The sequence below is a fragment of the Diaphorina citri genome, unplaced genomic scaffold, assembly GCF_000475195.1.
Source record: "Diaphorina citri unplaced genomic scaffold, Diaci psyllid genome assembly version 1.1 scaffold1593, whole genome shotgun sequence".
Taxonomy (NCBI): Eukaryota; Metazoa; Arthropoda; class Insecta; order Hemiptera; family Psyllidae; genus Diaphorina; species Diaphorina citri.
Window position 1 is genome coordinate 6,776 of NW_007379019.1, and position 61,953 is coordinate 68,728.

A 61,953-nucleotide genomic window follows, 5' to 3' on the forward strand; every position below is an offset into this window, starting at 1 on the left:
TTATTTTATTTTTTTTATTATTTCTTTTTTTTTTCGTCTTCTTCAAGATAGGTATTCTATCTTGAAGAAGACGAAGGAGAGGCAGAAGACAAGGAAAAAGAAGAATAAGACGAAGGAGGAGAAGACGAAAAAGAAGGCGGAGGAGGAGAAGAAGAAGAAGAAAAACAAGTGGGTATATTTGTAAGAAGAATGATTATTAGTACAAGTCTGTGTGACTTGAGACTTGAGAACGGAGACAATTTCCTTATAAGTAAACTTGAACGATTTGCTCATTACAGTAATTACCTGCCTACAAGATTGCAGAATCTGTAGGTACATAGTATGTACCTACAAATAAATAATTAGTAGGTAGGTAATCTAGTCTTTAGATAGGTAAAACAAACATCCAAACACTTCATCTAAGAATCCTCTTGTAGCTACAGGGAGGTATTAGATAATGCAAGTAGGTACTTACATGGGTACTTATGTAGGTATTATGTTCTTGTATCTGTGTACATACTTCTTGTATCTGTGTACATAGAAAGAGGAGGAGAACAAGAACGAAGGAGAAATGGAAGAAGAAGGAGGAGAGGGAGAAGGACGAAGAAGGAGAGGAAGAAATATAAGAAGAAGAAGAAGAAGAAAAAGAAAAAGGTAAACATTTCCAGAGAGTGTGGGTGAAATTGGCCTCATGTTCTTGGAACTGAAAGAAGAGAATCATTGGATTATTTTTTATCTTTTCTGTCCTCTGAAATAAATTGCATGTATTGAGTATAGAATTACTAAGAGGTCAACAGAGATTTTATCGTGGGCAGATGATTTGCAGTTCTAGCACTTACAAGTTTTTATTGAAAAAATTAGGGGCAAATTGGTTTCAACTTTTCGCAGAACAAAGTTGAATCATAATTTAATTAGGGAGGAGCGTTGCGCGATTCGCCACCCTCACCTCAGGGATTTAGAAAGGGGAGTAAGGAGAGATATTGATTTTACTCTACAGGGGGGGAAGCACGTGTTTTTCTTTTCAGTACATAAAAGCTGGCGTGGAAACGTAACGTTAGGTCAGGTCGTTGGGATGGACACGGGTCGGTTTGTGTCGGAGGTCGCGAGTTCGAATCGGGGCGGGGTCAAATTTTTTTGCGGAAATGGTAGGTAAGTTTTGTCTTGGCAAAGGTGAGTCCTTCGGACTTCAACATTTATAGGTAGGAAACTAGGAAGTTAAAAATTCTCTGCCATGCATGCATTGTAAAATGTGAATTTTTTCGACACAACTTTTTTTCTCGTTACTTGGCCAGAAAAAAAAAATAATAATAATAAATAATCTTTTTCCCCTCTCTTTTCTCCTTAAAGGGGAAATTTTTTTATTCGTTATTATTATTATTTTCTTTTTTTTTAAACACGAGTGAGGTTATTGTGTGAAATTCTTTCTGAAGTGAATGGTGAATGAATGCTCGCACTACGCAACGCGAGATTTCCAAAAAAAATCAACAATAGATGCACGATAAACGTCAAACGTACGATAATGCCAGGCGCGAAAATCCTTACGCTGAAGGTCTGAAAATTCATACCCGTAGCTCTCTCACATACTGACATACCCCACGTATTCAGTTTCTATGCCGAAGATACTTGTACGGTATCTTGAAGACCCGCTTGTACCGTATTTGGAGTCCCGTACGATAAATCCGTCCCTCGTGGTGGCGGGACGTATTTTTCGGTACGGGCATGTGCTCGGGTAATAACCGGCATAGTTTGCGTCAGCTTTTTGTCCCCCATTACTGTGAAACACGTGGTGAGTAGAGGATACCAACTTTGGTCCGTGCGGAGTGTCTGCGTACGATTTTGTCCGAAATTGGCAATCGGTGTGATTTTATTTATTCTCAGTAATCAGTATCTCAGTTTTTTTCGGGTTGTAATTTTGGAACCGTAAAAATAGTCGTCTTCTGTGGTTTTTACGTACTTTTTTTCGGTGAAAATAAATAATTAGGTATAATAATTTTATCGGAAAAGCTGTCGGGAAATGCGGGATGCGTGTGTGAGGCATGCCAGATTTTTACCTAATTATGTATAATCTATTAATAAATTCTGTCATGATCCAATGTTCCAATATCCGAGGCACATGTGTGTGCAAACTGTGCACACAAATGAGTAATGACGTCACTTCCCTTGTGTAAATAAAGTCGAACAAGGCCAGAAACCATCTGTATATCCCAGTCTACTATCTGTTAGTTTAGGGTTTAGGGCTGACTTTTGGAGTCAGTCAAAAAATGTCTGAAAAAATTTTAGAGGCAAAAAAGATCAAAAAAAAAATATCCCAGCCAGCCTACTAAGCTTGGTTGGTGTTCCCGCCCGGGGGCGGATTTTATCCTGAAGGGGTAAGGTTCGTTCTCGGAACGGCTGGCTTTTCCCCGCCTTCCTTCTCTCTTCGATTCCGGGATGATAAGACCCAAGCAGTTACAGTTTTCCCTCTATCAAAGAAAAATACCGAGGTATTTGGAAAAAAAATTCCCTGTGAACATACCCAATTGAGCTGGTTAAAAGTTCAAGGAAATCCCAAATTCCAAGCATTAGGGCCGAAAAAACTTCAACTCTACCGGGAATGGAACCCGGGATTTCTGGAAAGAATGAAACATTTTTCTTTGTCTCTCTTCCGTTTTACATTTTTACAATGCTAAAAAATGCTTCAAAGGCATAAAAATGCTTGAAAGGTATTTTTGAGACACTTTCTCTTCAAGGCCTTTGTAGTTGAGACAATAGAGTTAACTAGGCGAGGTTAAGGAGCAGTAAGATTATAATGATGATAATGAAGTCTACCTACTATCGCTATTGTTATAAATTATAAAGTTAAAGGGCCTTATTTGAAATTCTTGTTTTTTTTTTTTTCAAGAGTCAAAGAGGGAATTTCAGTGAATTAGTCCTAAACCAAAATGGACGCGGCACACAAGGGATCAAGAAGAGACCGCCTTATCATAATAATAGAGAAACTAAAATGCACTCGGCACACAAGGGATCAAGAAGAGACCGCCTTATCATAATAATAGAGGGAACTGTAACTGCTGAGTTCTTATCAACCCGAAAGCCAAGAAAAAAAGAAAGATAGGTCATAGGAGAAAACCAGGCGTTCATATGTAAAACGAATCTTGTCTGTTTAGGACAGGCATGTCAAACTGGCGGCCCGCGGGCCGCATGCGGCCCGCCTGGTCAAATTGTGCGGCCCGCTGCGAGCCACAAGGGTACAATATTAAATAATAAATTAATAATATTTCACAAGGAGACTTTTTATTATTATTATTATTATTATTTTTTTTTATTACTTTAATCTTTGAAACAAAGTGGCACATAAATTAAATTTACCTTCTTACTTATTTGTTTACGGGCCTTTAGGGAGTTTGAAGTTCACTTACCTACCTACACTCCACAGTAGTGTTTTATTCCCTAAGCTCTATAATTCATGAAGTAGTTCGTCTATGTTTACTCTATTGATGGGATCACTCGGGTGTTTACTGTTATCTCTCCTGATAAGGGAATGTCATTTCATATGAATACTGCATGATATTGCAGATATATGAGAATTCATGTTAATGAGATACTCGTTTGTTTACTTCGCTTGATAATCCCATCATTTTACATTATCATCTCTCAGAGATATTTTTCTACTAATTATTTTTACACCTAGTAGGTATACTTACTCAGATGGTACTTTTAATACCAACTTGAGTTGAGTAGATAATACCCATCATCTTTTAATGAAGTTTTTAATTATTTGCAAAATGTTGGTAAATCTTATCTGATACTCTCATTCTTCTAGTACTTAGTACTTACTCAGATGGTATTCTTCACACTGACTTGAGTAGATAATACCTATCATGTTAAACTAATGATCTGCCTTATAAGCGCTAGGTCGCGTATTCGATTCCCGCCGGGGCGCATTTTATCCTGAACGGATCTGGTTCGTTTTCGGAGCGGCCGGCTTTCTCCTATCCTGCCCTCCTTCGCTTTCAGGACGATAAGATCTTAGCGGCTGTAGCTCCCTCTATCAAACCTCTTTTTTTTAAGTAAAAATCCTAGTTGGAGCTACGCCTCTGATGCTAACATGCAACTCAAATTCCGCGACACGAAATTGTCTTGACTATTACCTACTTACCTATATCTTACACCAAAGATGATGCAATGGAAAAATATGAATTTCAAATGACCTCAATTTTACATGAAATTTTCTAGTCATACCTAGGACGAGCCTAATAGACAATCTAACCATGAACCTGTTAAAGAATAAGCCCAGAGAGAGGGTAAACCTAAGAGACGTAGTTAATATAAGTTAAGTACGTACCTACCTATAACCATATTTGTTGTTCCACCAGATAAACGACTGGAAAATCGTTTTAGGTAGGTATACGTAGTGTAGGTAGGTACTGATTTGACTGAGGGGAAAGAAGAGTAGGTATGTAATGTACCATTTGTACCTCCCTAGATTCATGCATTAAATTTATTGTTTTAATGGATTATTTTCCGACTGAAAATAGCTAGTACCTAGTATACACCTATTTATTGAGTGGAACTAAATTGAAATTCTTGCTGAGGACATGCAATTTTGAGATCTGTAGGTACCTACATAGCTAGGTAGGTAATTATGATTATGAAGTGAATTTGAGCTGAATGTTTCTTGGATCTTTGACTAATTCTGTGCTATTGAGAAATGGTTCAGTAGTAACAGTATCTATGATCTTCATCTTCTTTACTCTCTTTGATATCAATCTACCACTAGAAACTAGAACAACAACAACAACAACAGCAACAACGACAACAACACCACCAAGAACTACATTACCACCACCAACCAAGGCCGTAGCCAGGATTTTGTCGTCAATGCATCGAAGAAGAAAATGCAAACCATCAGTTGTTGCATTCGTGTGCTGTGCAAATACTCGTGGGAGTCGTGGGTATTTCTCACATTTTCTCCCCACATAAAACGCAGAATTTCTAGCATAATTTTCTACACGCTTACAATAGAAAGCGCCAGAAACTCCCATACTAATCTGGACTACAGAATTAATTAATTAATAATGTAAATGTAAATGCAGTTTCTTTGTGTTATTATATCACAACTTTGGTGCTCACTGCAGCATTGTAGGATTTTCCCACAATATAAGTAGATGCTATTTTGACCAATTTTAAAGTAGTTAACTTAAATCCTATCGGAACAGCCTATATTAAGTGCTCGATTCCCACCCGGACCGAATTATATTCTAAACAGGTAAGGTTGGTTCTCAGAACGGCTGCCTTTCATCTATCCTGTCTTCCTTCTTCGATTTTCGAATGATAAGACCTTAGCAGTTACAGCTCCTTCTATCAAACCTCTTCCAAAAAAGATGGATAGCGCCACTCTTTGTGACCAGTTTCGAGGATGGAATAAATCGAACCAAAGAACCAAGTGTTCAAGTGAACAACGAGAGAATGTACTAATAAATTGTAACTGCTGAGGAGGAGCTGAGGTCTTATCGTCCCAAAATCGAGAGGAGAAAGACAGGATAGGAGAAAGCCTTATCCATTCAGGATAATATCCGTCCCGGGCGCGACCTAGCGCTTACAAGGCAGACGCGCCACCCTCCAAACTAACTAGGCTGGCAGGAATATTTGAAACAAATTACTAGGGATGTAAATGAGTTGCAAATATATCGATATATCGGCCCCTCAAATAAATCGATATATATCGGTTTTCGAAATATCGCAACATCCCTACAAATTACTACAGTTTGAATCATTCGTGAGTAACTATTTGGGAAGACCGAATTTGATGATTCAGGCCTAATATTAGGTCGACATTGATTCATAGGACCAAGTGGCGACACTCTTGTGTCCTTCACACTAGGGTGACCTGTGTTATTCACAATTTGACACCTCATTCCTTGAATGTCAGAGGGTATTCCTTGATGATCTAAGAGCCAGGAGCCAGCCCAGTTAGGTTGGAGGGTAGCGCGTCTTCCTGGTAAGCGCTAGGACGTGGATTCGATTCTTGCCCGGGACGGAGTTAATCCCAAACAGACTAGGTTCGTTCTTGGAACGACTGTGGCTTTCTCCTATCCTTTCCGCCTTCACCCTTAAGTTTCGGGACTTTCGTGTCTGCCCTTCGATTTGGGAACGATAAGACCTCAGCAATCACAGTTCCCTCTATCAAACCTCTTGAGAAAAGAAAAAAAAAATATCACAACAATAAAAATAACAATTAATAGGGCGGCCACATCAAAGACAACATTTTGATTGGCTTCTGCTATTTACTTAATTAGACAATATCTCAAAATAATAATAATATCAAATAATGGAAAAGATATATAATGTCAACAACAATAGTTGATAAATCATTTTCTGTTGTCGGCTTCCTAATACAAAGAGTCTCTAATCAGTGCCTACGCAAACAATACTACATATCCCAATGATCACAATGCTAGAAGCAGAACTGGTACTTGCGATTTTGGAAGCAAAGAAAAAGATATTTTTAGTAAAATGGAGAAGAAAAAATTTGTAGGAGAAGGAGAGAAGAAGAATAAAAACAAGATAGAATTAAGAATTAGAAGACGAGCAAGAAGAATTCTAAAGAAATGAATTGAAGAAACGAATTCAATTTTAAATGGACAATCCTATCCAAGACCAAAGCAGAGATATGGTAAGTCACGACCAAAAACCGGTACGGTTCCAGGTAATCTGTCAGTCCTAAAAATACTTAATCTTCTTAAACCACCTGGACACAAAACGGACGTAATCACCGAAATTCGGCACGTGATTAACCCGGCTCCGAAAGAGTTCCGAAGAGAATTAAGCCGGCTTAATGAGGTCCATCAGAAAGTGTATTAAGGAACACTGATGGGTCTTCAATTTTGGAAGACCAAGTTTGGAGATATGTTACATCGTGTCAGTCGGACTTTGGAATGGACTTAAAAATTAAGAAATTGAGTAACAAATGTAACAATATAAGTCTCCGAACTTTATGATCTTAAAGACCTAAACTACGGCCAATGTTATTTCAATTTGTTTGATAGAGAGAACTGTAACCGCTAAGGTCTTATCGTCCCGAAAGCGAAGAAAGTAGGAAGACAGGATAGGAGAAAACCATCAGCTGTTCTGAGAACGAACATTATGCGTTCAGGATAAAATCCGCCCTGGGCGGTAATCGAACCCACGGCCTAGCGCTTACAAGGCAGATGCGCAACCAACCAAGCCAACTAGGCGGGCTAGGCAAATCTTTTGATTTCTCCTTTGACGAAAGTCTATTGCCGGCAAAACGAAGACACTACCCATGACACTCGATACACTACCCATGACACCCGTGAGCGAACGGCCGAAAGACTGGCACAGAATCTTGGCACAAAGGTGCCAAAGAGTAGTCAGGAGTTAACGAGAATATTGGACTTGTGACACCAGAGTAGTTATGAAATAGTTGCAGCATAGGATCATGCATTAATTTGTTCATCACTGGAGGTGATAGCTTAAGGCTGGTACATACGCTAGGAATTGTCTGTTTGTCGTTGGACTTATCTTCCAACTTGGTTCTGAGTTTTTTTTTTTTTACTTCTTTTTTAGTTAAAAAGATATTATAATTACCTACCTGGGTGCCGTTTTGGCATTACTTCAAGGCACATTCTTTTACATCCATGCCTATCCAAGAATGGAAAAGTCTTCTTAGAAAATTTCCGCCCTGACCGCGATTTGAACCCAGCACCTCCGGGTTGAGAGGCAGTGCTCTTGACCACTCAGCCACAGAGGTGGTTCTGAGTGCGCGGCCACATCGACGCGGCGACCATGGACCATGGACCCTCGCCGAGACGATTGACCATCGCAGATAAAATACTCAGCTTGATTTTCTGCGATGCCGCGATTGTTCAAGATGGTTGGTAGTATCGACTTGGTACTATGATCGGAGTTAAGGCTTCGTTGAGGACGCTTCTATTCATTTATTTAAGAAGTTTCCATTTCTTTGTTATTCGATGCAATTCTTTCAATATAAATAAATATTTGTCGGCGTCCGTGTCCTCGACTGTCTCCCTGACTGTAGATCTGATCTCTTCGAAATCTCCTGACTGTAGATCTGATCTCTTCGAAATCTCCAAAGCAAGTCTCCTAGTTAACTCTTCTGGCTAACAATCCCAGGGTGTAGGGTACCACCCTCAATGTATGATACTCGTGTAATCTGAAATAAGCGTAGCCTGTAGCACTACCCTTCGTCAGCAGAAAACCAGAAAGGAGTTTCGAGATGTGGGGGGTGCGCCATGTTCTCAATAGCAGGCTTCAATCTCACACTATCCGATGTATTCAATAAATGGTATACCCAGCCGTTGCTTGTGCCACGGATGGGGAACACCATTAGTATGTTTTATTTCTGGGTTGGTACTAGGCTATGGTCGATGGTCAGTTCTCCGTTGTGGACGCCTTCTGAGAGGTGGAAGATATTAGTCTGCAGAATCGGAGTTGTTGTTGTTGTTGTTGTAGCGGCTTTAACTTTCGCCGAATGGCGATAGCAGAATAAAGAAAAGATGTCTTTTTGTATCTGCTATACACCGGAAATACCAATTGGAGGGAAACAGGCCTCAGTCCTTCAGGCCTGATTATTTATTTACATTGCTACCTCGCTTAGCTACTGCCGTTATTGACTACAACTTTAAGGCAAGTTCAATGTTCAACTTTATCTCTTAATCCTCTCTCTGCTACTATTGCTAGATTGCCACGATCTCACGCCATATGCTCTACATTCAACCAATCCAAGTTCACATAATATGTGAAATACATATGTGAATTCATATATCTTGAACTTTCTTATAGATAGCCATAGTCAAGTACAAATGGAATACATATTTATGTGAATTCATATATATCTTGAACTTTCATGGAGATAGTCAAGTACAAATGGAATAGATATGTGAAATTGTGAATACGTAGGTACTCATATTTCAATTATTTCATTCATAACTGTATACAGTATATCTTAACTCTGACTCATTTGTAGGTAAAATATGAATTTTAAATTCGTTCATTTTCTACAGTTTTTTTTATAATTATGTGAATTTGAGCCTGGTGCTTCTCTGCTTGTATGTATTTCAAAACTACATTTAATGAGTTTTTAGATTGGTCTTTTATTTGTCTGGTGTAAAATTCTAACTTGAAATAGATATGAAATACGCATATGAATTAAATCTGGGATTAAATTTGCAACACATGAATATGCAAATCGAGATGGTGAATAGTACCTACGTGTAAGTCACTTTTTTTATTGGCTCTTGATCACGTTACTTTTTTAAAAAATAGGCCTAAGACTTTAGTTACAGTTCCCCACCATAAGTCTTGGGACCGACGTAAATGGAATTGTAGTCGCGCCATTTGTAGCGCGAAGTCGCGCCATGCTGCCTGAAAATCCAAACCTATGAAAATGATTCAGACCTCTCGCACTCTGAAGCTATGTCCACTGTCCACACATGGTCGACGCCGTCGCTCGACGAGGTGAATCTATGTTGTCGAGGCAGTGTACGGTTTCAGTCGACATCGATCGATGGCGTCGACCATGTGTGGACACAGCTGACGAAGAAAAATGTATGCAATCTGTAAGGATCGAGTTTAGAACTTGGAACCCACATTCTGTCAGAGAGAAAGGACCATAGACCATAGTTGCATTAATGCACATAATTTATTCTGTAGGCTAACACGGATTGCAGCACCTTAGTTGTCATGGTAACGGCATATGTGCGTCTTTCTAACTTACGAGTACATGTTCTTAACATAACGGTCTAGCTTTAGGATTCAGTGGTACCCAAATTTCTTGAGGCCATTGCCCCCGATTTTCATCCGATGTGGACTTTTTCTCTAGAAATTGGTGGTAATATAATATTTGTGTCAAGAATTATATGTCTCACAGAAGTGAAATTCCTGCCCGAAGAAGAAGGAGAAGATGAAGGTGAAAAAAAAAAAAACATTTCCTACAGTAGAGTGGTTAGAAGGTCCTGCCCTTTTAAAGAAAGCGAAGAAAAAGCCATTTAGAATTGACCCTCGCTCGAGGGGAGGAGGGGCCTAATGACCCCCAGCTTAGGAACCGCCAATTTTAGGTACATTCTCCTCTAGTATCTGCTATTCTACTGTATACTAATGAAGGCCAAGTTTGCATTAGGCACATAGGTACTCGTTCATTAATGTTTTATTGCAAAACGTGGCCGAGTGGGTATCACACTAGGCTTGCACTCCGGAGGTCCAGGGTTCGATTCCCAGCGGGGCCGAGGTTTTTTTCGGTTCTGTGATTGGAGTTCGGGGTGCACTCAGCCTCGTGAATACAATCGAGTAGCTACTTTAACCGATTAGCAACCAGTGGCGTCATTACCAGTGTAAAAAGATTAATGATAAGAGTAGATGAGGATGAATAGTAAAAGAGACGCTACCACGCCACCTAGTTGAACTAATTTTAGCATTTTCCTTTAAAAGAGGGGAAATCATCTCAGTTTCCGAAAGGAAAACACATCTAAGGACACCCTGGTCTAGAGTTGACTGGACCACAACTTATGAGACACCTTGTAAGTAGGATTACATTAAAATCTAAAGTCACCCTGCTCTACAGACTCTACAGTTGACTGGACCACAAGTTATTGGACAGCCTGTATTATAAGTGGAACACCTGTTAGCTTGGAGCTAGTATGGCCGAGGTTATAACATAAAACATGTATTATACGGTGTAGCTTTGGGAGTCAGTGGTACCCAAAATCGTTGAGGCCATTGCCCCATCGTAAGTAGGATTACATTAAAATCTAAAGTCACCCTGGTCTACAGACTCTACAGTTGACTGGACCACAAGTTATTGGACACCCTGTCTTCTAAGTGGAACACCTGTTAGCTTGGAGCTAGTATGGCCGAGGTTATAACATAAAACATTTGCAGGTACATGTGTTACAAAACATGTAATAACATATTATTCACTTTGAATAATGAAGATTGAAAGATATTTTATTGACGATTTGACGCGGCGGCATTTGAGAAGCAAGTGAAACGACCTGTTTTGCTATTATTTCAAGAGAAGCTTTAAAAAATAATAGTAATAATAATGATGATGATCAATAAATAATAATGAAAAATCTGGTAAAAATTACTAAGGTCCCAATCCGACTAAAGGACCAAAAAAATATAATCTGGCCCGGAGGTCCATTTTTTCTTATTATTTTTAAGAGTTTTGATTGAGGAAACTATTTCAGCGAAGATCATATCGTCCCGAAATCGAAGAGTGGACAGGATAGGAGAAAGCCAGCCTTTCTGAGAACAAAAACAAACCTTATCTGTGAAGTAAACTAGAGTTCCAACTGGGTAAAGTTTAGTATACTTTTAGTAAATTTATTAAACAGGGCCAGGTTGCTTAGCACGTTAGTAGGGGAGGTTTAGAACACTTTAAGTGTTGGCAAACTCAGCGTTAAACCTCGGACCTCGGATAAAGAAACCAACTTGCCCTAACAAAGATCTTCAAGAGAGCCTTTTTTTTACTCTCTTGAAAGTGCCTCTAACCTCTAAACACTTGTCATCAAGTATCTACCTTTTCGGCGACATTTGGTCTTAATATTTGTATCTATAGCTCTTAAACTTGCACCACTTAAGGTACCGACTTGACTTTTTGGGTCTCTCGAAACTTCCCTCTGGGCCGCTTTGACCCCGGAAAGTCGGCCCTGCTTCCAAACACTTTTTCTCAGAGTGTCTTTTCCGCCACATTTGGTCATAATGTTGGACTCGATCCGACGCGATGTTTGATCCACAATTTGCCCTTGACTCTGAGAGCTAAGGTTAAACGATATGCCCTGAGGGTTTTGTGTCTGTCCAACTTCGTATTATTTCCAACTCTGTCTTATGTTTATCCATATGTATTACTTTGTAGGAACTTTCAAGTTGGCGATAATAATGAAATTATGGAACATGGAAAAAAAATCAAAATTGTTCAATTTGTTGACAAGAATGGTTTTCCTGTTGGAGTAAACGAACTCTTTGGAGTCTTTGGTTCTATTCAAAATATTTTTATGCCAACACTGGGACTTGAACCACCAACCTTTAGACGTGCACCTTACTGACCACTTTTGGTACACCACTGAGGTGTAGTGCCTCTATGCCTTTACCTATGACAATTTGACAATGGCTTAGAGCCAGCCAGGTGATATGTAGGTTGATAATACATATTATGTAAAACCTATTGGGGTTTACTTGTGCCATTTTAAAGTCCACCGTGCTAACCACTACACCACTGAGGTTGGCCTGTCTATGTCTACCCAATAGGTTTTACCTATGCCAGATGACAATGGTTGCCATGCCAGTAGGTACCTCTGGCTTATGGCAGATACCTATGGGTTTCAGTAAGGTAGTTCGTGCTGCTGTATCACAATAATAATCTCTCGATAACTCGAGGACCTCTTCAGCCATTCTGTCCATGGTCAAAGCCTTTCTGGAAATACGTAAATGAATAAATGCAGTGAATTCTAAGGCCAGCTACTCACTATCAGGTATCGTATTCTTCTAACTACAGTAGTTTTAACATCTTGAGATCCTATCTTTATTTTATTTTTACAATAAATGCTTTCCTATTCCAGGCCGTTTACTCCAGGGTGGCCCGGGTGTGCAAGTCGGACAAAGGGGGCCCCCACCACTTTGGGGACCGCTGGACCACATTCCTCAAGTCCCGTCTGAACTGTTCCGTCCCGGGGGACTATCCTTTCTACTTTGATGAAATCCGTAAGTATACTTTTTTTTAAACTAAAATTATTCAGGGCTACCTGAGTGAGTGGCTGGCCACGAAGTTCAGAAAAACCAGTTTTATTTTGTGCCATAAGCCACATTGTATGAATAAAAAAAGGTTGTAAGTTGTAAGGTTCTGATTGGTTGTAAGGCCAGCCACTTACTATCAGGTTGACCTGCCAGGTACACCTGATCAGGTCTACTTGAGGGACTGGCTTTAGGTTTTCGCAACTATTCTGAACCAAATATAGACCTTGTTTAGACTGCAGAAGTAAAGGGACTTTTCAGTCTCATTCTGGGAGGATAAACAAGGTATATTCTATTCTATTCTCTTCTCTTCTATTCGAGGACTGATCAGTCTCTCTATTTGATCACCAGTCCCCCGAGCATGATACTGATCGTGTCATACTCACCGGTAATTGATTTTCCATTACCTCTATCCTATTGTGTTATTTTGTTTCGTTACACACTCCTCTATAGAACAATCTGATCCTAGCCAGACCTCAATAGAACAATTTGATCTCTGGTTTCCAGCAGTCTCTGATGGACTAAAATTATACTTTTTTTTATCCGTGAGTATTGACTTGATGGTACTTGGTCAGAAGTCACGTCAATGTAACATCGCCACAAAAAGGAGCTGTCACAAACGAGCAGTGACCAGTGTTATTATGGGGTTAGGTTGAACACAAAAAGGAGTTTTCACAATTTAAGCAGTGTCCCGGGAGACTATCCTTTCTACTTTGATGAAATCCGTAAGTATACTTTTTTTTAACTAAAATTATCCTTCGTTCAGGACAGCCACACTACTACCACGTCACGTGACGTAACGTAATGGTAGAAGAGGTGTGATAGAGGGAACTGTCACTGCTAAGGTCTTCTCATCCTGACATCGAAGAGAGAAGGAAAACATTGCCTAAACAAAGTACACTGGCCTTGCCAGCGGCCGAAGGCCGCATTTTTGCTGATGTATTACCAAAAGCAGCGCCCGAAGGCCGCAATATATAAATTTATTCTGCACAAGTGTAACGTAGCTAGCTTTGCCAGCGGCCGGAGGCCGCATTTGTTCTGATGAACATATAATCACAAGGTTTATTTATTAAATACATATGAATTTATGGGCATGAGCTATTTTTTTTTTTTTTTTAGCTTTATAAAAAAAGGTTGTAAGTTGTGAAAAAAAATGAACTAAGGATTTTTCTTTTTCTTCTACGACTTGTACATCCCGAGACAAATCGCTTTGAAAAGTTCGGGTAAAATGGAAAATACACACAACGAACACGAAAGTCACATTTTTGATCATTGTTAACATTCAGATATCTTACGTCACAAGTGTCTAGGTTATAGGCAATGGCAGATTTAACAATTTAACTAATTTGAATGTTTGACCTTTTCAGTTAGGAGACTTTCACAGTTTCGAGTTCTGTTCTCGGAATTGAATTTTTTTCAACGTTTTAAAATACCTTGTTTAGACTGCCGGGGTAAAGGGACTTTTCAATCTCATTCTTGTGGTATAAACACGATATATTCTATTCTATTCTACATTTTAAACATTTTTCTCTCTCACACACACACAGGGACTGCGTCAATCTGCAAGACCCGTACTGCGCGTGGGATCTCAAACTGCGCAAGTGCGTCCCGTATCTCAACGCTTTAAATTACCTTGTTTAGACTGCTGGGGTAAAGGGACATTTCAGTCCTATTGCAGCAGGATAAACAAGGTATATTCTATTCTATTCTATTCTTTTCTACTCTATTCTATTCTATTCTATTCTTTTCTACTCTATTCTATTCTTTTCTATTCTATTCTACATTTTAAACTTTTTTTTTCTCTCTCTCACACACAGGGACTGCGTCAATCTGCAAGACCCGTACTGCGCGTGGGATCTCAAACTGCGCAAGTGCGTCCCGTATCAGGAGCGCACCTTAGAACTTTTATTCTGCTTCACACAATGAACTTTACCGTTGTTACCAGACGAATATTTGACCTCTTGTGCTGAAAGAATTAAAGTTTGCATTATACCTATGTGAATTTCTGAAATAAAGACATAATTCTTCTATAGCTTTGAGAGGTTGCATTGTATCAGAAGTGAATAAATGAACAAATCTCCGTTATTCAGTACCTACCTCACAACCTTGCACATTTATCAGACGTTTACCTGCCGGCCATAAATTTCAGTAGGTTACCTACACGAAATGTATAATTATTTCGTACCTGTACCTATTTATTTCAATATTTATTTTATTGTACAAAATTACCCGAGGGTGTTTACAATTTGGCTTGAACTACTACATCTACGTATAAACTACATAGAGGGGGTATACCTCACATTGCAAATATTGCAATACGCAGTACAGACCAAAATACCTATTATTAATTTGCATACCTATCGGGCATATAACTCGGAATAGGTAAAGTAGGTTTGAATTGCAATATTTGTTAAGATCTGAGCATATTCTGAACGTGCTCGAAGACTCCAAGCACTCCCAAACCGTCAAGACACTCGTAATCAGGAGGAAACTGGGTTCAATCCTAGCTATGAAATTTTGTTTTGTCCTCAATTAATTTTTAGAATGAGCAGTATATAAATATAAGCACTATTATTACGAGTATAATAAGTGCCTATCGGTCAGCTCCCATGGCGTAGTGGTCACTGCGCTCGCCTTGCACGCGGGACACCCGGGTTCGATTCCCGGCGGGGTCAAGAAATTTGTATCATGCAAATGATTGATTCCGTGACTGGCTGTTTCGGGGCCCTCGAGGGTCAAGAAATTTGTATCATGCAAATGATTGATACCGTGACTGGCTGTTGCGGGGCCCACTCAGCCTCGTGAGGAAATAGTAGCTATGACATGTAAATGCGCATAGCGACCGGTGCCAGCATGGTAGGTAAACATTGGTTGTTAGGATTATTGAGAATCAAGAAATTTGTATCATGCAAATGATTGATTCCGTGACTGGCTGTTGCGGGGCCCACTCAGCCTCGTGAGGAAAATCCAAGAAATTTGTATCATGCAAATGATTGATTCCGTGACTGGCCGTTACGGGGCCCACTCAGCCTCGTGAGGAAAATGAGTAGCTATGACATATTATGTAAATGCACATAGCGGCCGGTGCCAGCATGGTAGGTAAACATTGCATTTTAGGATTATTGAGATACTAGCTGAATACCGTCGCTTCGCTCCGGAATCCCGCTAGTTCATCCCGAGGCATGGCCAAACTTATAGAACATAATAAAAAATACGGTCGGGCTACGCGCTCCCTATTAACTGCATAGTTATCAAACTAAAAACATTAACGAAACTCAAAATGTTGGTCGAGAGCGGAACATTTCTCTCCCGCAGTCTCTGCACTCTGTGTATTTCTTATGGAAATAAGGCGATCAGGTGATAGAAAATTGTTTGTCCAACGTTGTTGTTGGTGTCGTTGTTGTTGCTGTTTTTGTTGTTGTTTTGTTGCTGGTGTGCTGTTGTTGTTTGTTTTGTTGTTCGTGTTGTTTTTGGAGGAAAATTCGGCGCGGCGATAGAAAGTTAAATTTGACCCTCCTGGGCCCAAAAACCCCTGAGAATACCGGAAATTTTAAATCTCCTAAAAATAGGTTCCCCTTAAAAATGAAGAAATTCGTGTTTTTGCGTTTTTAATAAATCTGATTGACTAGGTTGGAGCATGGATGCTGGGGGGCGTGGCATACGAACAGGTATTGTTCAGAGAGCATCTAGTTTTGGCCTGGTCAGAGGCATACGACCACATCCACCCTATTCACCACGTGGACAAGAGAGGTCAACACACAACTCAACATAGTGGTTGACGGCAAAATCCTGCCCACTGTCAAAGATCACAAAATCTTGGCCTCACGTTCGACCCCATGTTGACTTTCCACCTCCATTCTGAAACCACTGTCAACAAACTAAAAGCAAGGAACAACATGCTAAAGGCTCTAGCAGGAAGCTCCTGGGGCAAGGATAAGGAAACTATGGTCATTGCGTACAAATCCATTTCACGTCCAGTCCTCAATTATGCCGCCCCAAGAGACTGAAATCCTGCCGGGGAGATTTCAGGGGTGGCAACTTTTTAATTAAAAACCCTGTATTATTATTTTTTTTAAATTGTATATAGTGTGTATTAGCAATACAATAAAAATTGAATTGAATTGTTATTATTATTATTTTTTTTACTGAATTTTCGTATGTAATAGTGTGATTAAGATGAACCTTTTTCTCTTGTTTCATAGGTGGTCTCTTACAAACAGCTCAAAGCTACCCCAGTCTAACTACGAATGGTCCTACAGCCACTATCAACACCACAGCTACATCCACGGGAGCTCAGTGCCTCACTATGAGCTTATCTAACTCGAGCGATAGTGAACAAATGTCATTTGAGGTATACAATCATTAAACAACTGTAGAACATTTAGAAAAGTTGCCACTAAGGGGCCCTGTGTGTGTTGAACTTTATCAAAATCTGTCTAGACCCACTTGGTTCATTCCATAATTGAGGGCTTTGATGGAAGGAAAGCGTAAGTCGGAAAACTGTGTTTTGAGAAAAACGGCTTCAAAGTTTTTGACGTTCTTTCCAGGAAAAATGGTTTGGTGAAAGTTATTGAAAGTGACTAAATTTTATTTTTCGAAGGGTTTTGAACCGATTTTGACAAATAAAGTACCTAGAATTATTCCAAGGGAAAGTCGGACTTACGCCCTTTTTCCATCAAAGGATATTTTTCAAACAAAAAGTCAACATAAATTGGTCTATTGAACATTTAAATATGCAAAAGTGATTAAAAAAGAAAGAAACAAATAAAATAAACACTTTAGGCTAACATTATATGGGAATACACTAAAATATCATACCGACCTATCTACTCCTTATCTTCCTCTGATTGTATGATTCAAGTAACCGGCACTGTCCATCCAGTGGTTCAGTATAGGGGAAAAAAGCACATTATTGCATGTTTTTGCTTTCAAAAACTCGTGTAACTTGATGAATAATCGAGATATTGAGAAACGGTTTTTTGCATTGAATAGAGAATAATATGCCGTGTCTAAATCAATCTTTGACGGAAAAAGGGCGTAAGTCGACTTAAGCCCTTTTTCCATCCAACCCCTCAATTTGGTATATGAGGAGAAAAAGGAGCTATATATTGATTGAATATGTTGCAGGGTTTCCTAGAGAGTTGTCGTGCCCCTACTCTCCTAGCAGAACTAGAGGATGATGATGATATTGATGATGAAGATAATGATGACGATGAAAATGAAGACGATGATTATGAAGAGGTACATATTACATAATAATCTATGAACTAAACGATACATTCTAATATCTTGAAGATTAATAAACATTGAAAATTCGTGTTTTCGCTCATTGTGCTAACTTTTGGGGGGACATTTAATGGTGACCTCTGGAATTTATAAGGTGTCCCCTTCAACATCATTTCAAGGTCAACTTTGATCTTTTTTATTTGTGAGGTCAAATGAAATTATATTTGATATTTCAGGTTATGGTGTCACGCAGTTTCCTTTCATTCATGGTGCGTGAAGATGAAACCTATGCTCCTCTTATAGGAGGCCCGGGTGTTAAGAAGAGGTCATGGGATGACGAGTATGTTCTGAAGAGACAGTTCTCTGCTCTCATACCGGCCTTCGATCCGAGACCTGGTCGGACCAATGTTAATCAAACCACAGATGTAGAGGTAATATTGTAAATCCAATCTAAATGTTAATCAAACCACAGATGTAGAGGTAATATTGTAAATCTGTTAATCAAACCACAGATGTAGAGGTAATATTGTAAATCCAATCTAAATGTTAATCAAACCACAGATGTAGAGGTAATATTGTAAATCCAATCTAAATGTTAATCAAACCACAGATGTAGACGTAATATTGTAAATCCAATCTAAATGTTAATCAAACCACAGATGTAGACGTAATATTGTAAATCCAATCTAAATGTTAATCAAACCACAGATGTAGACGTAATATTGTAAATCCAATCTAAATGTTAATCAAACCACAGATGTAGAGGTAATATTGTAAATCCAATCTAAATGTTAATCAAACCACAGATGTAGACGTAATATTGTAAATCCAATCTAAATGTTAATCAAACCACAGATGTAGACGTAATATATATTGTACTCTCATACCGGCCTTTGATCCGAGACCTGGTTGAACCAATGTTGATCAAACCACAGATGTAGAGGTAATATTGTAAATCCAATCTAAATGTTAATCAAACCACAGATGTAGACGTAATATATATTGTACTCTCATACCGGCCTTTGATCCGAGACCTGGTCGAACCAATGTTAATCAAACCACAGATGTAGAAATAACTGTTATACTTCATATGTAGGTATGTTAAGATTTTACTTTATTTTTTCAGACATGTTTCGCTCATGAGGGCATCATCTTTCGTTTCTTTGTGTCAATAATCCGGTTATCATTGATGATGCCCTCACGGGCAAAACATGCCTGAAGAAATAACGTGAAATCTTAACATAATTATCTAGATGTGAAGTGTAACAGCTATTTCCCTCACTTTAATCATCATTCATTTAAGTACCTACAAAATTTATAAGACGACATCCAAATACTTAGGTCATGTCATCCTTTAGGGCAAGGGTGCATTAGATAAACATAAGGCAGACTGGATTGAAAGTGTTAGCCTCTATTCTATAAGGACCCACCGATAGTGCATGCGAATATATCTTTCTAAACGACCAAGTCATTACCATTGTGAATAAGGGAAAGAAGTAGAACATTTTACTCTACTTGCAAATAGACTGAGAAGTCATGATGTATGATTTTGCAGGTAACACCTCCACCTGAGGACCCCCAGCAAGAGATATCAAATACAATAGAAGAAGCAATGATTACACCTGGACATTCTTCACGTCTAGCCCTATCATTGAGAGCTCCCAATATACCTGGGGTAAGTACCACCACTATGAACTAGATAATATTATTTTTGAGTCTGTACCCTCTAAGTAAATGAAACATTGGCTTTTTTTTAACTAGTGACGTTACCCATGAACCCATCCTCTGGAGGCGGGAGGTTACACACACACACACTAAACCCCAAGCCACACAAAATTGATGTTCGGTGGTGCGCCAAAAGAACCTTGAGGTGTCAGGTGGTACGCAGTACTCGAAAGTTTGGGAACCCCTGTCCTAAACTAAATAAATAAATGAAAATATGACCCCAAGTTTGCAAATTTTGATTTTGGAAATACCATCTTGTGCGCTCAAAACTCAGAAATTTTTGTATTTAGGAGAAGATGTTCCATTATTCTAACAGTTTAATAGAGTTCCTCTTTCTGATGTATTATTATTATTTTTTTTTTACTAATAAATAATTAGAGCAATTCGGAAGTTTAAGAAAAAGAAAAACTCTATACTAACAGTTGAGATTGTTACATGATGTGCTCTGTACTATATGCAGGTTCAAGATGTGGAGATTGAGCTATCCAATGCAAACTGGACTATCTTCCACGCTGTACAGGAACTAATACAACGCATAGACTTTGGTGTAGGAACTCGGCAAGAGAAACTCAGGCGCATTTGGGAGCCAACTTATACGTAAGTCACTAGACATCATTTATCCAGTTTCATTACGACATCAGAACATACAAAATTCATAGGTATTGATTCATTATAAGAAAAAGTGTTTATTACACTGTTACGTCAGCTCCCATGGCGTTGTGGTCACTGCACTCGCCTTGCACGCGGCAGACCCGGGTTCGATTCCCGGCGGGGTCAAATTTGTATCATGCAAATGATTGATTCCGTGACTGGCTGTTGCGGGGCCCACTCAGCCTCGTGAGGAAAATGAGTAGCTATGACATATAAATGCGCATAGCGACCGGTGCCAGCATGGTAGGTAAACATTGGATTTTAGGATTATTGAGATATTGGGAAAATCCTACAATGCTGCAGTGAGCACCAAAGTTGTGACATAATAACACAAAGAAACTGCATTTACATTTACACTATTACTAGTAGTTCTGTGAACTGTAGACCTCACTCAGTCTCTTTTGCCCAAGTTGAGATGAAGGTACGAATGAATTCAGGCCAAGTTCCAGCAAAGCACTACTGTGTAATCTTTACAGGAAACATTTCACCCGGTTTTTCACACCTCTGTAATTCTGGTCCAATTCAACTTGAAATCTTGAAAATTTGTAAATTTGTTCTTTTTACATGAATAAAGAAGCTTACGATATTTCATGTTCCTAAGACAAACGGTTTGGCCAGCGGAGGGCTGCAAACTTTACGATTTTGTCCCTGACTGACTCACTCATTCACTGACTGATCATCAAAATTATTAGGCACTTTTAGACAAGCTAGAGAGCTGAAATTTTGCACAAAGGTGTCTTTTTATGCATAAGTAAAGGGAAAAATCCGAAAACCGGGGGGATACAATTAACATCTATTGAAATAGAAGGTATATGTCTTACTTAATAAAAAGGACAAAACACGGGTTTTATTTACAATCACTCGCACTTCGTGCTCGGGAGGGGGGCTTCGCCCCCCTCCACCCCCCGGGGGCTTCGCGTGTTCGCTACGCGGGGTTGCGTATACGGTCGCGCTGCGCGCTCCCGGGGCTTCGCGGGGTGTGCATTGGGGTCGCGCTGCGCGCTCCCGGGGGCTTCGCGGGGTGGGTATGAGGTCGCGCTTCGCGCTCCCTTGGCTTCGCCCCTGAAAACTAATATCGTCCCTGAGTCTTGTCTCGAAGAAATGAAAACTGAAAACTAAAAGCGAGAGCAAAATATTAAACGTAGGAAAAGTTTTGCTGGCCTCAAAGCGTGTTCCCCGTGTATTTCTTATGGGGGGACTAAAAAACGTCAATATCTCGGGAACGGTTTGGAATTTCGGAATTTTCCGATTTATCCCAGTACCTACAAAAAATAAGGAATCCAATGGTGAAAACCCCATATTCCTAGCCCATCTAAAAGTGGGTTAGAATTAGTATGAGTAAGTGAGTCAGTGAGTGAGTGAGTCAGTCAGTCAGTTACACAAGGGGCTGTATATATTTAGGACTAAAAAGAATGTTAAACACGTAACCCGGCGCTTTCAGAAACACAAGACAGTTTCAACCAGGTTATTTATTTTGAAATCCTGTTGCGCAGCATTCATAACAATGCCCCTTACAGGGTGACCTTTTTCAAAAGTTCGATCTTATACAGGGTATAACATCGAAACTTTAACGAGGTAAAAATGTATCTGGTGAAGCAACAAGTTGTGCCAATTATTAGGCCTTATGTAAGTGAGCCTTTGATCAATTGCAGTGTCTACATTCTACAACTTTTAAAAGTTTTTACCCTTTAACTTTTGGCAGTTGGTCACTTTCTCGCGCTTCGCGCTCCCTTGTTTACGGTCGCGCTGCGCGCTCCCGGGGGCTTCGCGGGGTTGTGCACAGGGTCGCGCTTCGCGCTCCCGGGGCTTCGCGGGGTTGTGCATGGGGTCGCGCTTCGCGCTCCCGGGGCTTCGCCCCTGAAACCTTATATCGTCCCTGAGTTTTATCTCGAAGAAATGAAAACTGAAAACTAAAAGCGAGAGAAAATAATAAACGCAGGAAAAGTTTTGCTGGCCTCAAACCGTGTTCCCTGTGTATTTCTTATGGGGAACTAAAAAACGTCAATATCTCGCGAACGGTTTGGAATTTCGGGATTTTCCGATTTTTCCCAGTACCTACAAAAAATAAGGAATCCAATGGTGAAAACTGCATCTTCCTAGCTCATCTAGAAGTGGGTTAGAATTTGTATACGTGAGTCAGTCAGTTACACAAGGGGCTGTATATATTTAGGACTCAAAAGAATGGTTGACCTTTTTTAAAACAATAGATTTACCAAGAATTGAGGTCTCGTGACAAAAATATATATTTTTCTAGAAATAATACGAGGGTTTATGATAGTGAGTCACCTATTGGATTCTGAATTTATCTGAAACGTCCAAACCGAAAATTGGTTTCGTTCAGTGTAGGAACCCCAAGTTTACAGACAAATCTTCATTTTAATTTATATATCTAAAATATTGTATACAGCCCCTTGTATAACTGACTCACTCATACTATCTAATCTAACCCACTTCTAGGCGGGCTTAGGAGATGCGGTTTTCACCATTGGATGGCTTATTTTTCCACATACTGGGAAAAATCGGAAAACCCCGAAATGCCAAACCGTTCTCAAGATATTTTTTAGTTTCCCCATAAGAAATACACAGGGAACACATTTGTAGAGTAGCAAAACTTTTTCTACGTTTAATATTTTGCTCTCGTTTTGATTTTTCATTTCTTCAAACAAGATGCAAAGCCCTGGGAGCGCGCAGCGCGACCGTATACGCATTACGCAAGCAACCCCGCGTAGCGAACATGCGAAACCCGGTGGAGCACGAAGTGCGAGTACTTATTATATTGTAGATTGAAAATGATAATATTGAGATTAAAAATGATGAATACCCTTTACTCGGGTCCCACTGCAATACTCTCATCTCACACATGTAACAACATCGCCACTGCACCACAACCCCTACCTCCCCATACTACGCGAACAACACCTAATGGGTGACAGCGTAACCAACGAGAACATCAAACACAGAGCCAAGAACATTCACATGCCCAACCGTGTTCTCGGTACCAATGTGATCCCGGACATCGACAGTGCTGAGGGGTCGACCCGAGCCACCCTTGCCCAACTCAGATCCGGCTGGTGCAAACTACTGTAGCACTACATGGCCAGAATAAATCCATCTGTGCCTGATCGATGTCCCAAGTGCAGTGGATCACCTGTTCAACTGTCCAAACCTTCCAACCACTCTGGACCAATCCTGCCGAGGTGGCGCAGCTCCTGGGCCTGGAAACGGAGATGTAGTCGGCAAAGTTAACAACAACCATATAAGAATCAATTGTAGCTTTCTCAGTTTATTTTTTTTTTTATTATTATTATTTTTTTTATTATTTTTTTTTTGTACAGTGTGATATACAAGTTTATTTTCTCTGTTGTACAGTGTGATATACAAGTTTATTTTCTCCGTTGTACAGTGTGATATACAATAACTGTACTTCGTTCGGTGCCTCCAGGTAAATTCTCACACATTTATTGGGAACAATCAATATGATTTGAGCGTTGAATACGTCACTACGTTGAATCACCAATCAATATGCATTTCCCGTTTGGTGTTTCCCCTATTGGCGGGAGAACATGAAAATTTTGAAACTCCAGCTGGTTGTCGGATCGAGCTAAAACTTACATCAACAAAGTACTACGTTTTTTAAGACCTTTGATATGATGTATTACAAATGGGGGAGTTTTCATTTAAAGTTTCGAAATTGGCCCCTTGGGGGCCGACCCTGCCTCTGGCCGAAATTTGGGAACTTCTTCAAAAAATGGGATTTCAAAGGATAGAACAAATTTCAGATTCTCATCTAGAGCCGTTAAATATATTGAGGGATTCCAAGACTGTGTATTGTATGTTGTTGGCAGGTCCATCGTGTGGTTACAAACACAACGGGACGTAAGTCTAGAGCGGCAGAGAGTGACTGGAATATCACAACGGAGAGATGATACGCATGAGTTCCGAGTAGGACGATTGAAACATGAACGAGTGAAAGTTCCGCGGGCAGGTGATAAGCTACTAGCCTGGGCCAAACAAGTTATGCTCGTCCATTGCGATCATAAGAGTATTCTAGAGGTATGTAACTCCATCCTGCCATCTCTTAACAAGTATGTAAAGAAATTATTCATTTTATTAACCTTTTTTAATAGAGAGAACTCGTATCAGTGGAGGTTTTATCGTCCCGAGAGCGAAGATAGAAGGAAGACAGGATAGGAGAAAGCCAGCCGGTTCCGAGAACGAACCTTGAAAGTTAAGAACAACTTTTCTTAACTTTTATTTTTAACATATTTAAATTATAATAAACAAAATTATATCAATGGTTGTACAGTGTGATATACAAGTTTATTTTCTCTGTTGTACAGTGTGATATACAAGTTTATTTTCTCTGTTGTACAGTGTGATATACAAGTTTATTTTCTCTGTTGTACAGTGTGATATACAAGTTTATTTTCTCTGTTGTACAGTGTGATATACAAGTTTATTTTCTCTGTTGTACAGTGTGATATACAAGTTTATTTTCTCTGTTGTACAGTGTGATATACAAGTTTATTTTCTCTGTTGTACAGTGTGATATACAAGTTTATTTTCTCTGTTGTACAGTGTGATATACAAGTTTATTTTCTCTGTTGTACAGTGTGATATACAAGTTTATTTTCTCTGTTGTACAGTGTGATATACAAGTTTATTTTCTCTGTTGTACAGTGTGATATACAAGTTTATTTTCTCTGTTGTACAGTGTGATATACAAGTTTATTTTCTCTGTTGTACAGTGTGATATACAAGTTTATTTTCTCTGTTGTACAGTGTGATATACAAGTTTATTTTCTCTGTTGTACAGTGTGATATACAAGTTTATTTTCTCTGTTGTACAGTGTGATATACAAGTTTATTTTCTCTGTTGTACAGTGTGATATACAAGTTTATTTTCTCTGTTGTACAGTGTGATATACAAGTTTATTTTCTCTGTTGTACAGTGTGATATACAAGTTTATTTTCTCTGTTGTACAGTGTGATATACAAGTTTATTTTCTCTGTTGTACAGTGTGATATACAAGTTTATTTTCTCTGTTGTACAGTGTGATATACAAGTTTATTTTCTCTGTTGTACAGTGTGATATACAAGTTTATTTTCTCTGTTGTACAGTGTGATATACAAGTTTATTTTCTCTGTTGTACAGTGTGATATACAAGTTTATTTTCTCTGTTGTACAGTGTGATATACAAGTTTATTTTCTCTGTTGTACAGTGTGATATACAAGTTTATTTTCTCTGTTGTACAGTGTGATATACAAGTTTATTTTCTCTGTTGTACAGTGTGATATACAAGTTTATTTTCTCTGTTGTACAGTGTGATATACAAGTTTATTTTCTCTGTTGTACAGTGTGATATACAAGTTTATTTTCTCTGTTGTACAGTGTGATATACAAGTTTATTTTCTCTGTTGTACAGTGTGATATACAAGTTTATTTTCTCTGTTGTACAGTGTGATATACAAGTTTATTTTCTCTGTTGTACAGTGTGATATACAAGGACGCCTACGGTGGAGAGGAACGCTTAGGTTCTCTGTCTCCCTCTGCACCACCACTTCTCGCTCATCGTGGCTCTGTTGTCTCCCCTCTTACTCCCACATCTAGTACTGCTTGTTCTGTAGAGGATGTTCTGCAACTTCTTAGACACCTGTTTGTTATCAATACTTGCTCTGATGAAACACAAAGTCCTCTCATAGGAGCTCTAGGTGAGTAACTATAGTGGTGTAGAGGATGTTGTGCAACTTGTTAGACACCTGTTTTCTCAGACCTGGATGAGACAGTGCTAGGTACACTATTGTAATGAGTGTCTCTCTTTCTCAGACCTGGATGAGACAGTGCTAGGTACCGAGGAGTTTACATCGAAGAAGATGACCAATAAGTTGGTGCAGCAGATACAAGATCCTCTTGTGTTAGCGTCAGGAGCTTTACCTCCCTGGTGTGAAGAGCTCAACACCTCCTGTCCTTTCCTGTTTCCATTTGAAACGCGTCAGCTCTACTTCAACTGTACTTCGTTCGGTGCCTCCAGGTAAATATTGGGAACAATCAATATGATTTGAGCGTTGAATACGTCACTACGTTGAATCACCAATCAATATGCATTTCCCGTTTGGTGTTTCCCCTATTGGCGGGAGAACATGAAAATTTTGAAACTCCAGCTGGTTGTCGGATCGAGCTAAAACTTACATCAACAAAGTACTACGTTTTTTAAGACCTTTGATATGATGTATTACAAATGGGGGAGTTTTCATTTAAAGTTTCGAAATTGGCCCCTTGGGGGCCGACCCTGCCTCTGGCCGAAATTTGGGAACTTCTTCAAAAAATGGGATTTCAAAGGATAGAACAAATTTCAGATTCTCATCTAGAGCCGTTAAATATATTGAGGGATTCCAAGACTGTGTATTGTATGTTGTTGGCAGGTCCATCGTGTGGTTACAAACACAACGGGACGTAAGTCTAGAGCGGCAGAGAGTGACTGGAATATCACAACGGAGAGATGATACGCATGAGTTCCGAGTAGGACGATTGAAACATGAACGAGTGAAAGTTCCGCGGGCAGGTGATAAGCTACTAGCCTGGGCCAAACAAGTTATGCTCGTCCATTGCGATCATAAGAGTATTCTAGAGGTATGTAACTCCATCCTGCCATCTCTTAACAAGTATGTAAAGAAATTATTCATTTTATTAACCTTTTTTAATAGAGAGAACTCGTATCAGTGGAGGTTTTATCGTCCCGAGAGCGAAGATAGAAGGAAGACAGGATAGGAGAAAGCCAGCCGGTTCCGAGAACGAACCTTGAAAGTTAAGAACAACTTTTCTTAACTTTTATTTTTAACATATTTAAATTATAATAAACAAAATTATATCAATGTATCAATCAACAACAACAAATACCTACAAACCTACATAGTATATAAGTTAAGTATCATTATGAAGACCAATTGTAATTTTGTACTTATTATATTATGTACCTACTTATATTGTATTGTAAACAAAAATTATAGACAATAAAAATAAAGGTTTATCAAAAATTGAAATTGAAATCGAATGAAGAGGTGCTCCATTAAACTGTTGGTATAATGGAACAACTTTTTCTAAGCTGACAGTCTAAATAAAGCACTACTTACACTTATCTGTTTAGGATAAAATTCGCTGCGGGTGGGAATTGAACCCTCAACCTAGCACTTACAAGACAGATTCGCTACCCTTGAAGCCAAATAGGCTGAATTATTATGTACTTGTTAGAGTTATTATATTTAAATATTTCTTTTCTTCACTTTATTTGTACTGATTTAAAAAAAAAAAAAATGCAAATAAGCGAAAAATTACAAATACTCCACAAGAGTACGCTGGATATCCCTATTGAAAAAAAGTAAATACAATTCTAAACATTTGTAAATAAAACGAAGAAACAAAATTAAATGGAAAAATAATTGCGTCGAAAATGAAAATTGTTTTCTTCACTTTATTTACAAAATTTAACCTTGCTGCAAACATTTGACTATGGTACAAAATGTGTACAAGCTAGAAGGAAGTTATACGTTATCCAGATGGATATGGCAGCAAGGAGTCATTACAAAAGTAGGCTACGTTGCCAAACATGTCAAAGGTGCAACGGTAGAAAATCTTTAAAAGAGGAAGGTACATTGCACAGTGCTTCCTCCCACATTGCACAGTGATTCAACCTCTTGTAAAAAAAGGTTACAGATCGAAGCTACCTTTACTTTTTAAAAGAGAGAGTTTATAAAAATAGACCTTTACCTTAATTGCAACAATGCAAGGAATTCTCGCATTCTGATTGGTTCTTTCATTTGGGGTTGATGACTCATTGCTGCCATATCCATCTGGATAACGTATAAATGGATTAATAATTATTTAAAAGGCCTATCTCAAGTGATTATTCATAGCTCTATCAATGATAGACCAACTCAAGACCTCCTCCAGCATGAATGACACAGAGTTGAGGAAAACCATAGACACCGAGTACAAGTTTCTCTCCAATGTGTTTGAGCAGATAAAACAGTTCCGTCAATCTGGTAAGTCAAAGGGCTCTGTCACTTTCTCTAGAAAATAGTACAAGTTTATTTTCTCTGTTGTACAGTGTGATATACAAGTTTATTTTCTCCGTTGTACAGTGTATAGTTAGATGTACACGGGTCGGTTGATGAGCGTGGACTCGGATACTTCTTCTTGGTATGAAGCCCAAATGTAGGTGCCTCTGCAAAGTGTCTTGTGTTAGGAACGTACACCAAGTTTCATTACATCAGTATTATTAGCCTTTGATTCACAGTTATCGATTGATGACGAGTTTGATAGGCTTTTTATAATGGATAATTCCGAGGTGCGGGCAGTGATTATTTTTCTTTTTTTTTTTTTGAGATCGGGAATCAAAATAAAAACCCCATTAGATTCAAACTTCGACACCGGATGTAGTGAGGGTTTTTTTTCCACTCCTGGTTTGCCCTCAAAATAATAATCACTGCCTGCACCTCAGAATTATCCATTATAAAAAGCCTATCAAACTCGTCATCAATCGATAGCTGTGAATCAAAGGCCAACTGTTTCGTTTTTTATGTGTTAATTGAAAAGTTCGGGGATGATATAATTGTGACAATCTGCTGAAGACAAGAAACGTCCCGTACTAAATAAGGTACGTGCCAACCATATCCTTGTAACCTAACTCACTCACTCACCCCGATGGCGTATTAGGGATATGTGAATCCCTTGCCTCCAAAGAACTCTATGTTGTGTCAACTCCTCCCATCTTCATCTCATTGATTCATGTGATTTCATTCTCGTTACCAGGTTGAGTTTCAAGGAGAGGAAGGTACAGGGCTAGGTCCGACCCTGGAGTTTTACGCTCTAGTAGCGGCCGAGTTACAACGTCGAGATCTTGGCATGTGGCTCTGTGATGATGAAGAGGTAGACTCCCAACCTCCCACGCTAGACTTGGGAGAGGGAACTAAACCTCCTGGGTTCTATGTCCGACGCTCATGTGGTCTGTTCCCTGCGCCCCTCCCCCAGAACAGTGCTGCTTGTGATAGAGCCGTGAGTAACTTCTGGTTCCTCGGAGTATTCCTGGCCAAAGTACTGCAAGATAGTCGTCTAGTGGATCTGCCCTTCTCAAATGCCTTCCTCAAGCTTGTATGCCAAGGCGATATCCAGAATAATATTAACGAGAGGTATGTATGTATAGATTGTATAGTAGTCATGATAAATAATACTGATGATGATAAGAATCAAAATGGCAAGAGATATGAAAAAACTGTTGGTCGTTAGTCTCCACCATTAATGTGTTGTAAATAATTTCGATATTAATTTTTTAATTAAACTTTAAATGTATTGTTGTGCTTTTATTTAAAAGGATTGGAATGCCTCCTCGGAGTTGTGAAGATGACCCCATGATCTCATCTATCATGAGTGAAGAAAGTGAGAAGGAGTTGGAACTGGACCCTCCTAAACTTTATAGTGAAGAAACAAAACCTTGGTGAGTATTAATAACTAAAGCTCGATACCCAGAGTCAATCAAAGAAAGAGAAAAAAATCTGGTGTAAACATCACACGACTTTCTATTACACTTGCGGAATAAGTATTTGAAAAAAAAATGAATTTTTTTCTAAGTCCCGAGCCGCCTGCGGCGGAATACTTTCGGTGTAAAAAAATTCTATCTTAAAATACTCTCCATGTAATAAGGAATCATATAAACTTTATAAAGTATCAAAAAATTGGTTTTTTACTTTCCTTATCCTAAAGGAAGGAAAGTACCTAATGTAATTGGGTCAAATTTTCGATGGTCAGATTTTAGTGCTAAAACATGTTTTGAGGTCCCTAGAGCCTAAATCCAAAGTTTCAGCCATTGGTCCGTGTGTGTGTCTGTCTGTAAACAAAATATCTCGAGAACGGTATAAGCTAAAAACTTGAAATTCGGTATGTAGTTCACAACTGGGACAAGGATGCGACACAAAACTTTTGGTTAAGATAGGTGCTGCGGTTGGCGTTATTTTGGCTTTATGATGGTTTTCGACCGTCTCTTGTTTTTATTCGAAGTCCGAAGCAACATTGACTTTGGTTGATATCTGGATGAGTGATTGTTTGATTTTTACCAAATTGTTACAGGGATAGTATACCAAATTTCATCTCTCTACGACAAACTGTTCTTGAGATATTTTGTATACAGTACCACCTTTTCCCATTCAAACCTGTAGTACGTACGTACATACATACGTACAGACCATGGGCTAAAAAACATTTCTTTGGAATCAGGGGGGCCCAAAACGGATATTCCCACTCATTTCCCGATTTTGAAAATTTTTACCGCTTGAATACTTTCTCATTACTAGTATAGCTTCGCTATATATTAGTAATGGAAAGTAAAATGTCGAATTCTTTTACCAAAATCAAAAATATCTATTGTGAAAGTAGGTACTAGTCTCCATTTGTTTATTCAAAATGACTAGTTTCAACAAAATAGAAGCTCACAAGTTCTCGACAGATCTTTTAAGTAAAGCAACGTTGTGCACTGTTGATATTTGAACAATGATCCTGCAAGTGCTAGTTGTAGATATATTATGTTGTGATTGTAGGTTTGCGGGTATTCTCAAGGAGACTGATCTCATGCAAGTGCTAGTTGTAGATATATTATGTTGTGATTGTAGGTTTGCGGGTATTCTCAAGGAGACTGATCTCATGCAAGTGCTAGTTGTAGATATATTATGTTGTGATTGTAGGTTTGCGGGTATTCTCAAGGAGACTGATCTCATGCAAGTGCTAGTTGTAGATATATTATGTTGTGATTGTAGGTTTGCGGGTATTCTCAAGGAGACTGATCTCATGCAAGTGCTAGTTGTAGATATATTATGTTGTGATTGTAGGTTTGCGGGTATTCTCAAGGAGACTGATCTCATGCAAGTGCTAGTTGTAGAGATATACCAAAGACATGTAGTACACTTCAAACTAATGTAAAAATTCAAGGTCGGTCCCAGAGGGGCAACTTTAAAATGTTAAGTCATTGTCGGCTTGTTGTTTTAGCCCCGGATTCCTGCGGTTTGTGAATGTTCTCGTGCACATGACAGGGGAAGAGAGGAAATGTTTCCTGCAGTTCACAACTGGGTGTTCATCTCTCCCTCCCGGCGGACTTGCTAACCTACACCCTCGTCTGACCATAGTCCGCAAGGTAGATGCAGGTGAAGGATCTTACCCGAGCGTCAACACTTGTGTGCATTACCTGAAGCTACCTGAGTACTCGAACGAGGAAACATTGAGAGAACGACTTCTAGCTGCTACTAAAGAGAAGGGCTTCCATTTGAATTGAATATCAGGTGCGATAATCCTTACGGGCCCCTCGGATAGCTCGAACGAAGCGAAACATTTGGTTTATTTTTTTGTTTTGTTAGCACATAATTTCCCTCCACAATCGTGCGATTTGACACTTTTGAATGATTTTTTTTTTTCGGGATATGTGTAAAATCATTATTTTATGTAATGTAATGTAAATGCAGTTTCTTTGTGTTATTATATCACAACTTTGGTGCTCACTGCAGCATTGTAGGATTTTTCCCAATATCTCAATAATCCTATCATCCAATGTTTACCTACCATGCTGGCACCGGTCGCTATGCGCATTTATATGTCATAGCTACTCATTTAATCCAAAGGAAACACAGGACAGAATTTATTGACCCAACGATAGCTCTATATTTTAACTCAAACGAATTTTTTTCATAAACGATTTAGCGATAATCCAAAGGAAACACAGGACAGAATTTATTGACCCAACGATAGCTCTATATTTTAACTCAAACGAATTTTTTTCATAAACGATTTAATTTGTATTTGTACCGGTTCGGTACCGGTCCACTCCGATAGGTGTGAAACAATCGGGTTTTAATCTGGGACGAATTAAAACCGCTTTACCACTTAAAGTAAAGTATGTATAGTGTATAGGTTAGGCTCAATCCCCGAATACGCTCAGTCCGTGGACTGGGCTATTTACAGTTACTCAATTGCCGATTTTCGGGCAGCAGATTGCTTTTTCAACTCTGCGGAGTGAGCGTTTTTTCCGCTCATTGAGCGAATTCGGGAATCGAACCGTGTACAGGGTGTCCCAGGATGTATTCTTAAACTGTTTTTCTCATAGCCAACACACATTATTTTTTATTTTTATACCAAAAAAGAAGTCTTCTTTTTTGGATATTTTGGCATTATTCTTTTTTGGATGTGGATATTTTGGCAATATCGCGATTTGCGAAAAATTTCGTAAAGTCCGCAAATCGTGTGCCAACTTGGGTTTTTAGTTTGTCCTTCCTTTATTATTACAATAGTAATAAAAAGGTATAAGGGACGGACTATTGTATTCGCTTTTGGTGTTGTCTGTCTGTCCCCATAGAAGGACTTATCCAAACCTGGTCGACCTATATATCAAATTAAAGGTCTTTTTGATCCTGTACGAGGAAGATTTCTACGTGAACTTCGTGAACTTGCCAACAGAAAGTCCCGAATTCTACATGACCCTGTCTTATCACCGGATGCTAAGCTACGCCAGATAGAAAGTTTGGCTCTGGTGACATCACATGCTGGTGGTGGCGGTGGGCCTGTCACTCGACTAGAAGACTTGGCCATTACCTTCACCTATCTTCCTTCGTCCAGTGTATACGGCTATACACATGCTGATCTGATACCTAATGGCAGTGATATTGATGTAAGTAGCCAGTGTATTTAGTAATATATAGGTAATGATAATGATAGTAATAATATGGAAGCTTAACGAAGAGTAGAGGAGTAGATAAAGAAGAGTAGAGGTTTTACAAACCATGACCTGGTTTTTATTTCTCATTCTCAGGTAACTATTGAAAACGTAGAAGAGTACATGGATCGGTTAACTAACTTCTGTCTACAAAGCGGCATAGCGCGTCAAATAGAAGCTTTCCGTAATGGTTTCTGTCGAGTATTTGCTCTGTCCAAGCTACGAGCATTCACCCCTAGCGAAGTCCGGATGATGCTATGTGGAGATCAAAACCCACAGTGGACGAGAGAGGACTTGCTCAACTATACCGAACCCAAACTAGGATATACCAAAGAGAGGTAAGACAAGTAGTACGCTTATACCAAAGTCATGTAGTTCACTTCAAACTAGGATATACCAGAGAGAGGTAAGACAAGTAGTACGCTTGAAACCAGGATATACCAAAGACATGTAGTCCACTACAAACTAGGATATAGCAAAGACATGTAGTACACTTCAAACTAGGATATACCAAAGACATAAAATGGTGGTGCAAATTTTGTCCAGAGAACCAAAAAGCCAAAAAAAAAAACTGGTTTTTGGGGGATTATTTTCACATTTTCTCACACAAATGAGCTCTGATCTTGAAATTTGTCGCGACGACCTATGAACTCAAAGCGAGAAAGTTTTAGATAACACTTCAGTCGTTAATTTAAGATCGGTTTTAGCGTTACCTATGTTAAGCTACGCCGAGGAAGGTCAAACTATTTTATGTAAATCACCTTCAAAAAAGTTGAATTTTTCAATAAAACCATTGGTTGACCGATGAAAATACCAGTATAGCCCATTCCCGAAATATGAAAGGCAGCCTATATATAACCCTGTATACAATATATTATACAAAGTGTTCATAAAGTCCGGGGACCCCTGAATATTTTTTAAACGACTAAAGATGAGAAGCTGAAATTGAGGGTAGTGTTTTATCTTTTAAAATACCATTTTTTTAAAGTAGTTGCAAAATTTAGGTCGGAGCCAGGGTCGGCCCCAAGGGGCCCAACTTTAAAATCTTAAATGAGAACCCCCCATTTGTGATACAGCATATAAAAGGTCTTAACCTTTTGCACGCCAATAGAAGAAAAATCCAAAACCCCACTTACGGTCAATGGCATGGCTAACATGCCAAGCAAAAAACCTCAATAAGGTCCGATATGATTGAAAATGAAAACCCCACATCAGGTCCACGATGATTTTGAATATTTTTTTGACATAGCTATACTTACAGGTTGTGAAAAACAGATAATTGAAAATTATGACTGAAAATTTTAATAAAATTAAAATGAAAATTAGAATGGACACCCACCATAGTTATTTCTCAATAAAATGACCCTTGAACAATAAGGTTTCATGAAAGATTTCTTGAACAAGCTGTATACAAAATTCTCTTTCTATTTCATATAACCGCGTGTCATATTTTTTAGTCGACCCATTCTTGGAACGACTTGAGATTTGATGATGATAACCGCGTGTGTTAGAAAGAGAGAGAGATATGTTTGAAGAGAACTTTTTGAAACTAAAATACTGTATGAAAACGAAATGGGAACTTAAAATCAAGTATTTGTATCTAATCTTCGCAACTTTCAGCTGGTGTTAGTGAAAACCTTTTTCTTTTATAGATTTTCAATAAAAAGATAAAATTAATTGAAATTCACACTTTTTATGTGTCTATCTTTTTCATTGGTCGTCTTTTGTGATTAATAACGGCTGACAGGTTTTGTTTACAAGTGTGAATTTGGTGTTATTTGATAGAAAATACTGAGCAGAATCGAATGGTATAGGTAATTTTTTGATTGGTTGACTTTAAAATGGATAGAAATGGAAAAAATTGGAGGGAAACTTGGTGGCATCAACTGGGTTTTTCAAGATGGCATGGTCACCATGCCATGGACCGTATCTAGGATTTTTTGATTTTTATTGTTGGACCTGATCTGGGGTTTTGAAGTTGGCATGGTAGCCATGCTTTGGCGTGTAATTTGGTACAAGTTTGAGCTCGATCCGACAAACAGGGCCGGAGTTATTGCCTACTCAATTTTCCGTTTTTTGGTGCTTCTCTTATTGACGGGAGAACATGGAAAAATGAAAATTTTAATAGGCCATAACTCTTGTAATAATTGTAATATTTTAACAGTTTTATATTTTTTATTGATTTCAGGTTTCAGAAACGTCGATTTGTCACCAACACATTACACCATTTGTTTGTTTTTAACTTGCTTTTTTTCACAATAAATAGAAACAACAGCCAAAATATAAAGAGTGTTTCACAAATTATGCTCACGCCATTTTTCTCGGAGCCCATTTGAAATGATGCGTCCTTGTCACCAAACCAACAAGGGTAACTTTCGCTCAGCTGAGATCCGGATAGTACCACAAGCTGTCTGGCTAGGGGACGTTAAACAGAGAGAAGACTAACGTCTGGCTGTGGGACTATAAACAGGGAGGAGAACAGCTAACCCTAACCAGCCTAGCAAGCTGGCAGTTCCTCAAAGGTCTCTGCTTTTAAAGACCAAGTACAAGTCCTCATGATGATTGACTGCGGTTCAGGAGCGAGCCAATTTAACATGGCTAGAGCTAGAGACCATCACCCCGGTGTATAGCAGATACAAAAAAAAAACATCTTTTCTTTATTCTACTATCGCCATTCGGCGAAAGCTAAAGCCGCTACAACAACAACAACAAGCTCCAATCATACATTACAAAGCCAAATTGAATCCAGAAGAATCCGACTAATGTCATGCACGGGCTCCGAGAAAAATGGAGTGAACATAAATTCTGGAACTTCCTATATTTTATTACGGTAGTAAATTTTGTTTAATTAATTATAATAAACCTTTACCCTCCTCACTGTTATTAAAATCTAGTTGTTGAAGTTTTAGGACCGCAAGAAAGATGCTCGATTCCTAATATATACAGGGTGTCCCGCGAACGACTGTACAACGCTTGAGGGTTGATGCAGGACCTATAGCCCAATTACAATAGATCGAAAAAACACGAATGTTGGAAATTTTTAGAGAAAAGCTGAATTTTTCCCAGGTGATAGAACACGTTGAGACAAGTTTTCTCCTAAAAGTCCCCGGGGATCATCCTTGTACTTCCTTAGATACAGCTACTTGAAGGTAGCTTTGTAGGCCTTTGGGAAAATGCCGATATCTCCCAAAGTACTTATCCAAACTAAATGGTATTTTTTTTTATTCAAATATAAACTAAACGGGCTACATTTTCACTGTAGGCGGTTTTTCAATAGGACCTACAGATTTGTCGTAATTTCCATTTAAAGGCATTTTTGAAAATTTCTTTCGATTTATTTTGTAAATAACTATTTAGAAAACATTTGACAAAAAATATAGCGAAACAAAAGAAAGTTGAAGATAATTTTCTTAGCTTTTTTTTATTATTATTATTAATAGCTTTAAAATGATATTATGTTTATATTTAACGCACAGGGACTGCAGCGCGGCTGTGGAACTCTCTTCATAGGGACATCAGGGACTCACCAAGTATAGGTTCATTCAAGACTGCCCTTGTGGGGTACCTGAAGGAAAACCCTATCTGATCTATTTCTATCTACACAATCCTACACACACTCACACACATATACACAATTACATACAAACTAGTGGTTGGATGGAAGAGCTCCTTTGGGAGAACCCTGCCACTATAAATAAAGCCTTAAAAATATGTGTTTTTGTGAACGGTGGAGCTTACTCAGAAGAAAGTCCCATACATCATAGCGCGTCTGCTTTGTAAGCGCTAAGTCGCGGGTTCGATTCCCGCCCGATGAGAACTCCATCGTAAACAGATAAGGTTCGTTCTCGGAACGGCTGACTTCCGCCTATCCTCTATTCCTCTTCGATTTTGGGGCGATAAGTCCTCCGTAGCGTAGTTAGCTATACAGTTCCCTCTATCAAACCTCAAAATAATAATAATATAGCCTATATAATATAACTAGGTGTTGTGGTTCTGGAGATAGAGCGATCAGTGTGTGAACTATGAAATGTGAATGAGTGAATGGATCTTGTTTTTATAATATAAGATAATAATATTCCTAACAAGTGTGGATTCGATTTAGTTAATGAAACAGTTTTGAAACACCCGGTACAGTCCTGATGCACGCTGCTCAAATAAGAAATTAAGACCTGTGTGTTGTTTATTTTAAGTGTGTCATTAAGATAATTAACTTTGGCAATATGGCACAACAATGACGTATGTGTAGGTACTACCTATATGAATAGGTATTAAAGTACTTTGTATAGGTATTAAAATACAAGTCGGTACCTACTTTGTGTACGTACCTGTACACCATATTCATTTGTTTTTAGTCCGTCCTTCCTTTATTATTTCACTTGCGAGAGTAAAAACAAGAAGATATGTACCTGCACTACCTACCTATCTATGTCTAAGTAGAATAGATTAATAGAATAGGGTAAGTGTACCATTTATTCGCCCACCTAAAAAACGTACCATTTATTGGCCCACCTGTACCATACGCCACATAAGTCTGAACTGGACGAAATTTTTCAAGATCCAATTTCATCAAAAGAAAGGGCTTAAAGACTGCTATCGAACCAGTGCTATTCAAAAATTGTAGTCATAAAAACAAAAATTAGAAAAATAAAGGTGGGCAGGTGGGCCAATAAATGGTACGTTTTTTAGGTGGGCGAATAAATGGTACACTTACCCTACCTAAGTATAAAATCATTATTTTATGGTGATAAAAAATAAACTTTGGAGCACCTGGAAGACATCATTCACCGTTTTTGCAGACATACGGCTTCAGATTATGGAAAAAGTGGTCGAAAATTGGATTTTCTAGACTGAGTTTCATTCGATCTAGCCGTTGCGCCCATTTACCCAAAAATTTTATTCAGAGGTCAAACACTAAATGGCTTTCAAATAAAGACAAAATCATGACCATACCTCAAATAGCATGTCTTTTATGGCATTTTGAAAAACAAACCTCTAAAAAAGAAAAAAAAAAAAAAAAAAAAAAAAACCCCAATAAAACCGTTTTTTTTTTTTTTTTTTTTTTTTTTTTTTGGAATTTTGGCTTTATGGTTTTCTCACAATATAAACACAGTACATGCCCTTCCTGGATTATCAAGAAATGATTCCGCGGGTGAATTGAAAATTTGAATTTCGAACTTAAATTTATCTAAAAAATAATAAAGTAAAGGTGATGTTTCTTTGTTTAAAATCAACATTAGTTTGATCCTCACCTTGATATTCTACTGCAGCTTTTAGAGAAAAAAAGATCTACATACTATTTAGAATTTGTGACCCACTCAAATATCTTGGAATTTTAAAAAGCAGCCTTTTTTTCAACAAAATACTCAAGTATATTTATTCACAATTCATGGACAGCCATAACATAATAAATTAAAAGAAATAAAAATAAAGAAGAAGAAAGAAATATGTAACTGAAGAAAGAATAGGGGAAAATAGAGAAAGAAAAGATGGCAAAAAATAAAAAAGAATGAGTTAATGAGATGCTGTGTCCCATATTGGGGATGTGTTGCATCTCATGTAAATTAGCCTGCAATATGAAACCCTGTGTGCTTATTCTTTTGGCAACATTGATTATTTTTTTTTTTTTATTCGTAATATTTTCCTGCACTAGTACCTTTGTGGGAATTATATTCCCAAAAAGTTGATTATTTGTGAAAGACCTTTTTACAGGCTACTCACTTAACACCGAATAGTGTTCTGCAAACACAGATGGGGTAGAATATACAAGTAATAAAGTTGTAGTTACGTGAACAGTATTGTTTTCTAAATGTATTAATTTTATATTGTTGTTTATAATATTATAATGTATATCTTTACCTCCAAATGAAGATTTACTTACCTAAGGGTGCCCACAGAACGAGGAATTCAAGATGAAGCCGTAAGATGAAAAAACACACGTACACATTCTTATGAGACCGCGCAGAACGAAGCATTCCGAAGATTCGAAATAAATTTCAGAAACAATGTTTCAGGAAAAGTTTTCAAGAACAAAATATTTTGTTTTTGAGGCAAATTCAATGGGTTTCAATGATCAACTTGGAAATCTTTCTGGAAAATTCAACCTCGTTCTGCGTGCGCTTCTTTCTGGATTTTCGCCTGAATATGCTTCATCTTGAATTCCTCGTTCTGCGGGCACCCTAACGCTATAACCCCCAAAAAGTTGATCATGTGTGAAAGTTCTTTTTGCAAGCTTCCCAACGCTCTAACTACCAGAAAGTTGGTGGTTTGTGAAATATCCTTTCATATAGTAACTTATCTTGAAGTGAATATAAATACACACGAGTATTTCTAGCTCAGGTACTCGTGGAAGGAACTCGAATGATCATTTCAGAACTGACGAAAATTGAAGGAACGCAGCTCGGAGCACCCCAAGAAATTACTTTTGTACTCAGGAGACCCCAAAATGGATATTTCCACCCATTTCCCGATTTTTGAAAATTTGAACCGATTGCAATATTGTACTTTCTCATTACTCATTAAGTATAGGTTCCCTATACTTATTGTAATAGAAAGTAAAGAAATATCTAACAAAGTTAGGGTCAACATTTTAAAGGTTAAACTTTGCAAAGAAATGTTGCAATATCTATCTTTATTATGGAACTCGTTGCTTGAAGTTGAAGGTCCATAAGATGTTAGGTAGTAGAACAGCCGCGGGAGATACAAAAAGTTCACAGAAAAAAGACGGAAGAAAACGCGAAGACCACAAGGTTACGAAAACGAAACGTTAAACAGATAGTACAAAAAAAAAACACCGAATTTGTCCGTAAAAACGTATAAAATTTAAAATTCCTAATTTTCGAACACTTTGTTCATCTATCTTTATGTAATTACAACTTTTGTAATAATCAATCAACACATTTTGCCGCATTTTAAAATCCCAAACTGTTCTGGAGATATTTGATTGGTTCACAGATTCTCAAATAATACATTTAAGGTAAAAGAAAGGAAAAAATATAAAATTTCTCAAATTTAATTCTTCAGATTTTATGTGATGATTCTTAATTTAGATTAAATTAGATACTTTTGTTTAAATTTAAATCTTCATTACCTAGGTACTGTTTTTTTTTTTTTTTTTTTTTTTTTTTTTTAAACCCCGAAAAAAAAAAAGATATTTCCATTAATAACAGGGTTTTTTATATACATATACAGTCTGCTCATAAAGCCCCAGGCCACCTTTTTAATTTTTTTACTGTTCACCCTGGAAAGCTGAAATATTGCATGCAGTCCTTGATTATGATAAAGAATTTTGAGAGGTACTCGAAATTTTGGAGGGCCCCTCAGGGGCTGCCCCAGAGGGACCAACTTTAAAATCTTAAATGAGAACTCCCTACTTGTGATACATCATATCAAAGGCCTTAAAGAACGTAGTAGTTTGATATAAGTTTGACCTCGATCTGACAACAAGGGCCGGAGTTATGGCCTATTCAATTTTTCATTTTTCCATGTTCTCCCGCCAATAGGAGAAGCACCAAAAACGGGAAATTCATAACGATTGGTGAATTGTGCTTCAAATAGGTCCCACTAATGGTTCATATTGAAATCCAGACCCAAAAATAAAATTTAGACTCTCAGCCCTGATGGCCTCCCTGAATTTCAATGTGAATCACTAGTGGGACTTATTTGGAGCACAAATCATCAATCGTTGAGTTTAACATTTTTGGTGCTTTCCCAAATTAGCACAGGAAGAACAAAGAGAGACCCTGAACCATCCAGAGGACACATGGAAAAATATTAAAACCGCTATAATAGAGCCCTGCAAAGTACATCTAAAACCTACGAAAAGAGAAAAACGACAGGACTGGATGACGGAGGATATCCTTGAGCTAATGAACGAGAGACGTAAACAGAAAAACAAAGACCAAGCAGAATACAAAAGACTGCACAAGAAGATCAGATATGAATGCAGGCAGGCGAGATAAGAATGGCTCAAAACAAAATGCATGGAAATAGAAGACCTACAGCGGATGCACGATACACAGAACCTACACCAAGTCAAAGAGTTTACCCGAAGTGGCTGGAACTCAAAAGCTCAAGTCTTGACAGATGAAGATGGAAAAATGGTGCTGGAAGTTACAGAACAACTAAAAATATGGAAACAATACATCAAAACCTTATTCGAAGATGAAAGGCAACGCCCCCAAGAGATACTGAACACCAATGGTGAGCAAACAGGACCATCAATCATGACAGAAGAGGTACGAGCGGCAATAAACACAGCCAAAGACAGGAAAGCTCCGGGTCCGGACGAAATTCCAGCTGACGTCCTCAAGCTGATTGATGAAAAACAAATACGCATTATAACAGACCTGTTCAACCTTATATACGAAACCGGCATACTTCCAACAGAATGGCTCTCCTCAACCTTCGTCACAATCCCCAAAAAGGCACACGCAAAAAGATGTGATGAATATCGCACTATTAGCCTTATGAGTCACACACTGAAAATCTTCCTAAAAGTGATCCACCGCAGAATCTACCAGAAACTTGAAGAGAATATATCGGACACCCAGTTTGGCTTCCGGAACGGATTCGGCACAAGGGAAGCACTGTTTGCATACAAGGTGATGATGCAAAGATGTATGGATGTCAACCAAAACGTATACGCTTGCTTTATTGACTATAATAAGGCATTCGACAAAGTGAGACATGGCCAGCTAATAGAGATCTTAAAGCGAAAACAGATCGACTCACGAGACATAAGAATAATTGCCAACTTATACTTCAACCAAAACGCATCAGTCCTCATTCAATCAAAGCTCACAGAATTAGTAGACATCAAGCGCGGGGTGAGACAAGGCTGTGTGCTTTCTCCCCTCCTCTTCAACATATATTCAGAAGAGATTTTCGCTACAGCAAAATGTTGGATTTTCTTTTAATGTTTATCATTATTGCTTTGTTTTTGATATCTGGGGAATTTCAGTTGAGCGGAGAAGTTAGGTTATGGTAACACCTAGGTAATAAACAGGTAGGTTTATCTTGAACAAAAAGGTCTTTTTCATGATGAGACTTTGGAGGTAAACAACCTGCATAATTTATTAAGTAGATTAGGTAAATATGTAACTTTACAATTTAATAGCAGTAGAACATCAATAACAATTCATAGATAGTTAAAATGAGAAATGAATTTCATCCTACTTCTAAATAAAGAAGGTAAGGTTAAATTTTAATCATGGATCCATAAAGCTTTTTCAAATAGTTCAAACTCAGTCTTCAAGTCAAAAGTTGTTAAATCACTTAAAAGTAGCACATTAAATTTAAATATCAAACATTTGTGTGAACTATGGTAAACCCAGATAGTTATAAAATAATAAATACCTATATAAAATGAAAGACTTACCAAAAATAATATTGTGTAGATTTTAGTGGTGAAAAAAAGTTATCAATTTCTTCGAAGATAAATTAAAAAAAAAAAAAAATGGCCGATATCTTGGGAAGCTAAATTAGATAAATCGTTTCAGGTTATTTTTACTTTCCGTGCCCAGAAAGTAAAAATAACCTGAAGAATCTATTCTAGGATTTGTCAACGTTTTTCATGTTCAGTTTGTAGGTACATTGACCGATTATGATCTTTGTTATTTGAACATTCAGGGTGTCTAAAAATAAACGGGACATTCAAATACCCATCTCGAAAACCAAAGAAAATTAGTGTTTTTTGCTGATTGTCCTAACTTTTTGGGGAAAATTTAATGGTGGCCTCTGTAATTTTGCCAGGTGTCCCCTTCAAGGGCAACTTTGATTTTTAGTCCGTCCTTCCTTTATTATTACAATAGTAATAAAAAGGTATAAGGGACGGACTATTCGCTTCGGTGTCGTCTGTGTTTCTGTCAGTCTGTCTGTTCCCATAGAAGGACTTATCCAAACTTGGTCGACCTATATATCAAATTAAAGGTCTTTTTACCAGGATCACGAAAATGGTGGTGCAAATTTTGTCCAGAGAACCATGGTTTTTGGGGGATTTTTTTCACATTTTCTCACACAAATGAGCTTTGATCTTGAAATTTGTCGCGACGACCTATGAACTCAAAGCGATTACTTTCCCGGTCCTCCTATACGGGGTAAAAGCTTGAACACTAAACAAAGCCTGCGAGAGAAAACTAGAAGCCTTCGAAATGTGGACATACCGCAGAATCTTGAAAATATCTTGGACAGAGCGAGTGACCGACACAGAGGTACTGAGGAGAATGAAGAAAAATGTAGAAATCCTGGAAGAGGTAAAGAAAAAGAAATTACAATATCTTGGACACATTATGAGAGGAACGAAATACGAAATCCTACACCTTATAATTCGGGGAAAATTGTAGGAAAAAGGTCAGTGGGAAGTGGGAAGGAGACGAATCTCGTGGTTAAAAAATCTGAGAGAATGGTTTAACATATCAACAGCCGAACTGTTTAGAGCCGCAGTCTCTAAAGTCATGATAACCATGATACTTTCCCGGTCCTCCTATACGGGGTAGAAGCTTGGACACTAAACAAAGCCTGCGAGAGAAAACTAGAAGCCTTCGAAATGTGGACATACCGCAGAAGCTTGAAAATATCTTGGACAGAGCGAGTGACCAACACAGAGGTACTGAGGAGAATGAAGAAAAACGTAGAAATCCTGGAAGAGGTAAAGAAAAGGAAATTACAATATCTTGGACACATTATGAGAGGATCAAAATACGAAATCCTACACCTTATAATTCGGGGGAAAATTGTAGGAAAAAGGTCAGTGGGAAGGAGACGAACCTCGTGGTTAAAAAATCTGAGAGAATGGTTTAACATATCAACAGCCGAACTGTTTAGAGCCGCAGTCTCTAAAGACATGATAACCATGATGTTAGCCAACCTCCGAAACGGAGACGGCACTGAAGAAGAAGAAGGTGCTTTCCCTATTAGCGGGAGAACATGGAAAAATGAAAAATTGAATAGGCCATAACTCCGGCCCTGGTTGTCGGATTGAGCTCAAACTTGTACCAAAGTCCCTTTGATATGATGTATCACAAGTATGGGGTTCTCATTCTTTATCATAATCAAGGACTGCATGCAATATTTCAGCTTCCCAGGGTGAACAGTAAAAAAATAAAAAAGGGTGGCCTGGGACTTTATGAACGGACTGTATAATTGCTCACTGTTTTAAATAAATCATTGGGAAAATCTTACTGTTAAAATAGGTATATAATTATGTAGGTACCTAGTTAAATGTACAGAATCGAGGACACAGACTGTTGGTTCGCTCATACGGTGTGGGACGGCAAATGTCGATATGTAGGTTGGTACGACTGACAAGGTAGTCGACATATATGACGTAACAGAACTTTGCGGTAACTTAGCTTGGGTGTGTCACTGCTGCCACTTCCCAAGGCTGCCAACTGCTCAATGCCAGTCTCATCATGAATGATAGCTTCTATCTGATCATATAGAATTGTTAACACAAATAATCCAAACATGACAGCCTCAATGAGAAGTACAATGCTATGCAGTCTGTAATAGAATAAACCAAGAAATCATATAGAATTGTTAACACAAATAATCCAAACATGACAGCCTCTATGAGAAGTACAATGCTATGCAGTCTGTAATAGAATAAACCAAGAACTCATATAGAATTGTTCATAAAATATTTTTAAATGATAAAATTATGTACAAAAAAATGATCGCAGTGGGATTCGAACCCTCACCCCACCCGCTGGAAGAGCGTACTCACAACGTTATCTTAGAAATGAATCGGCTCAACATCAGGATTATGGGAATATATCGGACACCCATTATGGGAATATATCGGACACCCATTATGGGAATATATCGGACACCCAGTTTGGTTTCCGGAACGGATTCGGCACAAGGGAAGCACTGTTTGCATACAACGTGATGATGCAAAGATGTATGCATGAATGGATGTCAACCAAAACGTATATGCTTGCTTTATTGACTATAACAAGGCATTCGATAAAGTGAGACATGGCCAGCTAATAGAGATCTTAAAGCGAAAACAGATCGACTCACGAGATATAAGAATAATCGTCAACTTGTACTTCAACCAAAACGCATCAGTCCTCATTCAATCAGAGCTCACAGAACCAGTAGACATCAAGCGCGGGGTGAGACAAGGCTGTGTGCTTTCTCCCCTCCTCTTCAACATATATTCAGAAGAGATTTTCGCTGCAGCACTGGAAGATGTAGCTGGCGGAATATGTGTGAACGGCACCCCTATCAACAACCTCCGATACGCCGACGATACAGCGCTCCTTGCTGAAAACATTCAAAATCTTCAGAATATACTCAATAAAGTCATTACCACAAGCGAGGCATACGGACTCACCCTTAACACAAAAAAGACCAAGTTCATGTTGATTACCAAATCGCAAATAACCGAAGAATCCCTATACGCTAAAGGTGAGAAACTAGAGAAGGTAGAACGCTATAACTATCTCGGAACAAATGTAAACAGTTCAATGAAGCTGGCGGAATATGTGTGAACGGCACCCCTATCAACAACCTCCGATACGCCGACGTTACAGTGCTCCTTGCTGAAAACATCCAAGATCTCCAGAATATTCTCAACAAAGTCATTACCACAAGCGAGGCATACGGACTCACCCTGAACACAAAAAAGACCAAGTTCATGTTGATTACCAAATCGCAAACAACCGAAGAATCCCTATACGCTAAAGGTGAGAAACTAGAGAAGGTAGAACGCTATAACTATCTCGGAACAAATGTAAACAGTTCAATGGACAAAGGTGAAAAACTAGAGAAGGTAGAACGCTATAACTATCTCGGAACAAATGTAAACAGTTCAATGGACTACGGCCCCGCCGAGATCAAAATCCGCATTGAAAAAGCGCACGCATCCTTTATGAAGATGAAGAAACTCTTCACCAACCGCGACCTAAGTTTAGACCTGCGAATTCGGATGCTTAGATGCTTTACTTTCCCGCCGAGATCAAAATCCGAATCGAAAAAGCGCGCGCATCCTTTATGAAGATGAAGAAACTCTTCACCAACCGCGACCTGAGTTTAGACCTGCGAATTCGGATGCTTAGATGCTATATTTTCACGGTCCTCCTATACGGGGTAGAAGCTTGGACACTAAACAAATCCTGTGAGAGAAAACTAGAAGCCTTCGAAATGTGGACATATCGCAGAATCTTGAAAATATCTTGGACAGAGCGAGTGACCAACACAGAGGCACTGAGGAGAATAAAGAAAAATGTAGAAATCCTGGAAGAGGTAAAGAAAAGGAAATTACAATATCTTGGACACATTATGAGAGGAACGAAATACGAAATCCTACACCTTATAATTCGGGGGAAAATTGTAGGAAAAAGGTCAGTGGGAAGGAGACGAACCTCGTGGTTAAAAAATCTTAAATGGATGGGTGACTTAAACATTATATTGGGAATAAAGGGAGAACGGGCTCTAGTCTTGATTTTAAATCATTACATGAAAGTAAAATCAAAAAAATCAAATCAATAATAATAATAAACTGAATATATTAGGTACTGATTTTCTCTAATCACGATCGAATAACCTACGCGCTAAAAAATTCCCGGAGGGACGGGCCCAGCTTGTTTAAATAGAATCTTATATTTTTGAGACCAGAAGTAAAATCAGCATAAAAAAGTAAATTTATTTTGACCAAACTTTTTTTTTATTCTATTTGAATCTTTCGAGATAAACGAAAAAAACCGTTGACTTTATACGCCATCTTCCGGTTAGGTACGTGGCATTTGAAAATATTTTGATATGGAATCTTACAAATAATCAACATGAAAAGGTACGATGATCCATGAATTACGTCTTTCATTTCAAGCCTCTTTCTTGAACCGTTTAAAAAAAGGTAGAGGGAATATTTCTTTTTAGGAACAAATTTAATGTTAAAACACTGAAGGAGACTAATCTACATGGTTTGGTATTAAAAAATAATAATACTAATAAAATAAATGCACACTATTAATGTATAGGATTTTTTTTTTTTTTATCATCACAGTTCTGTACCTATCCTATTTTTTTATAATATAGTACTTGCTAAATAATATTATAGTAATAGTCCTAGAAACGAAGACTTTTTGACGGACAAAAATGACGTAACCTGGATTTTTTGCCCAAAAGGTCGGGGATGGTGTCCTGAATAAGGGGTCAAAAGTCCCAAAGGATATCTTTACGGCTAGCGGAACTAGTAGGGCGAGTGTCATTTTCGTGACTTTTCTTTTTTTTTTTTTTTTTTTGTAAATTGGTACAATGCTATGCAGTCTGTAATAGAATAAACCAAGAAATCATATAGAATTGTTAACACAAATAATCCAAACATGACAGCCTCTTTGAGAAGTACAATGCTGTGCAGTCTGTAATAGAATAAAATCCCCCCAAAAAATACCACTTCGTGGCATAAAAAAGACCCCGCCAAGTCGTTCCTCCCAAAATAAATCAAGTGCCATAAAAAATTAAATTCCCTACAAATTACAAAATGATTACTTCCATTTTGTCCTACAAGTTACCTTTGCGGCATAAGAAGGGCGTGATTCTCTACAAAAATTACTATAAGCACTTTCTCATAGGAGCAACCGTTTTCCCGGAAAATGCGTTCAATATACATGGTGTTCACTTTTCATTTTCCTATGCGTTTAACGGGAAAATGCATGTATAATCTGTTTAGAGGGAATTTAATTTTGAAGAAGTGATCGAAATAATTTCTTCATAGAACCAACGGTTTTCGAGATATTTGCAAATCATAATAATAAAAAGTCACGAAAAATGACACGCCCTTCTTGTTCCGCTAGCCGTAAAGTCTCGCTTTGAGACTTTTGACCCCTTATTCAGGACACCATCCCCGACCTTTTGGGCTAAATTTAAGATTCTCATCTTGAAAACTGGATACAGTAAACCACGTAGTGTTAAAGGGCCATAAATTAAAAGGAAAAAAATGTACTTACGTGATTCTACCTGCCTACTTATAGGTAATCGCAATTATTTATTTTCTTCATTAAGTTTGTCCCTCTGTGGCTTAGTGGTCGAATGAGGGTAAAGAAAGGTAGGTGGCACGCCGCCAATGCAGTGAAGCAAAAGTAATATTAGAGAAAGAGGAGTGCAATGGTCAAGAGTACAGACTCTCATGCTGGGTTCGAACCCCGGCCAGGGTGGAAATTTTCTAACCGAACTTTTCCGTTTTTGGATAGGCTTGGATGTGAAATCTCTTGAAGTAATGCGAAAGCTGTTTCAAAGAGAAATCTTAAAAGAAAAGTAAAAAGTTAGCCCCTTTTCTGATAGCTCTACCTGTCGAGCTGATTGAGGTGGGTGCTTTATTTTGATTCATCCTGTATGCAAAAGTGCCTCGTTTCTTTCCACTTTTAGAATTTTATTGTCCGAGTTGTCAACTTTGTTTGAGAACAAAATTCAGGCCAAAGGACCTTCCCTAATTCTGTTTTTGTCCAAATGTCATACACACATATACATAGGTGTAAATATAATTATGTACCTATTTATGAAAAGCATTACAGTATTTTTATCATTATTAATTTACCTACCTACTTTCTTTGATTTTTATAGACTCCCTGTTTTTTGGCATGTAGGGTGAATGTACCAGTAGTCGATCACTCGGTCATTTTTAGTTAATTTTAAGCTATAAACGTATATCCTATTCAATTTCTGATAACATTTTTTGAATATTCGTGTTGTTTTGATACTACTGTAAAAAAAGGCGCCAAATTCGAATTTTTCTATGCCCAACCTCGCGAAGCCCCCGGGAGCGCGCAGCGCGACCGTAAGCAAGGGAGCGCGAAGCGCGACCCCAAGCACAACCCCGCAAAGCCCCCGGGAGCGCGCAGCGCGACCGTAAACAAGGGAGCGCGAAGCGCGACCCCATGCACAACCCCGCGAAGCCCCGGGAGCGCGCAGCGCGACCGTAAACAAGGGAGCGCGAAGCGCGACCACATGCACAACCCCGCGAAGCCCCGGGAGCGCGCAGCGCGACCGTAAACAAGGGAGCGCGAAGCGCGACCACATGCACAACCCCGCGAAGCCCCGGGAGCAACAAAGTGTAGAATGGAGCAGTTGCAAATGGGTAAACATTATCAATAAATGGTCGATTCTTATGTAAGAAGTTGTGAAAAATCCAAATCCGCGGTCAAAACTCCGGAAAAATAACTGTAAAAGGGCGAAAATTCAATTTTTATTTTCCGTTCTAATGAAAGAGTTCAAAGATGTGTGACGTCAGACTTCAGGCAGTTGTCTTTTTCGTCCGCTAGGTAGCGCCAGTAATGCCAGTATGCAAGCACTCTTGCGGAGGAGCAGAAAGAAATGCGCAGAAACGTATGCGCACAAACACATTGCACAAACACATTAATGTGTTTGTGCCTGCCCGACATTGATTTTATATATTCCACTGCCATTGTTTTGAAGCTACCTAATGTAGTGGAGTTTCTGGCTGAGACAGGGAGTGCATTCTACTCTACAGTCTAGAAACCGTGACATGGAATGATTGTTCACCTGCGCTGCAGTTCGATGTAATGGCAATTTCAATATTTTGGTGGAGATAGACCTGGTGCTGTACTGATTTATGTCAGAGAGGAATTCAATGGACTCAAATATATAGTTTGGACACTGCAGATTAATTATTTTGAATAGGAAAAGAAGCATGTGCAGATTTCCTCTGGATTTCAAATCCATCCAGTTAAGATCATTATAGTAATGGGATACATGATCATATCTGGTGAGGTTGAAGACATATCGGACACATGCATTTTGTGCTACTTGAAGTGAGCGTTCAAGTTCAGCACTGATACCACCACAGTACACAACATCACAGTAGTCAAAGATTGGAAAAATCAGTGATTCAACCAACCTTTTCTTGAGTACAGTGGGGAAGACCTTCCTGAATTTACTCAATGTGTGAAGTGAGTAAAATACCTTTTTCCTTACATCTTTGACATAAGAACTCCAGGACAATGTGCTGTCAATTTTCATCCCTAGATTTTTCGCACATTGGGTGAAAGGTATTTGCTGGCCATCCAAGATCACAGGAGGCAGCTGGAGTGAGGCCATAGTGGAGACGAAGTTGTTCGTCCCCACTATAAGAACCTGCGTTTTAGATGGATTGGGCTTCAAAAACAGGCTCTTTGCCCACTCAGAAAAGTTATGGAGGTCTTCATTAAGAAGCCTAATTGCTTCAGCTATGTCTTCCGGTAGGCAGTGAATGTACACCTGTACATCATCTGCATATATATGGTATTTGCAGTGAACAAACACTCTCTGAATTGATGATATGTAAAGAGCAAACAACAAAGGCCCGGCCACTGACCCCTGAGGTACTCCAGATCTGATGGGTTTCCAGGCTGATGTCTTTCCATGAGAGAAAACACGTTGCTTTCTGTCACGTAAGTAAGAGCCTATCCAGGATAGCACGTTATTCGAGAAGTGCATTGTCTCTAGTGTTTTCAGGAGGACGTCAAAGTCTACGGAATCAAATGCTTTACTAAGATCAAGTAATACCAAAATAGTAATCTGCCTTGCGTCAAGTGCCCAACGAATGTCATTGGTCACTTTAACAAGAGCAGTGGCCGTACTATGATGACAACGAAAGCCGGACTGGAAAGGGTCAATAATATTGTGTTCTTCAATGAAAGCCCAAATTTGTCGAACAACAATCTTTTCCAGTCCTTTTGACAGAACAGGTAGCAAGGAAATAGGTCGGTAATCGACACAGGATGAAGGGCTTGCTACCTTGCAGATAACTGAGTATAGGTATCGATGTGTAGGTAGGTACATAACTATTACATTAGTTTTTGTTTTTTTTTTTACTTTCCTTATCCTATAGGAAGGAAAGTAATGTAATCGGGTCAAATTTTCGATGGTCAGTTTTTAATGAAAAAACACGGGCCTTATGTACGTCCTATGATGTTACTTCCTGAAAATCAAAAGAGATATTATCCTGGATTAGGTTAGTTTGAGTATCCAGCTCTGCCAAAGTTCTAGACTTTGTAGAGTTGCATGGAGAAGGGACTACTGAGACAAAATAGTCATTGAGATCATCCATGTCAACAGTAATAGGATTAAGCGACTTAACATTAATCTCTTGGAGGGTTTCAGCAGTCATTATATATAAGTTCTGTGGGTCAACTTGATAAGGAGAACCAAAAAGGCAGATATATTTTTTTTTATATTTTGCAGAACTTCAAAGAAGTTCTGCAAAATATATCTGCCTTTCTTTGAAGTTCTGCAAAATATATCTGCCTTTTTGGTTCTCCTTATCAAGCATAATTTAATTGGTATAAGAAAAAGAATTTTAATCGAATTGAGCATGACTACTTGTCACAAATGTCGTTCTCCGCTTAACTAAGCTAAATTTTATGACTTGAATTGGACTCGAATCACTAATCGCCAGATTCAAAGTCCACCGTGCTAACCACTACACCACTGAGAAGGGCTTTGGGATACCAGAATCAACAACATAAAATAATAAACATAAAAAAAACTTGTATCTTAAAACTTGTATCTTAAATGACCATTGGATATTCTCTATCATTTTTTTTTTTTTTTTTTTTTTTTTTTCCATTTTGGTTTTTATCCACCCTGATAACTGGCTGACGCACTTGTTCCATTTTGCACTTAGTGTTGAGGCTATTCTTTTCAGGAAGGATGTGAACTCAAGATGTAACGCACCATCAACCGAACAAATAAGTGGAGAAAAAGAGCCCCGAATATCTTCAACCGCCTTGTCATATTTAGTATGTTTCTCCTTGGCATGAGCTTTAGAAGTAGTTGTCCACTCTTGGGATTCGTAGGAAGGAGCGTCAGCGTTGATTACGCGATTATCAAAAAACGCAGCCTTTCCAGATTCCCAAATACCATTGACTTTGATATCAGTTATCAAAGCACCTCCATTAGGACCAGCTTCACGAACAACTGGTTCGATAGTCACACCATTATAGGCGAGGCCAGCTAATGCAGCACACTCATCACGCAAATAGTCATGACCAAACTTGACTAGACCACCTTTTTTGCAGTCCAAAGCGTGGTTGAGATTCATCTCTTGGCCACATCCATCGCAATTAGCGGGAAGGCCTTGCAATTCATTGCCATAACGCATTGCTAAAGCATCACGAAACTGTGTTGGGGACAAATCAAAGTGATCATTTGATATTGGTATCACTGTGAGCCATTGAGAGCAATTGTTACTGGTGATTCGTTCCAATTGTCTTTTCTTCTTTCGTGGTAATTGAGATATCAATCTTTTACTCAATTCTTCTTGTTGGATTCTCTATTCTTCTTGTAGCGTTCTTCTTCGCTTTGTACGCTTGTAATGCATCCTGCTGTCCAGTATGACGATAACGAATGTAGACTCGTAATATGCTCATAGTTAGGTATAGATAGCGTAATGCAGTCATAAAGCTCACCCAACTGATGTACATTGGGCGACTTATAGACAACCACTACAAGTAACCTAACACAGCGCAGCACCAGCTCCACAGCCAAGAACTCAACATTTCTGTTGTCATGAGACAACACACTGCTACTCATAACGACCTTGTGCTTCAAGTCGTTGCGCAGAAAAAGGTAAGTATGCTTAATTACAAATTATTGATATGACTAACACACTGACCAAGACACAAGCCTTGATTTTTGATCGGTTAAATTTTATTTCCGTGTCTAGTGGTGTGACAAAAACTAAAAGTTAGTGTTTTTTTAGCACTCACGGTCACTTTTTGAAAAAAGCAATTACACACGTGGATAAGGCAGATAAAACACTACGTTTCTATACAACACCAAAAAGTTTTTCAGCTATAAAACTTTAAATAGAAATAAATTTTATCGGAGCGATCTAAAACTCGTTTTACACTTGGAATCGGCGGCTCCATTTTTATTTTTTTTTTTTTTTTTTGAATTTTAATAGTATAGGTAATGTACATTCGGTAAACTTACATTCGTGTTTGCTTGATAGTTATCTCTCGGCTACATAGAGGACATTCTCTTAACCAAGAGATGGATACCAGGGCAATGGCATACACAGCTAAGATGGTCACATAGATTAGGAACTGAACAAAGTACCTCTGGTTCTTTTCTCCCACACAGTTATTTATCCTGTCAATTCAAATAATTGCAGATTAATTGTAATTATTAAATTTAGGTATATTAAACATTCATAAGGAAAAATTAAACCAAATGTTTCGCTTCGTTCGAGCTATCCGAGGCACCCGTAAGCCCGAACTTAGTATTCAAACAAATGACATACAATTGCCTTTCCAATAAACAAAACATCATGACCATGCTTCAAATAGCATGACTTTTATAGCATTTTAAAAAACAAACTCCCTATAGCTACTCATTTTCCTCAGTTCCTCACGAGACTGAGTGGGTCCCGCAACTGCCAGTCACGGAATTTGCATTATACAATTTATCTGACCCCGCCAAGGATCGAACCCGGGTCTCCCGAGTCCAGTGACCACCACACCGTGGAAGCTGACTGTTTTCCTAAAATTACTCAAATATGAAACTCTTTTTTACACGTTTCAAAATTGATCATGTGTGAAAGTTCTTTTTTTATGTTACCTAATGCTATAATCCCCAGAAAGTTGATCATTTGTAAAACCTCTTTTTGCGTGCTACGTAACTAATTTAACGCTAAGCGGGTTTGATACAGATTTTTTGCTGGGATCAATGAGGGAATTTCCCAAACTAGTTAGCTACGAGGTAGCGCGTGTGTCATCGTAATACTGATTGACAATTGACGTAATACTGATAGGTAGTCCATTCTCTTGATACATCTCTTACATATTCTACAATGATGAAATCATAGTTACCAAGGACAATGGTGGTCCATTCTCTTGATACATCTCTTACATATTCTACAATGATGTGCTCGGGGTGGTCTATATGTTTCACATCTTGTACAAACCGTCCAATCATCTTTGTTTTGTAACATTGCACTCAGCTCTGGAACATAAATTCCATAGACGATTGGACCTCGCACCAGAGTGTCCACAACGGAGATTGGAACCTCCTGCTTATTAAGATACACTTGGAAATTTCGCGGTAGATTGATATCAAAAATGTATACGAAACCATTGACTGTTGCAGTAAAAAATACTTAAAATCTTAAATCAATTTCTTCATTTTCTTTGATCAGTGCTCCGTTGAGACCACTTATATTCATTATCATTAGTATTTTTTCATGGGTCGGAACTAGGCTAGGGTCGAGGGTCAGGACTCCATTGTGGACGCCTACTAAGGTACTAAGTAGGGAGGCCAGGATTGGGCTAATTAAATTATTATTTTTTTTTTTTTTTTTTTTTTTTTTTTTTAAAGTTTGATAGAGAGAACTGTAACTGCTAAGGTCTTATCGTCTTGAAATTGAAAAGAGAAGAAAGACACGATAGGAGAAAGCCCATGAAAAACAGAAAATCCTCAATAACTTCACCCCTGTTTGAACGGATTAATTTAGAAACCTGAAATCTTGTATACGAACCTATATTTACCTCTAGTTTATCACAGGCTATGTAAAAGTTTAGGGTTTTTTTTCAGGGTCGACCCCAGGGGGGCCAACATTAGAATATTAAATGAAAACCAACTATTTGTGATCGGTCTCGCTGGAGGACGTAAAACTGGGACAAAACCAGCCCTGTCAAGCCACAGACAATAACACTGGCTCTTTTGAGGGTACCTGAATGGGACTATGGTCAAGTCCGTCTCAGGAAGTAGGGTACAACGACATAATTATGTACCTGAATATCCCTCATCAGACCCCTACGATTTAGGGGCCCTGAACTAGCTCTCTGGCCTCGATGACACCTCTTGGTATCCTCTTAATGGGATAGTAGATGAACTCACAGATTTTCTCTAGAATAAACCTGAGTGTGCAGACTCTTTAGAGGTGCTACAGGTGAATTTTAGAGAAACTGGGGAGGTTGAAATATACCAGTGAGGGTACTTCTAGGTTACATCAAGGCCTTGGGATAACAGACCTATCAAACCCCTCATCCCTCATTAGACCCCTTCAGTTCGGGGGCCCCAAGTAGCTCTCTGGCCTAGGCACCTCTTGGTATCCTCTTAATGGGATAGTAGATGAACTCACAGATTTTCTCTGGAATAAACCTGAGTGTGCAGACTCTTTAGAGGTGCTACAGGTGAATTTTAGAGAAACTGGGGAGGTTGAAATATACCAATGAGGGTACTTCTAGGTTCCATCAAGGCCAGGGTATAGCAGCTTGGGCAGGGGAAAAAATACTGGTCACCTAAACTTTGTTAACCTTTTCTTGGGTACAGTGGGGAAGACCTTCCTGAATTTACTCAATGTGTGAAGTGAGTAAAATACCTTCTTCCTTACATCTTTGACGTAAGGACCAGGACAATGTGCTGTCAATTTTCATCCCTAGATTTTTCGCACATTGGGTGAAAGACATTTGCTGGAAATCCAAGATCACAGGAGGCAGCTGGAGTGAGGCCATAGTGGAGACGAAATTGTTCGTCCCCACTATAAGAACTTGCGTTTTAGATGGATTGGGCTTCAAAAACAGGCTCTTTGCCCACTCAGAAAAGTTATGGAGGTCTTCATTAAGAAGCCTAATTGCTTCTTAACATTGCCCAATCCTACACCGTTAAGTTTTCTCCACGTGGATCTCGACCCACCGTGTAGAATTACACGTGCAAAGTTTTGTTGGGCTTTTCTAACCATGTAGTTTGTAGCGTTCTTCTTTTTTTTTCGTAATTAACTCAGTATTCACATACTTTAGTATTTTTTTTTTTTTTTTTTTTTTTTTTTTTTCTATTTGTGATACATAATATCAAAGGTCTTTTAAAGAACTTAGTACTTTGGTAAAAGTTTGAGCTCGATCTAACAACCAGGTCTGAAATTATGGGAAATTCATATTGATTGGTGATTTGTGCTTCAAATAGGTCCCACTAATGATTCATATTGAAAATAGATCCAAAAATTAAATTTAAACTTTCGGCCCTGATGACCTCTAAGGCTAAAATTTGATGTATGAAAATTTTATTTTTGGAACCGAATTTCAATGTGAATCATTAGTGGGACCTATTTGAAGCACAAATCACCTATTGATATGAATTTCCCACTTATATTGCTTCCCCTATTGGCAGAAGAACATGGAAAAATGGAAAATTTGAATAGCCATAACTCCGGCCCTGATTGATGGATCGAGCGCAAACTTGTACCAGATTACTACATTATTTAAGCCCTTTGATATGATGTATAACACATAGAGGGTTCTCAATTAAGATTTTAATGTTGGCCTCCCTGGGTAGACCCTGAAAAAATCCCTGAATTTTTACATAGCCTATAAAAAATAGAAGTAAATAAGTCTCGTATACAAATTTTTAGGTTCCTTGATTCACCCATTCAAGATGGGGGGGGACCCCCAAGCATTGTACAGTCATTCAAGGAACACCCTATATTCAAATATCACGAAAACTCTTCTTCTTCGCCTTTTCCCATGTTCAGATGGGGTCGCCGTTTGTCGTCGGCCTATCAATCAGCTTTAGAGTGATCACTTTGAGGCCAACTGGTTTTGGCTAAACAAAATTTTCCAAGTGGGATGCCCTTCACACTCAACCTTCGCTATTGATATGGCGTGAGGAAATTTGGGCTAGTCTTCTCCCTGTTTATAGTCCCTCAGCCAGACTTCAAATATCGCGAAAACTACTGAAAATTTATTTGTGTTTTCACTGACTATCCAAACTTTTTGGGGAACATTTAATGAGGTCACTCTGGAATTTTACAGGTGTCCCCTTCAAGGTCAACTTTGATTTTTTAAATTGAACCTTATATTTCTGAGGTCAGAAATGAAATAAGTATAAAGAAGTAAGTTGACCTTGAAGGGGACACCTGACAAAATTCCAGAGGTCACCATTAAATGTCCCCCAAAAAAATTAGGGCAATCAGTGAAAACTTTCCATATCTTCATTTGTTTTTTTTTTTTTTTTTTTTTTTTTTGTTTTTATTTTGAGATTTAAGTTCCATTTATTTTTGGACACCTTGTAGATTTGTATAATTTTTACCTCCAGTATGAATATCTGAAAAGTCCACCCTGGTTTTAGGTAATGGTACAGCACCTGGGTCTGATAGCATTGCTTTAAAGTGAGCATAGGAGAGCAGAAATACCAGAGTATTAAATATCAACACATGGAATGGTCCCCACAGACTGAAACAGAGCAATTAAATAGATGTCACAAGATAAACTTGATGGATAAAAATGACTAGGTATATGTATATAACGCAATCGTTGGCAACTGGCAAAGTGTGGACAACTGGCAAAGTGTGCTTATGTTTACTTGTTAGCACACTCTTGCGGACTATTTAGTCGTAAGCTCCTTTTTGCATTTTTTTATGACACAAATAAAGTGAATAGAAAAACCAAATAAAACAAATAAAATATTTTTTTTTTTATTTGTGAAAAAAATAAGAGCTCGTAGGTTGGGTGGAAGTGTTACAAACTCTGACACACGTCAATAAAATGTCTTTAGGTGTATTATAAGCTGGCTATAAGGAAGATTGTGATTTTTCATAAGTATGGAAGAAATGGGGGGAAAAAATAGTCAAAATATTTCCGAGTGCTACTGTACCTGTCAGACATGGTCTGTACTATTGTCCACTACACAGTGGTTTCACATACGTACCTGTCAGACACGGTCTGTACTATTGTCCACTATGCAGTGGCAGTGGTTTCACATACGTACCTGTCAGACATGGTCTGTAATATTGTCCACTACACAGTGGTTTCACATACGTACATGTCAGACATGGTCTGTAATATTGTCCACTACACAGTGGTTTCACATACGTACATGTCAGACATGGTCTGTAATATTGTCCACTACACAGTGGTTTCACATACGTACATGTCAGACATGGTCTGTAATATTGTCCACTACACAGTGGTTTCACATACGTACATGTCAGACATGGTCTGTAATATTGTCCACTACACAGTGGTTTCACATACGTACATGTCAGACATGGTCTGTAATATTGTCCACTACACAGTGGTTTCACATACGTACATGTCAGACATGGTCTGTAATATTGTCCACTACACAGTGGTTTCACATACGTACATGTCAGACATGGTCTGTAATATTGTCCACTACACAGTGGTTTCACATACGTACATGTCAGACATGGTCTGTAATATTGTCCACTACACAGTGGTTTCACATACGTACATGTCAGACATGGTCTGTAATATTGTCCACTACACAGTGGTTTCACATACGTACATGTCAGACATGGTCTGTAATATTGTCCACTACACAGTGGTTTCACATACGTACATGTCAGACATGGTCTGTAATATTGTCCACTACACAGTGGTTTCACATACGTACATGTCAGACATGGTCTGTAATATTGTCCACTACACAGTGGTTTCACATACGTACATGTCAGACATGGTCTGTAATATTGTCCACTACACAGTGGTTTCACATACGTACATGTCAGACATGGTCTGTAATATTGTCCACTACACAGTGGTTTCACATACGTACATGTCAGACATGGTCTGTAATATTGTCCACTACACAGTGGTTTCACATACGTACATGTCAGACATGGTCTGTAATATTGTCCACTACACAGTGGTTTCACATACGTACATGTCAGACATGGTCTGTAATATTGTCCACTACACAGTGGTTTCACATACGTACATGTCAGACATGGTCTGTAATATTGTCCACTACACAGTGGTTTCACATACGTACATGTCAGACATGGTCTGTAATATTGTCCACTACACAGTGGTTTCACATACGTACATGTCAGACATGGTCTGTAATATTGTCCACTACACAGTGGTTTCACATACGTACATGTCAGACATGGTCTGTAATATTGTCCACTACACAGTGGTTTCACATACGTACATGTCAGACATGGTCTGTAATATTGTCCACTACACAGTGGTTTCACATACGTACATGTCAGACATGGTCTGTAATATTGTCCACTACACAGTGGTTTCACATACGTACATGTCAGACATGGTCTGTAATATTGTCCACTACACAGTGGTTTCACATACGTACATGTCAGACATGGTCTGTAATATTGTCCACTACACAGTGGTTTCACATACGTACATGTCAGACATGGTCTGTAATATTGTCCACTACACAGTGGTTTCACATACGTACATGTCAGACATGGTCTGTAATATTGTCCACTACACAGTGGTTTCACATACGTACATGTCAGACATGGTCTGTAATATTGTCCACTACACAGTGGTTTCACATACGTACATGTCAGACATGGTCTGTAATATTGTCCACTACACAGTGGTTTCACATACGTACATGTCAGACATGGTCTGTAATATTGTCCACTACACAGTGGTTTCACATACGTACATGTCAGACATGGTCTGTAATATTGTCCACTACACAGTGGTTTCACATACGTACATGTCAGACATGGTCTGTAATATTGTCCACTACACAGTGGTTTCACATACGTACATGTCAGACATGGTCTGTAATATTGTCCACTACACAGTGGTTTCACATACGTACCTGTCAGACATGGTCTGTACTACTACCCATCTGATCACAACATAGTCAGCATAAACTACTGCAGCATATGTGAAGATTATACAGATGAATCCACAAGGATCTTTCACAAACACCATCATTATTATAGTAATCTTTTATGAAATGAGTACATTAAGTACATTCTTGATAACATTTGGTGTAGCTAGTAGCTAGGCATAAGACGCATGCAAATGCAAATCAATCAAATCATGTCCCAGACCACTACAGTAACATAATAAACTGAATAACTGATAAGTTTATAAGTTAAGTTTCTTACTGTGGAACTGTAAACTGTAGTAAAAAACTGAATTACGAATTACTGAAACTGAAACTGAACCGAACTCGAACAGAACCATGAAGTCATGAACCATGAACCACACAGAACCAGAAGTACCAGAACCATCAACCACAACCACCACCACCACCACCAGCCAGCCAGCCAGCCGCCGGCAGTCCGGCACCGGGCACCGGCAAGATTAAAACGCGTAGAAAGGTAAAGGTAAGTGTGAAAGTGAAATAAAATTGTGAACCTCACCCAAGGAAACGCAACTGCTCTATTGTACGGTAATTCCAACAAAATCGTGCGGTAACGGGTGATCCCATAAAATCTGGCAGCACTGGTTTTTGTATCTCTCCCTCTCTCTCTCTCTCTCTAGCATTTAGCCAATGTTGCCACTCAGGGTATTCTTACCTTATTTTAGGGTAATTTTGGGCCTTTTTTTCTACTTTTAAAAAAAAAAAAAAAAAAAAAAAACAGAACTCCATGAAAAGAAAAAGTAAAAATTGCCCGCTACACTCTAGTTAATTTGGCCCATTTAATGTTCAGCTGCAATTAAGAAAATAGTTTTTGAAAAATTTTGCCTGCAGCGCTTGAGATTTGAAGTTCGATCGGATTCCATTTATTTTTGAAAGTTTGTGGAAATGGGGACCAAAAGTTCAGAAAAAAATCGCTTGCGGCATTATAATTTATGACGTTTAAAAACATTCTGAAACCATTTAGCAAAGGCCGTAAGATTAACACCCCCGCTTACACGCATAAAAAACTTCAGGATCACACGTGCACGAGTATTTCTCCGCACATTTTTTCATGCTAAATTTTGGACGATTGAACAAATATCCCAATCCCAAGTTCAATTTTCGTTTTGTAGTACTAATATGTGACCGGTGTCCTCGCCCGAGGACACAGTATTTCTTTTTTCACACTAAATAATCAACTGATATAAAATCATCATAACTATTTTTTATCATGAAGAGGGGGCAGCACTGATGTTGAAATCTTTAGGGCCGGTTTCTGACAAGACGAAACTCGAGAGTTTGAGCTCACTAACCGCGGAGTTTGCAAAAAGTGCGTTTCTAACAATATACTTCTTCGAAATTCCGCAATTTTAGCGCTAGTGTCGTTGTTGATTTTGAACCACGCGTTTGTTCCTCGGTTAAGACCTAAACCGAGGAGTTTCATTTCCATTTGTTTACATTTTGAGTTTTGATTGTCGTGATTTTTTTTTTTTTTTTTTTTACTTTCTATTACCCTTATTTTTTTATTATTATTTTTTTAAACATTATTCTTACCTTTTATATTATTATTGGATAGGTACTTGTGTTTTATTCACCGACTCGAGTTTCGCCTAGTTTTTAGGCTTCTTCTGGGCAACTGACTATTGAGTTGTTATTGTTGTTGCTGATATTTATTTTTTATTATTATTAATATTTTATTTTATTTTTTTTATTGCATTTGTGTTCTTTTCATATGAACTCACTAGTATCAGTATCTACTCACTTCTCACTCGTTGCTTTTATGTATAGTTTTATCGATAGAGGAAGTCCACCTTACATAATTAGGGTAAACGATTTTTTTTTCATAGGATCGTTAGGTATGATGATGGGCGAAGTATAACAACCAAATTTGAGGTGATAGTAAGAAAACTAATTTGAGACCTCGAAATCTGATGGGAGAACTCATTGGTGGCTGAAAAATTGCCGGAATAATAACGGACGAAAATAATAAAACACCCTCGGTTACGGCGGGAATCGAACCCAGCCTACTGCGTGCATAGCCTAGTGAGATAAAAGCTTACGAAGCTACACAGTGGTTATAAAACACAACAGATCTTGCGATGTGCCATAAACGAAAAATCTTGTAAACTAACGATCCACTTTCCCCACCATACCTAACGATCCTAATGAAAAAAAAAAAAATAATATAATAATAATAATCGGTAAGCCTAATGTACAACCTCCTCTACTATTATATTAATAATTAGTGGATAAATGAAAAAAATAATAAAAAATCTCGGGCCCCGCAGGGAATCGAA

General features: G+C 38.5%; 2 protein-coding genes across 5 annotated transcripts; one reads left to right on the forward strand and one right to left on the reverse strand.

Moving 5' to 3' along the window:
- The first annotated feature begins 16,890 nt into the window (after positions 1-16,890).
- LOC103516539 (E3 ubiquitin-protein ligase Ufd4-like) lies at positions 16,891-33,439 on the forward strand. 2 transcript variants are annotated; one of them, XM_026828907.1, is made up of 13 exons: positions 16,891-17,083; positions 17,860-17,973; positions 18,195-18,389; positions 19,514-19,633; positions 20,144-20,280; positions 25,831-26,048; positions 26,164-26,368; positions 26,760-26,967; positions 29,146-29,522; positions 29,705-29,827; positions 31,212-31,251; positions 32,777-33,037; positions 33,179-33,439. In XM_026828907.1, the coding sequence occupies exons 1-13, from the start codon at positions 17,039-17,041 to the stop codon at positions 33,422-33,424; spliced, it is 2,289 nt and encodes a 762-aa protein (XP_026684708.1). In that variant the 5' UTR covers positions 16,891-17,038; the 3' UTR covers positions 33,425-33,439. The 2 variants fall into 2 exon arrangements, with proteins under 2 accessions (XP_026684708.1, XP_026684707.1); XM_026828906.1 differs by lacking the exon at positions 31,212-31,251 and adding an exon at positions 30,924-30,963 and having other exon boundaries at positions 16,892-17,083.
- On the reverse strand, positions 23,311-60,083 carry LOC103516538 (palmitoyltransferase ZDHHC3). Of its 3 annotated transcripts, none has more exons than XM_026828908.1 (5): positions 59,624-60,083; positions 57,110-57,252; positions 53,896-54,028; positions 53,018-53,176; positions 23,311-23,549 (listed from the first exon to the last, which is right to left on the reverse strand). In XM_026828908.1, the coding sequence occupies exons 1-5, from the start codon at positions 59,740-59,742 to the stop codon at positions 23,393-23,395; spliced, it is 711 nt and encodes a 236-aa protein (XP_026684709.1). In that variant the 5' UTR covers positions 59,743-60,083; the 3' UTR covers positions 23,311-23,392. The 3 variants fall into 3 exon arrangements, with proteins under 3 accessions (XP_026684709.1, XP_008479731.1, XP_008479732.1); XM_008481509.3 differs by lacking the exon at positions 23,311-23,549 and adding an exon at positions 44,239-44,581 and having other exon boundaries at positions 59,624-60,079; XM_008481510.3 differs by lacking the exons at positions 23,311-23,549; positions 59,624-60,083 and adding exons at positions 44,239-44,581; positions 57,674-57,715.
- Positions 60,084-61,953: the final 1,870 nt, after the last annotated feature.

What these genes read in the sequence shown, in the direction of transcription:
- LOC103516539 (XM_026828907.1), top strand. Translation starts at nt 17,039, where the DNA reads ATGAGCTTATCTAACTCGAGCGATAGTGAACAAATGTCATTTGAG. An exon ending in AAGACGATGATTATGAAGAG is followed by an intron (nt 17,974 to 18,194) that starts GTACATATTACA and finishes TTGATATTTCAG; the next exon opens with GTTATGGTGTCACGCAGTTT. An exon ending in AGTGAAGAAACAAAACCTTG is followed by an intron (nt 29,828 to 31,211) that starts GTGAGTATTAAT and finishes TTGTGATTGTAG; the next exon opens with GTTTGCGGGTATTCTCAAGG.
- LOC103516538 (XM_008481509.3), bottom strand. Translation starts at nt 59,742, where the DNA reads ATGATGGTGTTTGTGAAAGATCCTTGTGGATTCATCTGTATAATCTTC. An exon ending in TTCAGATATTCATACTGGAG is followed by an intron (nt 54,029 to 57,109) that starts GTAAAAATTATA and finishes TTTATGTTCCAG; the next exon opens with AGCTGAGTGCAATGTTACAA. An exon ending in ATGGACCACCATTGTCCTTG is followed by an intron (nt 53,177 to 53,895) that starts GTAACTATGATT and finishes TTGAATTGACAG; the next exon opens with GATAAATAACTGTGTGGGAG.